The 72,089-nt window shown below is 38.9% G+C and overlaps 2 protein-coding genes and 3 pseudogenes across 2 annotated transcripts; 3 read left to right on the plus strand and 2 right to left on the minus strand.

Annotated features, from left to right (window-relative positions):
• Nucleotides 1-12,520: 12,520 nt before the first annotated feature.
• LOC147003779 (SMR2 protein-like) lies at nt 12,521-14,704 on the minus strand (annotated as a pseudogene).
• A 9,701-nt stretch (nt 14,705-24,405) lies between these two features.
• Nucleotides 24,406-44,313, plus strand: LOC147003780 (uncharacterized). Its single transcript, XM_085840851.1, has 5 exons — nt 24,406-24,448; nt 27,252-27,390; nt 28,647-28,817; nt 41,756-41,860; nt 44,269-44,313. Exons 2-5 carry the CDS (start codon nt 27,265-27,267, stop codon nt 44,311-44,313), a joined length of 447 nt encoding a protein of 148 aa, XP_085696977.1. The 5' UTR covers nt 24,406-24,448; nt 27,252-27,264.
• A 6,188-nt stretch (nt 44,314-50,501) lies between these two features.
• LOC110289105 (leucine-rich repeat-containing protein 58 pseudogene) lies at nt 50,502-51,579 on the plus strand (annotated as a pseudogene).
• Nucleotides 51,580-52,437: 858 nt separating this feature from the next.
• On the plus strand, nt 52,438-53,969 carry LOC110289106 (actin, cytoplasmic 1 pseudogene; annotated as a pseudogene).
• A 9,565-nt stretch (nt 53,970-63,534) lies between these two features.
• On the minus strand, nt 63,535-65,632 carry LOC110289104 (uncharacterized). The gene is made up of 3 exons (XM_021155295.1): nt 65,569-65,632; nt 64,725-64,760; nt 63,535-63,926 (listed from the first exon to the last, which is right to left on the minus strand). Exons 1-3 carry the CDS (start codon nt 65,630-65,632, stop codon nt 63,535-63,537), a joined length of 492 nt encoding a protein of 163 aa, XP_021010954.1.
• Nucleotides 65,633-72,089: the final 6,457 nt, after the last annotated feature.

A 72,089-nucleotide genomic window follows, 5' to 3' on the forward strand; every position in this document is an offset into this window, starting at 1 on the left:
AGATGTTGAGACTTGATCAGAGATCAAAGCTTCCATTCCAGATCATTTTATGTCACATTCGTTCCATAGTGTTTGTTTTGTTTTGTTTTGTTTTGTTTTGTTTTGTTTTGTTTTGTTTTGTTTTGTTTTGTTTTGTTTTGTTTGAGACAGGGTTTCTCTGTGTAGCTCTGGCTGTCTTGGAACTCACTTTGTAGACCAGGCTGGCCTCAAACTCAGAAATCCACCTGCCTCTGCCTCCCAAGTGCTGGGATTAAAGCGTGCTCCACCACACCCGGCTCCCATACTGGTTTTGATGTGGTGAATTTTGTTGGAATTTATATCTCTTCATTCTCACAAAGAGACCAGACCAAAGTGAATGTCTCACTTCTCATCCTCGTGACAAAGTAGAGTGAACAATCTCAGCATTGTGGAGAAGACAAAGACTGCTATGCTTACTGCTGTGAGATGTATTTCTTTCCTTGAGACCATTATATCTCAGCTTCAAAAATAGAATTAAAATAATTAAAAATCACTGAAAAGTGGTTTCAACGACTTCAGAAAATCTATCAAGGGAGTTCATAAAAGCTTCTTGAATTTCTTACTTTTTTTCAAATTTCATAAATAATGACTACAGATATCCAAAGGTGTAAGATGATCAGGCCTATTTTCAAGTTTTACTTGCTAAAATGCTCACAGAAAACATTTCTGAATATCCTCATTATCTTATTGTAATATCTATAAGGATATTTCTGCTTGTAACAAGAATTTTGTCAGAGTAAGATAAAATTATGGAAACAATGAAAATTTCCTGTATTAATAAAATAGTATATTATTTCATATTATAAGACAGCTATTGGATTACATTAAAATGTAATGGATATTGTGCAGAGAGATGAAGATATGAAGCATACATGACTCAATGGAATGTGTTCATTAAACCATCTACCTAGTGTTCAGTGACCTATACAGAAGAGGGAGTAGAATGTCTTTAAAAGGGAGAGGTGATGAATGACTCTAACAGTGTCAATAGGAATGATGGACTTATAAACCATTAGATGGTGTGCTAACATGCACAGGTTCTGCACAATATCAAGTATGAAAGTGTCCAGCATTGACATTTGTTAATATATACTGGATCTAATTTGTAACCAAGAGGTTATCAGCAACTGACCCCCTTTTGCAAAGAAATACTTAGTTTTCTCCAATATCTTCATCAGCCTCATTTTAGAGTAGGTCCCATGCCCAGTAGTAGATGGTTAACACAAATCAAATTCACTAATAATTGTAGAATTCTTTTTCTTATATAGATTTGGCTTTTCACCACGGTAGACAGCCTCAAGTTGTGACATGGCCCTCATTGTTGAAGGAGTAAATGATCCTAGCAAGTTTTCCTCCAACTTCTACTTAGTCACTGCAGTAAGAACAGAACAAAATGATCACACAGACATATAGAAACCAAAACATACGGGGGGGGGGAGAAAGAGAGAGAGAGGGAGAGAGACAGAGAGACAGGGAGAGAAAAACAGAGAGAAAGATAGACATAGAGACAGAGGGACAAACAGAGAAATGTAGAAGGCCAAAAAGATATTGTATATACAGATGTACCCTAGAATAGACAAGAAATTTAAACACACTGTTTAGCTTTTCAATGGAATGATATACATAGTGGTTCATCCTGGAATTCTAGGAATGATGCAGTTTTCCAACCTTTCAGTCTGATGGCCTATATCTTTCCAAATGTATACTTATTCATCTCAGGCCATTTTCCTAAATCAAAAGCACTGCTTTTAAACTAGAAAACCTACTCTTATGAGTGATATCACTCACTTGTATTTCCCAACAGTCTAAGTTACAACTATGACAATCATGATAACCACAAGAACTATGATTCTTTCAGTTAAAATCCCTTGACTCTAAATCTTGGGCACTATCTCAGAGTCAAAAGGACCCGTTTGTATGAAAGAATCCAGATATACTTTGTAGAGAATCTCAGGGTAAGAATGTCTTAAAATCATTGTGCACTTGGGAATGAGTTTATTATCTGGGTAAATTTTTTCAAAGTTCTGTTAGGATCAATTATGGCTTAAAATGATTAGGGCCAAACTCTAGGAGTCTTGGTCCATCAGTGAGTACCTTAAAATCAGACTAAACAGAGTTTCATTCCTACCTAATCAAACTAGAAAGAAGAGTTACATCAAGAAAACAGAATAAGTAACTAATTCCATACCATAATACCCAAGAGAAGAACTCTGCCCCCCCACACAAATTAACTCCAAAAACTTTGAAATAAGAATCTCTGGCCATCAGGGAGCCTGCTCCACTCTGCAAATGGCCTTTTTTAGAGCACTCCCTATACCCCGCACTGTGATGCCTTCTGAGCAGGCTCATGCTCCTCCTGCAGTGTTCATTGCCACAGTGACTCCTTGACGTGTCTCGCGAGGACCTGGAAATTTCCATAAGCAGTGACTTGAGCCAATGTGTGATATGTGCAGCCTGCAGTCCCCGGGAAGTGGCAGCTGTTGGTGGCTGAAGAGGCAAGGAGAAGAGACACCATCCTTTTGCACAAGAGCCTGCTCTCAGCCTCTGTTTAGTACCAGGCTGTCCAGCCCTCTGAATGCAATCCTCTAGCCAATGGTGGATGCCTGGGGGTCTCCCATACTTCATAACCTGGGATGTGTCACAACTAAGAGCCAGCTCCAGGACAGGATCTAGTGCTGGGGCCTCTGCCTCCCCTGCCTGTCAGGAGGGCTTTAGTTGATGGCACACCTGTGTAGACACAGGAGGTCTGGGGACAGCTGCATTCTGTTTATTTTTCATTTTGTTTTAAGTTTTTTTTTTTTTGCGACTTTGTTTTTTCTAATCTTGAGGACCAGGTACAGTAGCTGAAGCCCATTGAGACCCACCGTAGGATTCTCTGAGTACATACCTCTGTCCTAGAAGCCAAGAAAGGAGTGAGAAGAAGCGGGGAGGCCGCCTAGTGGTAGACTCGGGTCAGACAGTCTGCGGCTGCAGCCTGTATAGGTTGCACCCCTATATGAAGGTGGTTAGGCTCAGCCCTGAGCTGGAGGCAAGGACCTTCATCACTTCTCTATACAGTCACATGGAAATACCTTTTCTAGAGAATTCTTACAGAAAGCCAGGTCTCTCCTTTCATTAGATCAAAAGGGACTCGTGTACATATCACAACCAAAGTGTTTGCTCACGAAACCAGTTACAAACAAAGTGAATTTTTTCTGGACCATAGGAATATTGTTTAAAAGAAATAGTGCAACTCAACCCTTAAGTCAGTACTTGAAGCTGAGCCTCTATGTGGGACTTAAAAAAAACAAAACAAAACAACAACAAAAAAAAAAAACACAAAAAACAAAACAACAACAAAAAAACCTTTTTAAAGCATTCACAGCTGATTGAAGTACTCTTGACTCCCTGTCCCAGACCTTAGGGTTGACTTTGAAACCCTGTTTCTAGCCCTTATGTCGTATGTTTCTGTCTGTGGGTGGTGGGTGTAGACTGGCTTCCCAGAGCCTCCTGACAGGCCCGGCACTGAGCCCGGCTCCCATGGGAGAGTCATGCAAACTAAGTTCTTCCAAGAGACTTTCATGTCCTGGTTATTAACAAAAAAATAAAAGGAAAAAAATGTAATAATTGATATGGTTTTGTAAAAGTATTTTTCTTGAGATAATCTAACGTTTAAAACATTATATTAACATGTGGTGGGGATGTGAAAGCAGAGAAATAACTTGTACATGGGTAACTGTTCTCTGTCTCACCAACTGGGGAGGGTGGGGTGGGTTGCTTTCCAAAGTATAGCTTAAAAAATCTGATATATCAGACCGTTTGTATCTAACGTGTACAGTGTAAAATTGACTTAAAATATCGCAGTGCTATTTTTTCTTATCAGATAGGAAATCCTCAAGGCCTTTTGAAGAACGTAAGATAACGGAGATGTAAACTTGTATAAAGTCACCTCGGGGAGGACGGGCTGTAAACTAGATATTTGTAATCTTTACCACTTGGGATTGCTTCCTCTCAGAGTTCACCAGAACTTTGAATTTCTCTCTCTCTCTCTCTCTCTCTCTCTCTCTCTCTCTCTCTCTCTCTCTCTCTCTCTCTCAATGGGCTGTTTTTACTGCAGGGGCTTTTCTTCCCTAGAAACCCAACTCTACGCAGAAAAATAGAAAAGGAAAAAAAAAACAGAAAAAAAAAAAGCTATAAAAAGTTTTAAAAGAAGGCAGCAAAGGGTAGTTTCCATCTGGTGTCTTTTATTTAAGTTTTTTAAGTTAAGAAAAGCTGGTGACATATTTATACATTTTTGTGCAAAAATAAATGAATGGCAATAGATTTAAAGAAATCTTAAAAAAAATAATAATCTCTGGCCATTAGTCTCTCTCAACCTCAATGAACTGAATTTCCCAATAAAAAGTTCTAGGCTAACCAAATGGATGTGAAAACAAAATCCATCATAGAAAAAACATACATTAGCAAAAAAAGATTTGTATTACCTCGGAGTAAAGGGCTGGCAAAAACTTTTCTTAGAAAACATACCCAAAGAAGCAAAGTGTAGCTGCCATTCTAATATTTAATAAAAAAGACTTACATCCAAAATTAATCAAAAGAGACAGGGAAGGACACTTTATACTTGTTAAAACAAAACCTATCAAAATACTTTCTCAATTCTGATCTTTGCCCCCATAAGGATGGTACCTACATTTGTAAAAGAACATTGATGAATGTTAAGTCATACAGAAAACCCACAAATTAATAGTGGAAGTCCTCAACACCCTATTCTTAGGAATTCATAGGTCATCTAAACAAAAACTAAACAGAGAAGTAATGAAACTATCAGACATTATGAATGAAGTCGACCTCACAAATATCTGCACAGTGCTCCATCCAAACACAAAAGAATATACTTTCAGCACCTCATGGTTCTTCTCCAAAAATGACCTGATAGTCGGTCACAAAGCAGCCTCAACATACACAAGAAAATTGAAATAACACATTGCATCTTATCAGACCACCATGAATTAAAGCTGGACTTCAACAGCAGCAGAAACACCAGAATGTCTATACCCTCATGGTAATTGAACAAGTCTCTACTCAAAGATATCTGAGTCAGTGAAGAAGGAAAGAAAGAAATTAAAGACTTTCTAGAATTCAAGAAAAATGAAGGGACAACATACTCTAATTTAAGGGACACAATGAAAGCAGTGGTAAGAGGATAGTACATAGCACTAAATTCTCAGAACGTTTCTCCATGATAGGCAAATATGTCATGAAAACTTATTTTTTGCAAAATGGGGTATAGAACTTAACCAAGAATTCACAACTGAGGAATCTCAAATCTTTGAGAAGCACATAAAGAAAATTTCAAGGTCCCTAGTGATCAGAGAAATGCAAATCAAAATGACCCTGTGATTCTACCTTAGACCAACAATAATGGCTAAGATCAAAACATCAGGTGACAACATATGTGCAGATGATATGGAGAAAGAGGAACACGACTCCATTGCTGGAGGAATTGTAAACTTGTACAACTATGGAAATCAATTTGAACATGCCTCAGAAAATTGGAATTAGATCTACTTGAAGGCCCAGCTATACCACTCTTGGGAATATACCCAAAAGATGCCCCACCATGCCACAGGGGCACATGTTCCACTATGTTCATAATGGCCTTATTTGTGATAACCAGAAGCTGGAAACAAACCCTATGTCCCAGGACAGAAAAATGGATACAAGCTGAAGTGCCCAATTAAGGACTCCTCAGTCCCATTTAGAGGGTGAAGAAAGCAATTACAAGTGGGGAGGGAAGGAGTGACATGGGAGGGAAATTGGAGGGTGGGAAGGGGAACCTGATCTCATTTTAGATGAGGGAAAAAGAATGAAATCCTGAGGGACAGCAGAAAGAATAGAAACAGGTTACCTCTGGAGGTAGGAAGTTGAGGGGACTCTCCAAAATGCACCAGAGACCTGGGAGATTAGAGACTCTCAGGATTCAAAGGGAGTCACCTTCCAAGAAATGCTGGACAGTAGGAAGAGCAAACTTATAGAGCCCATCTCCAGCAGGAAGGCAGGACATCAAGTGAGGGATATGGTTGTCATCTCAGAGTCATACCTTTAACCCATAATTGTTTCTGTATGAAAGAATTACAGGGATGGAAATGGAGAGGAGTCTGAGGAAAAGAAGGTCCAGGAAAAGGCCCCAAATGGGATCCAACTCAAGGGGAGGTCCCAAGGCTTGACACTATTACTGAGGCTATGGAGGGCTGACAAAAAGTTACCTATCATTACTGCACTCTGAAAGACCCAACAAGCAGCTGAAAGAGTCAGATGCAGATATTTATATCCAACCAATGGACTGAAGCAGCTGACTCCTGTTGTTGAATTGGGGAGGGCTGAAAGAAGCTGAGAAGAAGGACAATCTGTTAGGAGGACCAGCAGTCTTAATTAATCTGGACCCCCCAGATCTGCCAAATACTGGACAACCAAACAGACAGCATATTCTAGCTAATATGAGGCCCCTAATACAACTACAGTAGAGAACTGCCTGCTGTGTTAATTTAGTAATGAGGCATCTAAACCTCAAGAGATTGTAGGCCCCAGGGAGTTTAGAGGTCTGGTGGGATGGGGGGTGGGAGTATCCATGTGGAAATAGGGGAATAGGAAAGAGGTGGGGGATGTGGAGCAGTTGGATGGTAGATAGGGGAGGCAGGGAATAAAATATGTAGTGTAAAAATAAATTAATTAAAAATATATTAATAATAAAAATCCCTGGAAACACTAAAAAAGAAAAAGAAATAAAAGTGGAAACACTTATTTTAGATCCAAACACAAACAAACAAACAAACAAACAAACAAAACTGGAATAGAAAATGCAACATGGGACTAGAAAAGTACACACTTAACAGATGAACTAGGAAATGTTATAGTGTTAAAACTTGGGTTTTCAACTCATTCAATACATCTCCCCAGTTTCCTTTAAACTGGAAAAACTCAACAGGAGAGCTGAAAATTGTATATTACATTATGGATTGGTTTTGCAAAATCCAATGGAGGATCATCTGGTTACAGGGCATAACGTGTTATCATTTGATATCTGTGCTGTGGGAAAAGAAAGATGGAAATATTTGCAAGTGTTCATGATGTGTTTTGATAGGTGTTGTTTTCTTGTAGTCATAGCTCTCAAATATTCTCCTCTCCCTTACTAAGAACACAGACAACACTAAGAAAGTACGTGCTTAAATTTTTATTGGAATAGTATAGACAATCAACACTGATTTGTTGACCTATACATTTGAAGGACATATTTTTATCAGGTACTCTCTGAAACAGAAAAGAAAGGAGAAAATTTATTGAAAAATTAATACATGCTGAAGGTTCTGCAGAGCAATTGTGATATATAAAAACAAAACAAAACAAAACAAACTGCATGGTATTGGTACAATGACAGACAGGTAGGTCAATTTTATAGAATTGAAGACTCAGAAATGATCCCACAAACCTACTGTCACTTGATCTTTGACAAAAGAGATAAAGCCATCTAGAGGAAAAAAGCATATTAAAAATTAATAAAAATCAAATTAATAAATTAAATTTAATTAATAAATTAATAAATTAAATTAATTAAAAATTAAAACAGCATATTAAAGAAATGGTGCTGGTTTAATTGGCAGTCAACCTGCAAAAGAATGCAAATTGATCCATTCTTTTCTTGATGTACAAAGCTGAAGTCCAAGCAGATCTTCAAGTAAGTCCAGATACCCGGAATTTAATAGAAGGGGATGTGGGAGAAAGTCTCGAACACATGTACACAGGTGAAATTTTCTTGAAAAGAACACCAATAGCTCATGCTCTAAGGTCTAGAATAAAAAGATGGAACCTCAAAAAATTGCAAAGCTTCTGTAAGGCAAATGCCACTGTAAATAGGACAAAAGGGTAACCAGTAGATTGTGAAAGATCTTTACCAATACTATATCTGATAGAAGGCTAGTATCCAAAATATACAAAGAACTCAAGAAGGTAGACTCCAGAGAACAAAATAACCCTATTCATAAATGGGAAACAGAGCTAAACAGAGAATTCTCAACTGAAGAACCTCGAAGTGCTCAGAACAACCTGAAAAAAAAAAATCAGCATCGTTACTCATCAGAGAAATGAAAATGAAGATTACCCTGAGATTCTACCACATACAAGGCAGAATGACTTAGTTAAAAAACTCACATAACAGCAGATGCTGGTGAGGATGTGGAGAAAGAGGAAATCTCTTCCATTGCTGATGGGTTTGTACAACCACTATGGAAATCAGTCTGGCTATTCCTCAGAAAATTGGACATAGGACCTGAGGACCCTGGTCTTGGGACCCAAAAGTCACTGGCATCTCAGGCCCCATCTTGTCCCTGGGCCATTTTTTACTAACTTATACTCTTTTGCTTCTCCAACTATCTTGCTTCCATTACATAACTGACTGAGGATATTTTACAATGAGGTCATTCTATTTATGGACCTTTTACAATGAGAACATTCCATTTATGGACATTTTACAATGATAGCATTGCTTTCCTGGATTTTACAATGGGGACATTCGATTTACATTGATGTGTAATCATTTGATAATAGTGGTTTGGCCCTTGCACCTGAGCAGATGCCATTTGCAGTTTTCAGCTTTATAAACCCTCCATTTTCCAAGAATAGAATTTTTTGTCTTGTCTCCTTCCTTTGAGTCTCCTGATGCCACAATTGTTGTTGTTGCTCCCTTCCCTTGAGAACCCTGTTGCTTAAGTCATGCAGTTTGGGGCACTCAGCTATACCACTCCTGGGCATATACTCACAATATGCTCCAACATGTAATAAGGATACATGCTCCACTATATTCATAGAAACCATACTTATAATAACCAAAGGCTGAAAGCAACCCAGATGACCTGCAATAGAGGAATGGTTACAGAAATGTGGTACATTTACACAATGGAGTACTATTCAGCCATTAAAAAATTGATTTCATGAATTTCACGGGCAAATGGTTGGAACTGAGAATATAATCCTGAGTGAGGTGACTCAGTCACAAAGGAACAAACATGCTATGTATTCACTGATACGTGGATATTAGCCCAAAAGTTCAGAAAACCCAAGATTCAATTCACAGACAATATGAACTCTAAGAAGAAGGAAGAAAAAAATGGGGATGCTTCAATGATGTTTAGAAGGGTGAACAAAATACTCACAGGAGGAAATATAAAGAAAAAGTGTGGAGCAGTGACAGAAGGAAAGGCCATCCAGAGACTGACACCCCTGGGGATATATCCCATATACAGCCACCAAACTATGATGTTATTGTGGATGCCAGGAAGTGCTTTCTGATGGAAGCCAGATATGACTGTCTCCAGAGAGACACCACCAGAGCCTGACAAATACAGGGGAGGAAGTTTGCAGCCAACCACTGGACTGATCTTGTGGGTCTCTATTGAGGAGATGGAGAAGGGAATGAGGGAGTTGTTAGCCCCATGGAGGAAGTAATAGTATAAACAGGTCCCAATGCTCTTGGGGACTAGATCACCAACCAAAGAACATACATAGAGCAATCCATGGTTCTGGCCACATATGTGGCAGAGGATGATTTTGTTGGACATTAATGGGAGGAGAGGCAGTTGGGTCTGACAGTGTTCAGTGCCCCAGTTAGGAGAATGCCTTGAGAGTAGGATGGAAGTGGGAGTGTTGGGGAGTACTATGAGAGCTGGGGGAAGGGGAATGTGTTAGAGGCTTTCTGAAGGGGAGACCTGGAAAGGAGAAACATTGAAATGTAAATAAAGAAAATATCCAAGAAAAAATAAAATAATTGTTTTTACTAGAAAGAAAAGAAAAAAAAAAGGAAAAAAATGGAAACACTTAATTTAGATCCAAAAAACTAGAATGGATAATGCAACATGGGACTAGAAAAGTACAAATCTGACAGATGAACTAGGGAATGTTACAGTGTTGAAAACTCTGGTTTTCAACTCCCTCAATATTTCTCCACAGTTTCCTTTAAACTGGAAAAAAATTGACAAGAGTGCTGAAAATTATATATTACAGCATGAATTTGTCCTAGAGACTGCAAGGAAGGATCATCTGCTTACAGGGGCATAACGTGTTTTCATTTGCTATCTGTGCTGTGGGAAAAAGATGGATATATTTGCAGTGTGCCACAGACCATTTTGGTCCCTGTCTATGTAGAACTCTGGTTGCTGGTGGACAAAGAGTCGGTGAATGAATGACAGACAGATGAACAGAAGAGATTGTGTAGACTCTGAATGTAATTGTCAAGTGGTGCATCAAAAATTTTTATACAGAAGAATAACAAGAAACCAGGCGAGATACATCCACGGAGTTACAGTGACACAAAACATAAGGAATGTATACATCAAAAGAAGGCGGGGACCAGGCACTGCTGTTTACCTCTAAGAAGGGAGCCAAGTGTAATGCTAGTCTATTGTTAAACTCACCACCAGGGGTTCTAGTGAAGAAACCTGTCTCAGGGGGATTCCCTAACTCTTTCATGGTGAATCCACCTATTCCCTAGGCTATTGTGTATTCCCTTGTCTGGGTATGACTGTCTATTGTCCCAAGTAAACACTCTGCAGACCAGCCCTGAGCTATTCAGGCTCCATTCTTTGTAATGCCTAATTAGTTTCACTTTCTCTATTAGAAGTAAATTTGAATGTTACTGACTAGATAACCTTCTTACTGAATTCCTACTGAATTCTAAGTTTGTTGGCTTCAAGGATTTTCTGGGACATTGGAACATTGGTGAAGGCTTAGCTATATCAGAATTCAATCTCAAAAGGCACTTATAACAAAATAATACTAAAAGAGAGCACGTGAATCCATACACCAGGCTAACACCGAGATAGGGTATGAATATACAGGTTATGAGAATGCCAAGGTTCCAGGAGGTGAATTTCTCTGAAACTCTTTGCCTCGTGCGTGCTTCCAGGCCTCTCAGCCTGTCAAGCAGACTACACTGGAGTGTGCATAGCACAAGTGTTCATGATGTATTTTGCTGGGTGTTGTTTTCTTGTAGCCACAGCCCTAAAATTCTATCTGCTCCCTTACAAAGAAACACAGACAACACTCAGATATTGCATGCTGAAAATTTTATTGGACTAGTATAGACAATCCACACTAATTTTTTGAACTATATATCTGAAGGACTTATTTTTATCAGATACTCCATGAGAGAGAAAAGGAAGTTGAAAAGTTTTTGAAAAATTAAGACATGCTGGATATTTCTTAACTGCTCTTGGTAACCCAGAAGTGAGAGGGGTTTGAGTCCACACCCTCTTTTTCCTCCATCTCCTATACCTTATTACTTCTCCATTTTCTCAGGGTTGCTCTTCTCAGGCATAGAGAAGAAAGTGGAACTAAATGATTTCTTATAAGATGAATGTGAATGAGCACATTGGATTGTTCATATTGATTCTAATATAAAAGGTTCCAGAATATACTTCCCAATATTTTAGTGCTATGTGCACTGACTGATTGAAAAACTGAAAATAATCTAAATAACAAAACAAGCCATGATCACATCATGACAGACCATGCAATTGAATCCTGAGTACACAAACAACAAAATAAAACCAAACAAAGCTTGCAGTGTGGAGATTCACAGACTTTAAGACTTTAAGAAGCAATGAAGAAGATGTGGATTTGGAAATGAATAACCTAAAGTTCTGGATAGAAAATCATTCATGTAAACCTCAATTTTATATAATATTTACACACATACACAAACAAACATTTCTAAGGATATTACCAATGGCATAAAGTTACTGGCTTTCAAGTACAAAAATGAGAACTTACTATAATATATAACTGTGATATTCAGCCATTTGTACTCCTAGGCATGTAGATTCTAACTAACTTGGCCATAAAGAAATTTAGAAGAACATTTAAAAAATCTGAACAACCTTAGAGGTGTCTATAAGGTATCATTTACTGACAATGGATCTAAACATCTCTGAGTGAGTGGGGCAGATTGTCCACACTTAAGTTGAGAGGTCATTGGAGGTGAATTCAGAGCACATAAGACCAAAGAAAGATTGCTTCTGTACTTCTATAAATGAAGTCAACTCAAAGGGTAATCATTGTTACCAATAAATTAGTAAAATAAATAAAAAAATAAATAAAGGAGCAATGGAGCATAAAGGAGCTGTGGAGCTAAATTCCTCAGGGACACAAGTATATTGGAGATCTTTTGCAAGATCAGCTTAGACCATCAAATATGTATCACTTTTTACTGTCTGAATGCTAAGATTTGAAATGCGGCTCAGGCAGATTCCATGACCATATGCAGCCACTTAGCAAATTTTTACACTATGATTTGACAAATACTGAGGCAATGTCTTTATATTTATTAAATTTGACTCATTCAACTTACCTAATTTCCTCAACACCCTCATAAAGCTTTTGAAGGCAACCATATTCCTGGTCTTCCTATTTGACTGTCAAGAGTACTTCTTTCTCCTTCCTACCAGTTCTGTAATGACCAGATCCTTCCTCAATCCTAGCAGAAGATTTCTGTTTGGAATGTATTTGTTGTTGTGACCATTGTGAATTCAGGGGAAGACGGATGTTGATTTTTATCACCTTCTACATTTCCTTCTCTAGGTTGATCTCCCTCTTTTTTTTCCCAGAAGATTCATAATCTCTTGACTCTCTGCCTGTTGTGACTCCTGATGTTCTAGTTGCCATTCATTCCCAGAGTTGGCAGAACGATCCTCATTTGATAATGGTGCTGATTCACCCTCCTGGACCTTCCTTGTACTTGCATCAGTAGCAGAAGGACCTAATTCTGAGTCCTGGGTTTTCTGCACAGGGTCTGGATAAAAAGGGCCAAAAGATGTGATCACAGTGATAGAAAACTTTCCTCCTGTTTTATTTCCCTGACTTGACCACACATCCCTTTCTCTCAGAAACTGTCTGCCAAATGGTGACTTCCTCTCCCAGACATTCTCACCATGGCTTTCTAATTCCGCATACCAAAAATACAGAGATTTTGTATTTTAATCCTAGTCCAAGTATGTGCCCCTATCCTGGCAAACAAGTTTTGGACACTTACTTATCACATTAGGTATTTCCAAAATCAAAAGAGTATTAATGGAAATAAAAATACATTAACATCAGGAGGGTTGCAAATTGTACTTACGGTATGATATAATTTTTCTGAATGTGCAGAGGGTATTAATTGGACTTTACCATCTCTGGAATGAAATGTAAATAAGCTGTTCAATACATATATACTTTAATACTGAAAATGACCAACAATTATGATATCCAACAAATATGCAAAATCCCTGGGGGCAATTTTCTTATCCTATAATCAAATTCTATGAACAGGTAATAGGGAAGCAAAGAGAAAACTGAAAAAGCCAAGTATTTCTCTGTCTTGTTTTTGAAGGTCTTTTAATATATACAGTCACACAAAGGAAAATGAACCGATGAATTCTCTCACAACCAGAACAAATCAGTATTAAGTCACTTTTGTTCTCTCTCATCTCACAGTGGTGATTCGGGTGGGAAGCAACCAAAACCCTTCTGCAGTTATGGAACCTTTGTCTCTGCTTCATTGAGCTGGCTGACCTCAATAATGTCTCCATCATCAGGTTGGGAGATATTTATTAGTATGCATAGAGAAGTTAATATTTACTCATCTATAAGACAAAGATATGATGTGACAAGACACCAAGACACAAAGAGTTAGACAGCATGAAAGGATACTGGATTGGGCTTTACCTGTTATTGGTTGGACATCAGATGTATCAGCATTGTTGACATCTAGAAATAAAGAATAGAATAAAGAGAAACTTCACACCACAATCTTTCAGAGATTACAGAGGTCTTACAAAAAAGGGACTTCCAGAATCAAAATTCTAAACACAACTAAGCTCAACAGTTACTCTCTGAGATGCTTCTGGAGATGTACAGGAATGTAAGAGCATGTGCAAATTCCTTGTGTTCTTATCTTCCTAAACAAAACACAAAGATTTTTAAAATTTTCCCAGAAAAAACTACTATCAAACTACTCCCTATTTGAAACTACAATGCATTTTTTGAAATTATGTTGCATAATTCAGCTTGAAAATATCTTACTTATTTGTTTCTACAAGGTCCCTTAGTATAGTCAGGAGACAATTCCCTGAGTACCCATCTTAAAATGTTACATGACCTCATTCTGGAGGTCGACTGAGTAAAATATGGAGTTCGCTCTGATGATTATATGTCAGCATTTACAGAATTAAATATTTTTTTATTTCTATACTTTGAATAAATCCTGTGGTGTCTGTTTGTATCATGTTCATGGCTACTACTATGCAGCAAAGCTGGATGCTACTAATATTTGCTCTGTGGTAATATACTCTGAAATCTGTCCTTTTTTTCATGTTTCTCTACATTCTGCAGAGCACACAAAATGGACCATCATATTCCTCTCTTCAAGAATTTGATGGATTTCAGGTAAACTATTAAGTGAAAAGATGATGTTACATGCTAAAAACATAACTATCCTAACCTTTCTCACAGAAATTCTATGATAGTGTTTCTTCTAGCCATATCTGTCATCTCTCCCCTGTTTTCTCTCTTCTTTTCCTTGAATGTCTCAAGATCCCACCCTGTATTCTTTGGTACCTTCATCTGCGCTCTGAGCTGAGCTCAGGGCCAGCAAGACTGCTGTGAGCAGGACCACAAGCATCTTGGAGGAGGCTCTGGACTTTCTCCCAACTGTGTGCTGAGACATGCAGGGCCATACTCTTTATAAAAGCAAGACAAACAAAGGTATCTTTGAGCATCAGCTGGGTGCCCTTGCTCCATTGTTTCTCTTTGTATTATAGCCCAATGTGTGGAGTGTGGTAGATTTTCACTGAGCCTTATCTACAGGAGTAACACCTAATGTTGTTGATGTTAAATGGTAATTGTCTCTTTACAGACAAGTATTATTGCATTGTTTGTATGCACCACATTCTCATTCCACTCAGGAGTTATAAGACTTTTAGGTTGTTTTCCTTCCTAGTTATTTTAAATAGAGTGACAGTGAACATGAGCAAGTATCTGAAGAGTAGAGTGTTGAATCTTTTGGCATATGCCAAGGAGTGCTGAATCTGTGTTGTATGGGAAATTTTATTTTAGGTTTTCAAATTCCTGACCGCTATTTCCATACTGTTTGCCTCGTTTCCTTACCCACAAAAAAGAATGGGGGTTCACATTTTATACATCTTCTGCAGGATATGTTGTCTGCTCTTTTTTGATCTTTACCATTCTGACTGATGTAACATCAAATCTCAAAATACTATTAATTCTCTACTTTCTAAGAATTTTTGAACACTTCCTTCAATATTTGCTTGCAATTTTTATTTTATCTTTTTGAATCTTCTCTGTAGATCTTGTGTCGGTTTTCATTTGAGCCATTAGACCTCTGGTTGTTTCTTTGTTATGACTTCCATTTGTATTCTGGATATTAATCACTTTTCAGAAGTACAACTGGTGAGGATTTTCTCCCCTATTTGGGCTATATCTTTGCTTGACTGATTATTTCATTAACTGCACAGATTTTAATTTTATGTAGTCCTGTTTGTCAATTATTATCCTTATGCCCTCTCTAAATGAAGTCATCATCATAAAGTCCTTTCCTACACTTGGATTTCCATTCACACTCCTGGAAGTTTCTTCAAATAATTTCAGGCCTTTAGGTTTCACATGATCTTTCGAACATTTGTATTTGATTTTATGTATAGAGTTATAAATATGGCTATCACTTTTCTGCATGTGGACACTCAGTTTTTCTAGGATGATTTTTAGGGCATCTAGCCTTCCTTGCATTGTGGATTTTTGACGTCTTTATCAAACATCACATGATTGTAGCTATGCATGCTCAAGTGTGGAATTCCTTTTTCATTACATTGATCCAAATATCTGTTTTTTGCTGTTACCATAGTTTTTGAGTATTATACTTCTGTAATCTGGACTGAAATCTGATATTGTAAACCCCTCCCCAAATTACATGTTTCTTAGAATAGCTTTGATGATCCAGAGGGATTTTTGTCCATATATGAAATTCATGATGTTAGACAATTTCTGTGAAGTATCACATGTGTATTTCGGTTGGGATCATATTGAATCTCTAAATGTTGTTAGGAAAAACATGTTACAATGTTCATGATACCAACTTAGGAGCTTGGGAGTTCTTTCATCCTCTGCTGGTTCCTACATCACTTTTCTTCAGAGAAAAAAATTCTACAGATTTCAGTGTAGAAAATTTTAACATCTTTGATTAGTTTTTCTTACAGATAGATTTTTATGCTTTAGTCCATGCAAATGTTTTTATGCTTTCTTTTTCTGTATATTTGTAATTGATATGTAGAAAGGGTACTGGTTTTTTTTTTCTAATTTGATCATGTTTTCTACCACTTTGATGAAAGCATTGATCCATTCTCAGAGATTTAGGAGGTAAATAAATAGACCTAAAAAATGTTATCATGAGTGATGTTGATACAATAAGGCAATTGCTCCATGTTCTACTTTGTCAGTGGTTCTTAGTTGTGATTCTTTAATATTGAATATTTAATATTGAGTAGCCATGAAAGTAAAAATGATCAATCATGTGATGGAGGACAATATGCTGTGGAGACAGCCATGGTAGAATAAAGAATTTGTGATAAAACATGTGGAAAATGAAAAGAAATGAATTGGTGAGGAATACCATACTGAGGTAGAGGAAAAAAAGACAAATAACACTATATATGTTTTAGAAACAATAGGGAGGTAACTGTTTTATTTTTCCTTGAAATAGTTAGAAAACATAAATGTATAGTTATCAAAAAATCACAGGTATTCACCTCATCCCTCCCAGCATCCTCCTTACCTGAGGCCTCAAGTCTCTGCAGGATTACATATCCCCTCTCACTGAGGCCAGACATTGCAGTATTTTTTATATAAGTGTCTGGGGATCATGGACCAACCAATATTACTCCTTTGTTGGTACATTGGACTTTGAGAGTTCTGAAGAGTCCAGGTTAGTTGGTGCTTCTTGTGCGCTCCCTGGCTCACCAGCAAGAACGACACTGCAACAGGATCCTTCTGCACAGGTTTATTGGGAGAGCTTGATTGCAGAGGCGAAGAGACCCCAAGCCCAGAACGGGTGCTGCTTATATAGGCCTAGGAGAGGCGTTTTCACACCCAGATTGGTTGTGCTTGGGTTATGCTTATGACCTCATTTGCATGCCTACATCTGATTGGTTAACTTGTCTCTCATCTGATTGGTTAACTTGTCTCTCATCTGATTGGCTAACTTGTCTCTCATCTGATTGGTTAACTTGTCTCTCATCTGATTGGTTAACTTGTCTCTCATCTGATTGGCTAACTTGTCTCTCATCTGATTGGCTAACTTGTCTCTCATCTGGTTGGTTTACTTGTCTCTCATCTGATTGGTTAATTTTGGTTAATTCTCAAAACCTCATCTTGGCAAAAGAACTTTACTGCCTATGTATGCGTGGTGGCCAGCAGTAGCCAACTGCCACTCTGCAAGGGCACATGTGGCTTCCCACATCTCCCCCCTTTTGTTTTAATAAAATGAGGCTGGTCTAGGCCTGTGCAATTATGTCCATCTGCTGTGGCTCCTGTTTTAGGTCGTTTCTCTAATGTCACAGCCTTACCCGTCATAGGGTAACCCTATTGCCACCAGCCCCGTGTCTTAGGTTGGTCTGTGCATGAGGAAAGTTGCCCATCTCTGGATACCGCAGTGCTGTGTGACAGTAACTGCTAAATGACCTAGGGCGAACTCTACAAAAGTCAAAAAATGAATTAGTGGGGAAATCATGCAATGAGGAAACCTCAGCGATGTGCAAGGGCTGATCAATGATCATTGAGTCTCTCTCATCCCAGTGCAATGGATTCATAAATCCATGGGGTGCAAGAACAGAGAACTCAGATGCCGACTAATTCTTGAACACAGATAACCAAACTTCAGGGGAGGCGCCATTTTCGATAGCTAAAAGTGCCTGAGTTATAATCACCTTGTCACGTTTTTTGTTGGGTTCTGAATTTGCATACCAACCAGAGCATGAACACCAGTCCACAGCATATGGCAGCACCAAACAAAATCACTCCCACCCATTCCTTAAAGTAAGAAAAAGCAGAGGTAAGCCAAGAGGTAAAGTCTCCAAGGGTCACTGGTTCCACTCTGGTTCCATTAAGGTTCAGGATCTGTATCTGCAGCCTTGTCTGCACCCTTTCCAGCTCCTGCGACCCCTTCAGATAATTCGATAGGTCTGTACTTCTAATAAAAGAATTATTAATATATCTATTGGGAGTAATGCACACATGTGGAGTGGATGCCACACAACTCATTTGTATGACATCCATCATCTGTTCCGTGTTATGTTGTAAAATATCCATTCTCTGATTCATTAACATTAACCCTGAGGCAATATGAGAATCCACCCTTTGCAGGGTAAGCAATGCCTCAGACGATTTTTCTGCTATCTAACTTATAGTGTCAGCAGTATTAATTTGATCTGCCCAATTAGAGATAATCTTTTTCTTTAAAAATATACAGGGTGTAAAATGTTTATCCAAATTATGCACAAAGCATAGTGTATAATTTAAATGAAAACTAGTATTCTTATACACCCGTGGCTCTTGAGGAGTTTGTTGTGCATAAGGCACATCCAAAAAACATTCCTTTGCAAAAAACAAAGGCTAAGTACAAGAAATGGAATGTACCAGTAAAGGTACTGGCCATGATCTTACTATGGCCCACAAAGGTATACTTATCCAGGTCTCAATCATCAGGAGTAAGAATAGCAGGATCATCTTGGGATTCATCTTGATCTTTCATGGTCCTTGTCAGTCGTGTCGGAACCCAAAGTGGATTTTCTTCACCCTGCGGAAAAACACAAATAGCTCCCCAGGATCTGATTAATATAGGATCCGGGCCATACCACTTATTATCAAGGATGTTTTTCCATTTGACCATTTCATTGGGCGATTGAGGCCATTGTCCGTGCCTTTCGGCTGGTGATCTTCCAGCATCATCCAATTTTTAAAAATTAAGAGTAAATATTGTAAGGGATAGAGCCATATTTGGCGTCATAGCCTCTATCTCCCCTTTTTGTTTTTGCAAATGTTGTTTCAAAGTATGATGGGCTCTCTCAATGATGTATTGGCCCTGTGGATTATAGGGCAACCCAGTAATATGTTTCACTTGCATTTGTTTGCAAAATTGGCTAAATTTAGAAGAAGTATACGCAGGACCATTATCTGTCTTTATCACTAAGGGCTTGCCCCATGCAGCCCAAGCCTCCAAGCAGTGAGATATGACTGAACTGCTTTTTCCCCTGTCAAGGGAGAGGCATGTAGGACACCAGAACTGGTATCGATGGACACATGTACATATTGTAATTGCCCAAAAGCTGGGATATGCGTGATGTCCATTTGCCAAACATCTAGGGGTTGTAATCTGCGAGGATTAACGCCCATGGAAGGTGCATTAATAAATTCTACACATCTACCACACTGTAGGACAATATCTCGAGCTTCTGTTCATGTGAGCTTAAACTTTTGTCGTAATGTAGAAGCAGGGACATGATAAAGTTGATGAAAATTCTTAGCACTGTCTATAGAGCTTTGTGATAGGAAAACCATATCTCTGGTGGCTGAATCAGCAATTGCATTTCCCTTAACCATAGGTCCAGGTAATGATGTATGTGCTCTAATATGTTGAATAAAAAAGGGGTGCTCATGCATCAAAATACAATCTTGTATTTTCATCAAAATTTCAGATACTGGACTAGACTGCTTAAAATTTCTGGCAGTCTCTAATGCTAGTACAGCATTAACCACATAGACAGAATCAGAGATAATATTTATGGGCATAAGAAATCTTTTAAAGACTTCTAAAACCACCAAAAATTCTACTAATTGAGGGGCTCCTGGTGTAAATTGCAACCTTACAGCCTTTTCATTTATCACATAACTTCCAATTCCTGTTTTGGATCCATTGGTATAAATATCAACGGCTCCCTTTATAGGAGTATTAGCTGTTACCTTTGGAAATATCACTGGATGCAATAGTATAAAATGTAATAAAGGGTGTTTAGGATAATAATTATCAATTAAACCAGAATAACTGCATCTAAGAATGGCCCATTCATCTATAGTCACACACAACATTTGCATTTGTGCGGCAGTATAGGGAACAATTATGGTATCAGGCATTTTTCCAAAGTGAGTAATTGAACTTTTTATACCTTTATGGGCCATATTTGCCACCATGGTGTGATAATGCTCTATAGTCTTATTAGGGGATATATGTGGATGTATCCATACTAAAGGACCATCTTGCCATAACACAGCAGTTGGCAAATTTATGGTTCTTTTTTTTAATATTTTTATTACATATTTTCCTCAATTACATTTCCAATACTATCCCAAAAGTCCCCCATAGCGCCCCCCACTTCCCTACCCACCCATTCCCATTCTTTTGGCCCTGGCATTCCCCTATATTGGGGCATATAAAGTTTGCAAGTCCAATGGGCCTCTCTTTCCATTGATGGCCAACTAGGCCATCTTTCCATACATATGCAGCTAGAGACAAGAGCTCCAGGGTTCTGGTTAGTACATCATGTTGTTCCAACAATAGGGTTGCAGATCCCTTTAGCTCCTTGGGTACTTTCTCTAGTTTCTCCATTGGGAGCCCTGTGATACATCCAATAGCTGACTGTGAACATCCACTCCTGTGTTTGCTAGGCCCCGGCATCGTCTCACAAGAGACAGCTATATTTGGGTCCTTTCAGCAAAATCTTGCTAGTGTATGCAATGGTGTCAGCGTTTAGAAGCTGATTATGGGACGGATCCCTGGATACGGCAGTCTCTAAATGGTCCATCCTTTCATCACAGCTTCGAACTTTGTCTCTGTAACTCCTTCCCTGGGTGTTTTGTTCCCAATTCTAAGAAGGTGCACAGTGTCCACACTTTGGTCCTCATTCTTCTTGAGTTTCATGCGTTTATCAAATTGTATCTTATATCTTGGGTATCCTAAGTTTTGGGCTAATATCCACTTATCAATGAATACATATTGTGTGAGTTCTTTTGTGATTGTGTTACTTCACTCAAGATGATGCCCTCCAGGTCCATCCATTTGGCTAGGAATTAAATTTATGGTTCTTAATATGCATAGGTACAAAGGTTCTTGCTCATTTATACGATTTAACTGTGCTTTTTGGATATCTCTTTCCACCTTCCTAAGAACATCAGAAGACTCAGGTGTTAATTGTCTTAATGAGATAATATGTGATTCTCCTTCTAAAATTTGAAATAAAGGTTTTAATTCCGAAGTAGGGATCCTTAAATAAGGTCTAATCCAATTTATATCTCCTAATAATTTTTGAAATCATTTAATGTCTTTAGATGATCTTTTCTTATACTGATCTTTTGTGGGGTGACACACCGTAGAGAAATAGTGGCTCCTAAAAAATGACTAACATTAGACTGCTGTACTTTTTCTGGTGCAATAATGAAGCCATTATTTTTTAAAGATTCATTAAGCAAGCGATAAGCTTGCTGTATACTTTCTTCTTCAGGTCCACAAATCACAATATTGTCCATATAGTGACAAATTTTTAAGGAGGGGAAATCATCTCTAACTGGTTTCAAAGCTTTTCCTACGTATAACTGATATATGGTAGGGCTATTTGTCATTCCTTGGGGCAATACCCGCCATTAATACCTTTTATCAGGCTCCATATAATTAATAGAAGGCAGGGTAATTGCAAATCTAGGTTGATCTTTCTTATTCAATGGAATGGAAAAGAAACAATCTTTAATATCTACTACTATAATTCTCCAATCCTTAGGTAGAGCTGAGAGTAGGGGGAGTCCTCTTTGTACAGGACCCATAACTTGCATTTGTGCATTAATGGCTCTTAGGTCATGTAACAATCTCCATTTACCTGACTTTTTCTTTACAACAAAAATAGGGGTATTCCAGGGTGATTGTGTGGGTTGAACATGTCCCAGGTCTAATTGTTCTTGTACTAATTCTTTAACTGCTTTTAACTTCTCAGAGGGTAAAGGCCACTGAGGCACCCACCCCATGTCCTCTGTATGCCACAGAATGGGCAAAGGTTCCTCAGAGCCCCCTAGAAAAAACCCAGCCCTTTCTTATTTGCTTTTTCTGTGGCTTTAACTGGTGAAATTCTACCTTGTAAATTTTTTCCAATACCTAGTCCATGTATATATCCCATTCCTTTCATCATTTCCTTGCTTTTCTGAGAATAATTTACTGAATAGAATGCTTTTATCCGCTCCTGTATCCATTATACCTTGAAAGGTTTTTCCTTCTATTTGTAAAGATATGTACTTTCTTTTCAAACCTACTCTTTCTACCCTTTGTACACTGCTTTTGCATATGACCTGTTTTCTTAGGTTCGTTCATGTTGTTTAGAATGACTCCAACCTTGAGTTTCCAATTTTAAGCTAACTTTCTGTTACAAGCAAAAGGCTGCCTGCCCCTTTAAGAGCTCCATTTGCAATCGGCCCTCAGCAGGGCTTTTTCAGCTGTACTTGACTCCCAGCCACCGTGCAGCTAACTCATCAGTTTCTGCTGTGCAGACTGAGCCTGCTTTTTATATTTTTTAACATGAAACACAGAACAACAATCATTCAATCATCCAAACAAAAAACAAATATGAATTGACAGACATATAGACAATTTGGTGCACCAAAAACAGACAATAGACGGGAATAGAACTTGATGTCTCAAAGGGACACAGATATCCTATCCGGAGCTAAAAATCTCTCCATAGGAGCCAGAGAGGAAGCAGGACTTCTCCCGTTTTCCTTCTGTCCCTAAGAGGGCTCTGAAATAGCTTATTTTCATTTTTTCTCCTTCTTCTAGGAATTCTGCACAGTGGCTGCTTCTAATAGTTACTCCTCTTTCCCTGAGGGCTATCTTTAAGCCTTTGATGAAGGCTGCCTCTTTAGTCAAAGTCCTCGAGAGGAGGGTAAATTCACTTAATTTTTTGTTCTTAATTTTTTATATTATCCTTTGTATCTTTATATTTTATTTATCCTCTGTATCTTTATATTTTATATTCCTTTCCTTTTCTCTCTTTATATTTCTTAAGTTACTTATTTTTCTGTGTGTGTCTTTTCATTTCTCTCTGTTTCTGATATGCCTTCTTGGTACTCCTGCATAAGTCGCTGCCCTTCCTTAACACAACTCCAGCAAGGAGAATCTAACCTCTCTCTAAACCTCCGGACAAAAGATCTGCTTATAGGCGACTGCCGAGGAGGCATAGGGAGGGGGCGCAGAAGCTAATTTGCCTTCCTCCTACGCCTCAGCTCTTTTATTTTGTCCTTTCTGTCCACTTGATAACACTGTGTCTCCTTTCTTTTTCTTTTTTCTTTTTAAGCCCTTCTCCTCTTCCGACATACTTTCTTGTTGCTCTGTAAGGATTTTCTGACCTGTCTTGACTGCCTCTACACACAATTTCAAACAGTAACAGAGTCTATACATCAGAACAAACAAGACCAAAACTATCAGACCTACCCACAAAGGGTCAATGGGAGAAAAAAGCATAACTCATGAACCTTAACTTGTCCCAAAGCCGGGAACCTTATCGTCTCAATCCTTTCTTTCCTTCTCTTCTCTCTTTCCCTTCTCTCCTTCCTTCCTTTCCTTTCCTTTCCTTTCCTTTCCTTTCCTTTCCTTTCCTTTCCTTTCCTTTCCTTTCCTTTCCTTTCCTTTCCCTTTTCCTTTCCTTCACTATTTCCTTTTCTTTATCACTGATTCATTTTATTTTTCCTCCCTTTTCTTTTCCTTTTTCTTAAACCCGAGGATCAATTTTGGGAGACTTACGGGTACCACCATTCCTCAGCTGAAGAGTTCTGAATCCAAGCAGTCGGATCCTTCTCAGCAGTCTGTTTTATAGGAACACTTTATTAACCACTCCTTCCCCGCAATGCAGTTCTGAATCCTCCCTGTAGCAGGGGGTCTTCGCTTGTGCCTGATGATCTTTTCCTGGGTTTTTGGCACCACTTCTTGTGTGCGCCCTGGCTCACCAGCAAGAATGACACTGCAACAGGATCCTTCTGCACAGGTTTATTGGGAGAGCTTGATTGCAGAGGCGAAGAGACCCCAAGCCCAGAACTGGTGCTGCTTATATAGGCCTAGGAGAGGCGTGTTCACACCCAGATTGGTTGTGCTTGGGTTATGCTTATGACCTCATTTGCATGCCTACATCTGATTGGTTAACTTGTCTCTCATCTGATTGGTTAACTTGTCTCTCATCTGATTGGTTAACTTGTCTCTCATCTGATTGGTTAATTTTAGTTAATTCTCAAAACCTCATCTTGGCAAAAGAACATTACTGCCTACATATGTGTGGTGGCCAGCAGTAGCCAACTGCCACTCTGCAACGGCACATGTGGCTTCCGACAGGTATTGTTGTTCTTCATATGGGATTGCCATCTCCTTCAGCTTCTTCAATCTTTCTCCTAATCCTTCCAAAGGGGTTCCTCTGATCAGTCCAATAGTTATCTCTAAGTAGCTTCATCTATGTCTGTTATAGCTGGTGGGTTGGCTAAGGTCATTTTCCATGAAGTCCTGAAAGCCTTTTACATCCCAGGTCTCTGGAAATTTTTCAGGGTTCTGCCTGCTCCCCACTCCCCCCAGCTGCATATTTCATTCTGCTCATCTCAGTTTCTGTCCTGTCACTGCACCCCCATACCTGATCCTGACCCCATTCCCTCTCTTTTCTCCTACACACATCTCTCCCTCCCTCTGCCTCCTGTGATTATTTTGTTCCCCCTTCTAAGTGGGAATGACACATCTTCAGTTGGACCTTCCTTCTTAAACTTCATATAGTCTGTGAGTTGTATCAAGGGTATTCTGTATTTTTGGGTTAATATCCACTTATCCCTAAGTACATATTATACAAGCCTCTTTGAGTCTGAGTTACCACGCTCAAAATGATATCTTCTATTGCCATCCATTTGTCTGTAATTTCATGATGTCCTTCTTTATAAACTTGAATAGTGTTCTATTATGTAAATGAAGTACATATTCTGTATTCATTCTTCCATTGAGAGACATCTTCAGTTGGAAGTTGTTTATAGCTTCTGGTTATTATGAATGAGACTGCTATGAACCTAGTGGGACATTTAGCATTGTGGAATGGTGGAGAATATTTTGGGTACATGGCCATGAGTTGTATAGCTGGTTCTTCAGGGAGAACTATTTACAATTTTCTGAGGGAATGCCAGATTGAATTCCAGAGTGGTTATACCAATTTGCAAGCCCACTATTAAAGGAAAAATGTTCCTCTATCCCCAAAGCCTTGCCAGCATGTGCTGTCACTTCTGTTTTTGTTGTTAGCCATTTGGATTGGTATAAGGTGTAATTTAAGTTTAGTTTTATTTTGCTTTTTCATAATGACTAAGGATGTTTAACATTTCATTAAGTGCTTATCATTCACTTAGGATTCCTCAGTTGAAAATTAACCTTTTTGGCTTTGTACTGCAGTTTTTAAACTGGGTAGTTTAGGGGTTTTCTTTGTAGACTTCTTGAGTTCTTTATATATTTTGAACATTAGCTCTCTGTCAGAGGTAGGGTAGTAGAGATCTTTTCCCAGTTGTTGGGAGGCCAACCCACTCACAAAATGTTTCACCACAAATTTTTCCTCTCTAGAAGAAATGCAGGCATGGTGGATGGATCAGAGACTGAAGGAATGGCCAACCAATAGCCAGCTCAACTTGAAACTAATCCCATGGGCAAGCAATGGTTCCTAACACTATTTGAGATAATCTTTTATGTTTTCAGACAGAAGTATGTTGTCCTGTGAGGGACTCCCCCCAACAACTGACTCAGACAAATACAGACACAGTCAGTCAAACAGTGAATGGAGCTTAGAAACTCTTAAGGAAGAAGATGGGGAAGTATTGTGGACACTAAAGGGGATAGGAACTCCGTAGGAAGACTAATAGATTGAACCATCCTGAACTCTTGGGGCTATCAGAGTCTAACACACCAACTAAAGAACATACAGATGCTTGACATAGGCCTTCCTTCAACGTATATAATAGATCTGTAGCTTGGTCTTCAACTAGATAGGGATTTCACAAAAGCTGGTGTCTGTACATGGGATATGTTCTTATATTTGGCTATCTTGTCTGGCCTCAATGGGATAGGAACAACTAAATTTTGCATAGACTTGGAGTAACAGGGTAGAGGACACCCAGGGTGGGCTTTACCCACCAGAGGAAAAAGGGGATGAAGTATATGGAGAGGATTATTGGGGGAGGTGACCAGGAAGGGAACAGTGATGTATATAAAGTGAATAAGTAAAAAATTAAAGTAAATTAAAAAGAAAAGAGATGAATTACAGATCTCTAGCTAGGACTCTTTCTAATTTAAAAGTAAGTGGGAAGATAAAAATGTAAAGCATTTGCAAATCCTAAGTAATTCTCAAATTCCTGTTGTTCACCAGCATGGTTTATGTATGTATACTACCAGTTTGAAATTTCTGTCCAATCCATTGCAGTTAAAATAAGTGTATAATCCTTTCTAAATAAAGACATTGCTTAAAAGTCAATACTCAATTATCCAACTGTTTCATAAATACTAAATATATTATTTTAAGCTTCAATTTATTGGTATGAGTCTAAATCAGTTACAATTAGTTTACATCGCTTAATTGCTGAAGCTTTTTATTACTCTCTCTTTACTTAGAATTAATGCACTGAAAGAAAGCACAATCCTTCACTATTCACAGTGACAAACTTCCTACATTTTGCCTTCTGTTTATGTGGTCTGCTTATGTGGGAGAGTAAACTAGGGTAATGAGTATGGAAATAGCGGTCAGGAGTTCTGAAAAGCTAAAATAAAATTTCTCACATAACTCAGATTCACCACATATTGGTAAGTGCCAAAGGACTCAACATCCCACTCTTCAGATGCTTGTGCAATCGTCCCACATTAGATTGGAAGGGGAAACAAACAAAATGCCTTACATCTACTGAGTAAACTGAGAATGTGGTGCATAAAAACAATGGAATAATACTTGGCTCTAAAGAGACAATTGTTCTTTAACATCACCACAACACTAGATTTTGTTCCTGTAGATAAAGTGCATTGAAATCTCCCCCACTCTATCCTGCGGGGCTATAGTCCCAAAGAGAAAAAATGGATCAAGGTCACCCAGTTGATGCTTATAGACACCATTGTTTGTTTTGTTTTTATAAAGAGTATGGGCATGCATGTCTCAGCACAGAGTTGGAAGAAAGTCCAGAACCTCCTCCAAGATGCTTGTGGTCCTGCTCACAGCAGCCTTGCTGGACCTGAGCTCAGTTCAGACTACAGATGAAGGTACCATGGAATACAAGGTGGGATCTGGAGACATTCAAGGAAAAGAGGGGAGAAAACAGGGGAGAGAAAACTGACATGGGTGAGAAGAAACACAGGCCCATAGGATTTCTGTGATAAAGGTTGAATAGTTATGCCTTTAGCATGTAAATGGTTCCTTTTACTTAATCTTCGACCTGAACTCAAAAAAATTCTTGAAAAGCAGAATAAGACAGCCCATTTTTTGTGTTTAGGAATGTGCTCTGCACGATGTAAAGAAACATGAAAAAAGGACAGATTTGAGAGCATGTTCTCAACATCAGAGCAAATATTGGGAGCAGCCAGCTGTGCTGCAGTGTGTATCATAGAAAGATATAGATGAATACACCAGGATTAATTCAAATTATAGATATATAGAATATATTTAATGCTCTAGACACTTACATACAATTTTCAGAGCCAACTCTATATATTTTCCAGAAGCATCTCTGATACTAACTGTTGACCTTAGTTGTGCTTTGAAGTTTGACTCTGGAAGCCACTGGGGGTGGGGGGTGTGGTAGGAGCTCTGTAAGTTGTGAAGGATTGTAGTCTGAAGTTTATCTTTATTCTATTCTTTACTTCAATGTGTCAACAATACTGTGACATCTGGTGTTCAACAACAACCAGATAAGAACCAGTCTATCATCCTTGCATGCTGGTTAACTGTTGTTATTTCAGTGTGTTGTCACATCCTATATTTGTCTTATAGATGACTAAATATTACCTTCTCTATGCTGAACCTGAGGTAGCCTGAGACATCTCCCACCTCAGTGGTGCTGACTATAGGGGTAGAAGGAGAATATCATTTTTATGAGTCCCCTGGCCAGTCAGGATATTTAGACATACAAGAATGGTTATTGGCCTTTCCCAAAACCTGGTAGAAACCAGGGGCATGGGGGTGGCGAACCAAGTTCCCCCAATGGTGGTGGGACTCAAGACTGATGCCACTCTGATTGGGGTGAGCCAGTATCTGATGAGTCGAGGGGCACGAGAAGAAATCAGACCCCATATTCAAAGACTTTTGCAACTGGGCATCTTGGTCGCATGCCAGTCCCCATGGAACACCCCCCTCCTCCTTGTCAAGAAACCAGGAACGAATGATTTTAGACCAGTACAGGACCTACAAGAAGTTAATAAAATGGTTCAAGGTATTCATTCTACTGTACCCAATCCTTCCAACCTGCTCAGCTCACTTCCACCAGAAAGAAAATGGTATACTGTCTTAGACCTTAAAGATGCTCATTTCTGTTTAAAGTTACATCCCTCCAGCCAGACCATATTTGCCTTTGAGTGGCGAGACCCAGATTCAGGAATTACTGGACAACTAACGTGGACCAGACTGCCACTAGGACTTAAGAACTCCTCTACCATTTTTGATGAAGCATTACATTGTGATCTGGCATCCTTCAGGACTGAAAACCCACAGGTAACTCTGTTACAGTATGTTGATGATTTATTGTTGGTGGGCACCACCAAATAAGAATGTCAACAAGGAACAGAAAACTTTTGGCAGAGCTGGGTGAGTTGGGGTATCAGGCGTCAGCTAAGAAAGCCCAGTTGTGTCAGACAGAAGTCATGTATTTAGGATACACCTTGAGAGGTGGAAAACGATGGTTAAAAGAGGCTAGAAAAAAGACTGTGACTCTGATCCCTACTCTGACCACCCACTGCCAAGTGAGAGAATTTTTAGGAACTGCTGGGTTTTGTAGGCTGTGAATACCAGGGTTTGCCGTTCTGGCGGCTCCACTCTACCCCCCTAACCAAAGAGGGAAGAGAATTTAAGTGGACTGATCAACAACAGGAGGCATTTGACAAAATTAAGCAGGCTCTTCAGAGAGCTTCTGCCCTGGCCTTACCAAATATGACTAAACCTTTCACCTTGTATGTTGACAAGCAGACCAGAGTGGTCAGAGGAGTTCTAACTCAGACTCTAGGCCCCTGGAAATGTCCTGTAGCCTATCTATCAAAGAAACTGGATACAGTGGCCAGTGGATGGCCTTGTTGTCTAAAGCCTATCGACACTGTAACCCTGCTGGTCAAAGATGCTGATAAATTGACTCTTGGGCAACAGGTTACCATCGTTGCTCCTCATGCCCTGGAAAGTATTATTAGACAGCCCCCTGACTGGTGGTTGACCAATGCCATCTCTCACTGAATCAGGTGGGGTCTTCATCCCTGATGCTGTTATGTCTAAACCTTTTTTTGCTCAATTAAAGGTGCTAGATATTGTGAAAAAAGAGGTCTGGGAACTATTGCAAGAAGCATACAAGTCCAGAGACCTGATGATACCCCACCAGGTCCAGGTTGGAGACGTGGTCCTTGTCCTGCGACACCATGGGGCAATCCTTGAGCCAAGGTGGAAAGGGCCCTACCTAGTGCTTTTGACCACTCCAACTGCTGTAAAAGTTGAAGGAATCTCAGCTTGGATCCATGCTTCTTACCTTAAGAAGGTACCTCACCCCAAGATGAGTAGGACCTTGAGACTACTGATGATCCTCTTAAGCTGCCGCAGACAGAGCAAGACTGATGGGCAAGACCAACTGTAATCCCCATGGTCCCCAAAAACTAATGTGGCATGTTCTATCACAAATGGGATAAGCAATCTGGTCCACTTCCGGAGTCCCCGCCCCTTGCACATGGTGACCTACTCTCACTCCTGATTTTTTTTTTTCAATTGGTAGCTGGCCTCGATTCTTGGGATATTCCTAATGCTGGTGCCAAAGATCTCCCTCTCCCTGCAGGTTGGAGATCCTCTCCTGGAGGTGCATTTGGGTGCGGAGACCCTGAATATAGATGCTGATGGGAAAACTAGTCTTCTATGTCTGCCCCCAAGACGATCAGGACTGGACTGATCGATGTGGAGGCCTAGATAGCTTGTTTTGTTCAGCATGGGGTTGTGAGACTACGGGAGAAGTATACTGGAAGCCCAGTTCCTCCTGGGATTGGATCACAGTTCGTAAAAATTACACCTCCCCAAGAGTGTTCCAGAAATTATCCTGAGACCTGTGGCATGACCCCAACTTGTATCCCACTAGATATCACTATCACTATCAGAGGAAAATCTGAGAACCCCTACACATGGTTACATGGGAGAACATGGGGGCTCAGATGGTACTTCCCAAATAGGATGACCAAACAAGACCTTGGGGCCACTTTCAAAGTTCAACTTAAAATCGAGGACCTCCCAGCCCACCCCATGGGACCCAACAAGGTCTTGGATGAACAAAGTCCTCCAGCTCCTCTACCCCCACCAAGATCACCTCTTTCCCCCATTTTTACCATTCCTACTAAGGACAGTTTGACTCCTCTGGAGGCCCCTATTTCCACTGCTTTTACCCAAACGGGGCAGAGGTTGTTAAATTTGGTCCAAGAAGCCTTTAGTGTAATTAACAAGACTAACCAGGACTTGACTGAGTCCTGCTGGCTATTCCTGGCATCAGGACCTCCTTATTATTAAGGAACTGCAGTTTTAGGAAAATTTAATGATACTACTACCCATGAGGCCTGCATGTGGGGGCAACCCCATAAAGTCTCCTTAACCCAGGTTTCTGGCCTTGGAACCTGTATTGGGACCACACCCCAAGATCATCAACACCTCTGAAATGAGACTCTAAAGATCTCTAAGACATCAGACACCAGATACTTATTTCCTGGGTTAGACAAGTGGTGGGCCTACAACACAGGATTAACTCCTTGTGTGTCTACTGCTGTTTTTGATAATTCCAATGATTAATGTGTGCTTGTTCAGTTGGTCCAAAGAGTACTCTATCATTCTACCAACACCCTTGAAGACATTTATGACAAGCATGTTACCTGATTCCGCAGAGAACCAGTGACCCTGACTCTGGCATTCATCTTAGGAATAGGAGTGGCCACCGGAGTAGGCATGGGTAGGACTGCTTTAATCCGGATGCCTCATTATTTTGAGGAACTTAGATCTTCTATGTCTCAAGATTTTCGAGCTCTAGAACAGGCTTTATCAGAGCTAGAAGAGTTGATCGCCTTGATGTCTGAAGTAGTATTACAAAATAGGAGAGATTTAGATCTGTTATTTTTAAAAGAAGGAGGATTGTGTGATGCTTTAAAAGAGGAGTGTTGTTTCTATGTAGATCACTCAGGAACAATCAGAGATTCCACGGCTAAGTTGAGAGAAAGACTAGATAAAAGGAAGAAAGAAAGAGATGCCAGTCAATGATGGTTTGAAAGTTGGTTTAGCAAGAATCCATGGCTGACCACTTTAATCTCTACTCTGAGATGATATCTCAATTATGATCTAAGAATCCCAAAAGCAAGGGCACCCACATTTGTAAAAAAAAAAAAAAAAAAAAAAAAAAAAAAAAAAAAAAAAAAAAAAAAAAAAACATTGCTAAAGCTTAAATAACACATTGAGCCACACAAATTCAAGTGGAAAACTTCAATGCCCCATTCTTATTAATTCACATGCTATCCAGAGCCACACTAAATAGAGCAGTAATTAAATTCTGTAATTAGACAGAGATATTATATAAGTAAAATGGACCTTAGAGATATCTTCAAAGTGCTTCACCCAAACACAAAATCATATATCTTCTTTTCAACACCTCATAGATCCTTCTCCAAAATTGACCAGATCATTGATCACAAAGCAGCCTTTTCATATACAGGGAAATTGAAATAATGCCTTGTATCTTATAAAACCACCATGGATTAAAGTTGAACTTCAATGACAGCAGAAACATCAGAAAGCCTACACATTATTTGAAATTGAACAACTCTCTATGCAATGATATCTGAGTCAGGGAAGAAGGAAAGAGAGAAAGAAAGAGAGAAAGAAAAAAAGAAAGAAAGAAAGAAAGAAAGAAAGAAAGAAAGAAAGAAAGAAAGAAAGAAAGAAAGAGAGAAAGGTAGGAAGAAAGAAAGAAAGAAAGAAAGAAAGAAAGAAAGAAAGAAAGAAAGAAGGGAGGGAGGGAGGGAGGAAGGAAGGAAGGAAAGAAAGAAAGAAAGAAAAAGAGAGAGAGAAAGAAAGGTAGGAAGAAAGAAAGGAAGGAAGAAAGAAAGAAAGGAAAGAAGGAAAGAAAGAAAGAAAGAAAGAAAGAAAGAAAGAAAGAAAGAAAGAAAGAAAGAAAGAAAGAAAGAAAGAAAGTGGAGTAGGGCCACAAGCCTCTTCAAAAGCACCGGGGTAGCTAGGGCGCAGGGTCGGCTGACACTCGCCAGCTACCCACAACACCCGCCACAGGATTTTGAGACTTCAGGTGAGTGGAACACAGAGTCTGCTCCAATCTTTAAACAGTGACAACGATAACAACTAACCCCAGAGATTACCAGATGGCAAAAGGTAAACGTAATAATCTTACTAACAGAAACCAAGACCACTCACCATCATCAGAACCCAGCACTCCCACTTCGCCCAGTCGAGGGCACCCCAACACACCGGAAAAGCTAGACACGGATCTAAAAGCATATCTCATGATGATGGTAGAGGACATCAAGAAGGGCTTTAATAACACACTTAAGAAATACAAAGGAACACTGGTAAACAGGTAGGAGACATTAAAGAGGAAGCACAAAAACCCTTAAAGAATTGCAGGAGAACACTGCTAAAGAGTTACAAATCCTTAAAGAAAAACAGGATAACACAATCAAACAGGTAGAAGTCCTCAAAGAAAAACAGGAAAACACATCCAAACAGATGATGGAAATGAACAAAACCATACTAGACCTAAAAAGGGAAGTAGACACAATAAAGAAAACCCAAAATGAGGCAACACTGGAGATAGAAACCCTAGGAAAGAAATCTGGAACCATAGATACGAGCATCAGCAACAGAATACAAGAGATGGAAGAGAGAATCTCAGGTGCAGAAGATTCCATAGAGAACATCGGCACAACAATCAAGGAAAAATGTAAAACGCAAAAAGATCCTAACTCAAAACATCCAAGAAATACAGGACACAATGAGAAGATCAAACCTACGGATAATAGGAGTGGATGAGAATGAAGATTTTCAACTCAAAGGACCAGCAAACATCTTCAACAAAATTATAGAAGAAAACTTCCCAAATCTAAAGAAAGAGATGCCCATGAACATACAAGAAGCCTGTAGAACTCCAAATAGGCTGGACCAGAAAAGAAATACCTCCCGACACATAATAATCAAAACAACAAATGCTCTAAATAAAGATAGAATACTAAAAGCAGTAAGAGAAAAAGGCCAAGTAACATATAAAGGCAAGCCTATCAGAATTACACCAGATTTTTCACCAGAGATTATGAAAGCCAGAAGATCCTGGACAGATGTTATACAGACACTAAAAGAACACAAATTCCAGCCCAGGCTACTATATCCAGCCAAACTCTCAATTAACATAGATGGAGAAACCAAAGTATTCCACGACAAAACCAAATTCACACATTATCTCTCCACTAATCCAGCCCTTCAAAGGAAAATAACAGGAAAAAACCAATACAAGGACAGGAACCACGCCCTAGAAACAACAAGAAGCTAATCCCTCAACAAACCTAAAAGAAGACAGCCACAAGAACAGAATGCCAACTTTAACAACAAAAATAACAGGAAACAACAATTACTTTTCCTTAATATCTCTTAATATCAATGGACTCAACTCCCCGACAAAAAGACATAGACTAACAAACTGGCTACACAAACAAGACCCAACATTTTGCTGCTTACAGGAAACTCATCTCAGAGAAAAAGATAGACACTACCTCAGAATGAAAGGCTGGAAAACAATTTTCCAAGCAAATGGTATGACGAAACAAGCTGGAGTAGCCATTCTAATATCTGATAAGATTGACTTCCAACCCAAAGTCATCAAAAAAGCACTTCATACTCATCAAAGGTAAAATCCTCCAAGAGGAACTATCAATCCTGAATATCTATGCTCCAAATACAAAGGCAGCCTCATTCATTAAAGAAACTTTAGTAAATCTCAAAGCACACATTGCACCTCATACAATAATAGTGGGAGACTTCAACACACCACTTTCACCAATGGACAGATCCTGGAAACAGAAACTAAACAGGGACACAGTGAAACTAACAGAAGTTATGCATCAAATGGATCTGACAGATATCTACAGAACATTCTATCCTAAAACAAAAGGATATACCTTCTTCTCAGCACCTCAAGGTACCTTCTCCAAAATTGACCACATAATTGGTCACAAAACAGGCCTCAACAGATACAATAATATTGAAATTGTACCATGCATCCTATCAGATCACCATGGACTAAGGCTGATCTTCAATAACAAAATAAATAATAGAAAGCCAACCTTCACGTGGAAACTGAACAACACTCTTCTCAATGATACCTTGGTCAAGGAAGGAATAAAGAAAGAAATTAAGGACTTTTTAGAGTTCAATGAAAATGAAGCCACAACATACCCAAACTTATGGGACGCAATGAAAGCATTTCTAAGGGGAAAACTCATAGCTCTGAGTGCCTCCAAAAAGAAACTAGAGAGAGCACACATTAGCAACTTGACAACACACCTAGAAGCACTAGAACAAAAGGAAGCAGACTCACCCAAGAGGAGTAGACGGCAGGAAATAATCAAACTCAGGGGCGAAATCAACCAAGTGGAAACAAGAAGAACTATTCAAAGTATCAACCAATCAAAGAGCTGGTTCTTTGAGAAAATCAACAAGATAGATAAACCCTTAGCCAGACTCACTAGAGGGCACAGGGAAAGCATCCTAATTAACAAAATCAGAAATGAGAAAGGAGACATAACAACAGATCCTGAAGACATCCAAAACACCATCAGATCCTTCTACCAAAGGCTATACTCAACAAAACTGGAGAACCTGGATGAAATGGAGAAGTTCCTAGACAGATACCAGGTACCAAAGTTGAATCAAGATCAGGTTAATGATCTAAACAGCCCTATATCCCCCAAAGAAATAGAAGCAGTCATTAATAGTCTCCCAACCAAAAAAAGCCCAGGACCAGATGGGTTTAGTGCAGAGTTCTATCAAACCTTCAAAGAAGAACTAATCCCAGTTCTTCACAAACTATTCCACAAAATAGAAACAGAAGGTACTCTACCCAAGTCATTCTATGAAGCCACAATTACTCTGATACCTAAACCACAAAAAGACCCAACAAAGATAGAAAACTTCAGACCAATATTACTTATGAATATTGATGCAAAAATCCTCAATAAAGTTCTTGCTAACCGAATCCAAGAACACATCAAAACAATCATCCATCCTGACCAAGTAGGTTTCATCCCAGGGATGCAGGGATGGTTCAATATACCGAAATCCATCAACGTAATCCAGTATATAAACAAACTCAAACACAAAAACCACATGGTCATCTCGTTAGATGCGGAAAAAGCATTTGACAAGATCCAACACCCATTCATGATAAAAGTCTTGGAAAGATCAGGAATTCAAGGCCCATACCTAAACATGATAAAAGCAATCTACAGCAAACCAGTAGCCAACATCAAAGTAAATGGTGAGAAGCTGGAAGCAATCCCTCTAAAATCAGGGACTAGACAAGGCTGTCCACTTTCTTCATACCTATTCAACATTGTACTTGAAGTCCTAGCCAGAGCAATTCGACCTCAAAAGGAGATCAAAGGGATACAAATTGGAAAAGATGAAGTCAAAATATCACTTTTTGCAAATGACATGATAGTATATATAAGTGACCCTAAAAATTCCACCAGAGAACCCTTAACCTGATAAACAGCTTCGGTGAAGTAGCTGGATATAAAATTAACTCAAACAAATCAATGGCCTTTCTCTACACAAAGAATAAACAGGCCGAGAAAGAAATTAGGGAAACAACACCCTTCTCAATAGTCACAAATAATATAAAATATCTTGGCGTGACTCTAACTAAGCAAGTGAAAGATTTGTATAATAAAAACTTCAAGTCTCTGAAGAAAGAAATTATAGAAGATCTCAGAAGATGGAAAGATCTCCCATGCTCATGGATTGGCAGGATCAACATTGTAAAAATGGCTATCTTGCCAAAAGCAATCTACAGATTCAATGCAATCCCCATCAAAATTCCAACTCAATTCTTCAACGAATTAGAAAGTGCAATCTGCAAATTCATCTGGAATAACAAAAAACCTAGGATAGCAAAAACTCTTCTCAAGGATAAAAGAACCTCTGGTGGAATCACCATGCCAGACCTAAAGCTTTACTACAGAGCAATTGTGATAAAAACTGCATGGTACTGGTATAGTGACAGACAAATAGACCAATGGAATAGAATTGAAGACCCAGAAATGAACCCACACACCTACGGTCAGTTGATCTTCGACAAGGGAGCTAAAAACATCCAGTGGAAGAAAGACAGCATTTTCAACAAATGGTGCTGGCACAACTGGTTGTTAACATGTAGAAGAATGTGAATCGATCCATTCCTATCTCCTTGTACTGAGGTCAAGTCTAAGTGGATCAAGGAACTTCACATAAAACCAGAGACACTGAAACTTATAGAGGAGAAAGTGGGGAAAAGCCTTGAAGATTTGGGCACAGGGGAAAAATTCTTGAATAGAACAGCAATGGCTTGTGCTGTAAGATCGAGAATTGACAAGTGGGACCTCATGAAACTGCAAAGCTTCTGCAAGGCAAAAGACACCATCAATAAGACAAAAAAACCACCAACAGATTGGGAAAGGATCTTTACCTATCCTAAATCAGATAAGGGACTAATATCCAATATACATAAAGAACTCAAGAAGGTGGACTCCAGAAAGTCAAATAACCCCATTAAAAAATGGGGCTCAGAACTGAACAAAGAATTCTCACCTGAGGAATACCGAATGGCAGAGAAGCACCTGAAAAAATGTTCAACATCCTTAATCATCAGGGAAATGCAAATGAAAACAACCCTGAGATTCCACCTCACACCAGTCAGAATGGATAAGATCAAAAACTCAGGTGACAGCAGATGCTGGCGAGGATGTGGAGAAAGAGGAACACTCCTCCATTGTTGGTGGGATTGCAAGCTTGTACAACCACTCTGGAAATCAGTCTGGCGGTTCCTCAGAAAATTGGACATAGTACTACCGGAGGATCCAGCAATACCTCTCCTGGGCATATATCCAGAATATGGCCCAACCGGTAAGAAGGACACATGCTCCACTATGTTCATAGCAGCCCTATTTATAATAGCCAGAAGCTGGAAAGAACCCAGATGTCCCTCAACAGAGGAATGGATACAGAAATTATGGTACATTTACACAATGGAGTACTACTCAGCTATTAAAAAGAATGAATTTATGAAATTCATAGCCAAATGGATGGACCTGGAGGGCATCATCTTGAGTGAGGTAACACAATCACAAAGGAACTCACACAATATGTATTCACTGATAAGTGGATATTAGCCCAAAACTTAGGATACCCAGGATATAAGATACAATTTGCTAAACGCATGAAACTCAAGAAGAATGAAGACCAAAATGTGGACACTGTGCCCCTTCTTAGAATTGGGAACAAAACACCCATGGAAGGAATTACAGAGACAAAGTTCGTAGCTGTGATGAAAGGATGGACCATTTAGAGACTGCCGTATCCAGGGATCCATCCCATAATCAGCTTCTAAACGCGGACACCATTGCATACACTAGCAAGATTTTGCTGAAAGGACCCAAATATAGCTGTCACTTGTGAGACTATGCAAGGGCCTAGGAAACACAGGAGTGGATGCTCACAGTCAGCTATTGGATGTATCACAGGGCTCCCAATGTAGAAGCTAGAGAAAGTACCCAAGGAGCTAAAGGGATCTGCAACCCGATTGTTGGAACAACATGATGTACTAACCAGAACCCCGGAGCTCTTGTCTCTAGCTGCATATGTATCGAAAGATGACCTAGTCGGCCATCACTGGAAAGAGAGGCCCATTGGACTTGCAAACTTTATATGCCCCAATATAGGGGAATGCCAGGGCCAAAAGAATGGGAATGGGTGGGTAGGGAAGTGTGGGGTGCTATGGGGGACTTTTGGGATAGCATTGGAAATGTAATTGAGGAAAATGTGTAATAAAAATATTAAAAATTTAAAAGAAAGAAAGAAAGAAAGAAAGAAAGAAAGAAAGAAAGAAAGAAAGAAAGAAAGAAGGAAAGAAGGAAAGAAGGAAAGAAGTTAAAGACTTTCTAGAATTCAATGAAAATAAAGTCACAACATACCCAGATTCATGGGACACAATGAAAGCAGTGCTACTAAAAGGAAATCACGTAGCACTGTCTCCATCAAGGAATTAGAATGTTCTCATATCAACATTTTAAAAGTACGATTGAAATCTCTAGAAAAAATAGAAGCAGACATACCAAAGAGGAGTAGAAGGCAGGAAATATTCCAAATCAAGGCTTAAGTCTATCAGTTAGGAACAAAGAAAACAATACTAAGAATCAAAAAAGCCTAGAACTGGTGACTTGAGAAAATTGACCAGGTAAACAAATCCTTAGCCAAACTAACCAAAAGAAAACATACAGTACAGATATAAACAATTTCAGAAATGAAAAGGAAGATATATCAACAGACACTTAGGCAATTCAAATTACTTCTTACTTCAAAAGCCTGTGCACCACAAAATCAGAAAATTTTAATGAAATTGACAATTTTCTAAATAGATATCACTTGCCAAAATTAAATCACAATCAGGCAATTGACTTAAACAGCCCTATATCTCCTAAAGGAAAAGACACAGCCATTACAAGGCTCCCAATACTGGCCAACTTCAAAGAAAAAATGTGCAGAGAACGATGGGTTTAGTGCAAAATTCTACCAGACTTTCAAATAAGAACTAATACTAGTATTCCTCAAACTATTCTCCAAAATAGAAAGAGAAGGTGCCAGGGTCCAGCCTTGACAAAAGTAGGGGTTCATCAATGACTAGGAATACCTTCTAGGGAAATGGGACACACAATTGAGATACAATACTGACAGGCTGTTATTTTTTTTGCAGTGAGAGCCTCTGAACTTGGCAATCAGAGTACTCATCTAGACTAGTCTCAGCCCCAGTCTTTTATTGAACAAACAAGAAGGTTGGGTTACAACATTCATAGGTAGTGGGAAGGTAAATGCTTCTGTATTTTCCCGTACAAACATTTTCTTGTGACACAGAGTAGTACAGATTTAGAACAGAAAAAGGGAACTATACATTCTCAATCATAATAAGTTTTACAACATCAAAAAATTTTTATATCTCCCAACCACCAGTGTCCACTGAGGTAGGGGCAGCAGCATCTTTTAGACACATGTGAGACAATATAGATTCATAAATGTGCAAAGATGAGGTCATATTGCTGAACCTGCAGTATTTGAAAGTTTTGGATCCCATTTGTCTGTCTACAAAAGCATCATCACCTAACCTGTATGGAGAATTCTACGGGACTGCCACCATCGTCCCTGAACCAAAGGAATCCAGTGATAACTTTCTGGGAAATATATGTATGTTTTTCCATCCACAGTTTTCTGATAAAAATGTTCTGTTTTTATTATACAGAATTGAGACTAAGACTAGGGGAACAGCTGCAGATTTACTTATCGCTGCCTGTGGCTCTAGGTTATTTTATTTCCATCTCAAGTAAGTGACAGTAACATACATTTCTCTTGAATTCATGAACAGCCATCAATTTAATATTACTGGAAACATCTAGTTTCTGGATATCTAATGGGCTCCTACTAGGTCTTGTCAGGTCACCAAATACTGGAGTAATCAAGGAAGGAAGAAAGAGAAGGAATAGTAAATATATAAGGAAAATGATTAGTAGTAAGTAAAATTGCAGAAATGATATCACAAGTTGCTTGCACCAAAGAAGCAGGCCTGGGGACCTCTCAGTACTCACCCTGGGGCCTAGAAGAGGCCATAACATCATGCTCTGAAACATGATACCTCCAGGAGATTTTTATTCTTTGTCATCAGTGGTCACATGCATCTAGAGCTTAATGTAGGGTGTCTCTAACAAGAAGGAACACTATAAAACTCATTCTATGAAGACACCATCATCCTGATACCTAAACCACACAAATATCCAAAAAAGAAAGAGAACATCAGATTGATTTCTCTCATGAACACTGATACAGAAACACTCAATAAAATATTGGAAAACTGAATCCAGGAACACATAAAAACGTCATCCTCCATTATCAAGTAATCTTCATCAAAGGGATGCAAAGATGTTTCAATATACAAAAATCCATCAGTGTAATATATCATATGAGCAAACTATCATTAGATGCTGAAAAATCCTTTGTAAAACTCCAACAACCATTCATATTAAAAGTATAGAAATATCAGGGATGCCGAGCACATATCAAAATATATAATCATAGTAATATACAGAGAGCAAAAGTCAAATTCGAACTAAATGGTGGGGAACTTAAAGCAATTACACTTAAATCAAGTTACAAGAAATGACACCCCAGTCTCTCTCATCTATTCATATAGACTTGAAGTTCTACCAGAGCAGTAATACAAATAAAGGAGATCAAAAGGATATAAATTGGAAAAGAGGTCACAGTTCTGCAATTTTCAGATGATATGGTAGTATATATGAGCGACCTCAAACATTCTATTTCAAAACTTCAATAGCTGATAAACAGCTTCAGAGATGTTGCTGGAATCAAAAATTGACTCAAAGACATCTTTAGCCATCCGTTATACAAATGATAAATTTTCTGAGAAGGAAATGAGTGAAACATCATCCTGTACAATAGCCAGGGATAATATAAATTATTTGATGTAACTCTAACCAAGCTTGTGAAAGATCCTTATGAAAAGAACTTCAAGTCCCTGAAGAAAGATACTGAAGAAGATATCAGAAGACAGAAAGGACTCACATGATCATGGATAGGTAGGATTAATGTAGTTAAAATGGCCACTTTAACAAAAGCAATCTACAGAGTCAATGCAATCCCAGTCAAAATTCTGACACAATTTTTTATAAAACCTGAAAGAGTAGGGAGGGACCTACGCATGGGTTCCAAACAACTAGAGTGGAGACAATTCCAGACTTATATGAGTTATCTTCTCACTGAACTGCCTTATCTGGCCTCAGTAGGTAGGGAAGCACCTAGTCTCACAGAGACTTGAAGTGCCAGACTGGGGAGATACCCAGGAGGGCACTGCACCTACTCAGAGGAGAAGGAATGGCATCAAGGGGGGAGTATTGTGACAGGGAGGTAATGAGGTGGATATAAGGTAAATATGCAAATATATAAAAATTACTTTTCTCAGCAAAAACCAGTAAAGGAGGAAAAAAAAACTTCTGGTTAGATTTACTATTTGTATCTTAATATTTATATTTCTCTTCACCTAAATTTTCTTTCATTAATTTTTTCTTGTGTATTTTCTATTCATTACTATTTCTTGTTTTACAAATTTACAGAATCTCAGAAAATTGGGACTAGTTCTACCTCATGAGCCAGCTATACCACTCCTGGGTAAAACAAACAGATGCTTGACCATACCACAAGGACACTTGATCAACTGTGTAAATAGAAATTTCATTTATAATATCCAGAAATTAAAATAAACTAGATGTCCCTCAACTTAAAACGAATAAGGAAAATGTGGTGAATTTAAATTTTTTCTCAGGCTGGATCTGAACATTATACAGGCAGTAAAATTAATAAAGCCCTGTCTTCTCTCTTTAAAAATGTGCTAACACAAGGATACAGTAATTCCTTTTCTACTGTGTTAAATAACTTAGGTAAGAGGGATAAGTCAAATTTAATCAATATAAAGATATTGCCTCAGTATTTGTCAAATCATAGTGTAAAAATTTGCTAATTTTCAGCATGTGGACATGACATTAGCTTCATCCTTGTTTCAAATCTTAGCATTCAGAGAGTATAAGGTGATACATCTTTGATGGTCTAAGAAAACATTGTACAAGATTGCCAGTGTACTTGTGCTCCTGAGGTACATTGCTCCACAGATCCTTTAGGTGCAATTGCTCCTTATTTATTTATTTATTTATTTATTTATTTATTTATTCATGTATTTTTCTTTTTCCAATTTTTACTAGGTATTTTCTTCCTTTGAATTTCAAATGCTATCCCAAAAGTCTCCTATACCCTCCCCGCCCCCCTGCTCACCTACATACTCACTCCCACTTCTTGGCCCTGGTGTTCCCCTGTACTGGGGCATATAAAGTATGCAAAACCAAGGGGACTCTCTTACCAATGATGGCCAACTAGGCCATCTTCTGCTACAAATGCAGCTAGAGACACAGCTCTGGGGGGACTGGTTAGTTCATATTGTTGTTCCACCTATAGGTTTACAGACCCCTTCATCTCCTTGGGTACTTTCTCTAGCTCCTCCATTGGGGGCCCTGTGTTCCATCCAATAGATGACTGTGAGCATCCACTTTTGTGTTTGATGGGAATTGGCATAACCTCACAAGAGACAGCTCTATCAGGGTCCTTTCAGCAAAATTTTGCTGGCATATGTAATAGTGTCTGTGTTTGGTGGCTGATTATGGGATGGATTCCCCCAGGTGGGGCAGTCTCTGGATGGTCCATCTCTTCATCTCAGTTCCAAACTTTGTCCTGTAACTCCTTCCATGGGTGTTTTGTTCCCAATTCTAAGAAGGGGTGAAGTTTCCACACTTTGGTCTTCATTCTTCTTGAGTTTCATGTGTTTTGCAAATTGTATCTTGGGTATTCTATGTTTTTGGGCTAATATCCACTTATCAGTGAGTACATATTATGCAAATTTTTGTCATTGGGTTACCTCATCAGGTTTATATCCTCCAGATCCATCCATTTGCCTAGAAATTTCATAAATTCGTTGTTTTTAATAGCTGAGTTGTACTCCATTGTGTAAATGTATCACATTTTCTGTATCCATCCTTTGTTGAGGGACATCTGGGTTCTTTCCAGCTTCTGGCTCAATCGCTCCTTTTTTAAAATTTATTTTATTTATTTATTTTTCAACAATGATTATCCTTTGCATTGACTTCTTTTATAGAAGTATAGAAGCAATCTTTCTTTGGCATTATGTCCTCTGAATTCACCTTCATTGACTTCTCAACTCAATTATGTACAGTCTGCCCCACTCACACAGGGATGTGTAGATCCATTGTCTCTAAGTGATCAATTATAGATACCTATAACCTTGTTCAGGTTTTAAATATGTTCTTCTAAATTGGTGTATGCCAAGGTTGCCCAAAATCTACATCCCTAGGAGTACATTTGGCTGAATATCATAGTCATATATTATAGTAAGTTCCCATTTTTTTTGTCCTTGAAAGTTATTAATTTAATCCTTTGGCAATATCCTTAGAAATATTAGTATGTGTATGTGAGTAAATATTATACACAGTTGAGGTTTACGTGAAAGGTCTATGTAGACCCTTAAGATATTCATTTCAAAAACCACATTTCTTAGAAAACTTTATAGCAAAAAAAAAAAAGAAAAAAAGAAATAGAAACGAAAACTATAGCATCACAAAGTCTGTGGATCTTAGCATTATTTCCTTGGTTTTATTTTCCTGATTGCATACACAGGATTCAATTTCATGGTCTGTCATGATGTGTTTATGGCTTTTTCTCTAAATAAATATTTATTTTAATTTCAGTTGTTCAATCATTCAGGGCACATAGCACTAAAATATTTGGAACTATATCCTAGAACCTTTCATACCAGAACTAATGAGTGAATACTCTAAGATACGTATTCACATTCATCTTTTAAGAATTAGTTTAGTTCCGCTTTCTTCTCTGTACCTGACAAGAGTAAACCTGAGAAAATGGAAAAGGAATGAGGTGTAGGAGACACAGGAAGAAGAGGGTGTGGGCTCCCACCACTGTCAATTCTGGGGTACCAATAGCAGTTAAGGAACATTCAACATGTCTTTATTTTTCAATAACTTTTCTCCTTTCTTTTCTGTTTCAGAGAGTACCTGATAAAAATATGTCCTTCAAACATATAGGTCAATGAATCAGTGCTGATTGTCTATACTATTCCAATAAAATTTTCAGCATGCAATTTCTGAGTGTTGTCTGTGTTTCTTAGTAAAGGAGGGGAGAGAATTTCAGAGCTGTAGGTACAAGAAAACAACATGGAGCAAAACAGACTAGGAATACTTGCAAATATTTCCATCTTTTCCCCCCACAACACAGATAGCAAAGGAAAACACTTTATGCCCCTGTAAACAGATGATTCTTCCTTAGAGTCTGCATTATAAATGTATACTATAATATATAACTTTAAGCTCTCTTGATGAGTTTTCTTCCAGTAAAAAGAAACTGGATGGCTGTATTGAGGGTGCTGAAAACCTGTGTTTTCAACCTTGTTCATCTGTCAGATTTGTACATTTCTAGTCCCATGTTTGATTTTCTGTTCCAATTTTTTGGATCTAAAGTAAGTATTTCCACTTTTCTTAATATTGCTAAAACAACCTACTCAATATTCAATCATCCAACAGCTACATAAATAATAAATGTATTATTTTTAACTTAGTTCTATTGATGTGAATGTGAATAAATTATAATTGAATTCCATATTTTAATTGCTAGGACTTTCTTCATATCTCTTTCTTATATGCAATAAATGCACTTAAAAGAGAGTTAAAGTCCTGACCATTTGTCAATAAGGATTTCCTACAGCAAGTCATTTCCTGATGCCATCCTGTTGTGTTGTATAGGTTGATTTATTTTGTTGATATGATTTTCTAACTTTTCTTTATTTTATATATATGAGTACACTGTAACATGTTATCAGAGCTGGGATAGAACTCAGGACCTCTGGAAGAGCAGTTAATGATTTTAACCACTTAGCCATCCCTCCAACCAGATGAAATTATTTATCATTAGTAGCATTTTTGACTGAGTCCTATGGACATCAGGCTAGACTTAAGTTCATGTTTTAACTGTAGACCACTTCAACTTCTTACTTATATTCCCTTTTCATTTCCTTTAATTTTCTTTCATAAAATACTTCCAAACTCTGTCTTCTTTGCCCAGTTTTCTACACCCCTCCCAATCCCTTTATTCCAGAGTCACTGATTTCCCTATTTTATTCAGAAAAGAACAGAGCTCCCAGTGATAACAAACACAGAAATGCACATAACAGCAAGACTAGAATCAAATACTCATATCAAGGCTGGATGGGGCAAGCCAGTAGGAAGAAATGGTCTCAAAGCCGACAATATAATCAGGGAAATTTTGTATCATTCTATTAGGAGTCCTACGAAACCTACAAACTAAACAAACTCATTATGTATACCGAAGGCTTAGTCCAGTTCAATGTCATGTCTGAGATTTTTGTATCAGTCACTGAGAGCCTCTATGAGCCCTGGTTAATTGATTCTGTGGGGCATTAACTTGCAGTGTCCTTGAGCCCTCTGCCTCATTTCATCTTTTTTTTTTTATCTTCTGAAGAAGTCGAAGATCCCTGAATAATATTTTGTTGTGGGTCTCTGCATCTGCTCCCATCTTTTTGCTGGATGAAGCTTCTTTAATTGCTATTATGCTAGGGTTCTGCCTGTGAATGCAGCAGAATATTATTAGAAATCATTTCATTCTTTCATTTTTTTTTGCCAGTATCACTTTGTTCTATCATGAGTCTTTAGGTTACCTAGCTTCTGCTGGCTGTGTTGGCAGGCATTGTCAGGAATAGGATCTCTGTAGTGGTATGCGTTTTATGTTGGATTAGTCATTGTATGGCCAGTCCAACAATATCAGTGACACTTTTACCCTGGCATGTCTTGCAGGCAGGACACATTTAAGGTTGAAGTTTTTGTTTGTGAGGAACGGGTGCAGCCACTGCCCCAAGATGGCGCCTAGGACGGCTGCCAGTGAAAGACTCTGAGAGGAGCCCCTCGCTCAGGCCTCAGGACAATAGTGGACACCCAAGAACTCACAATAGACCAAGCTTGATGCAAACCACATGAGGCTCTATTCGGGGAAAGCCAGAGCTCTGGGGACGACTCATATCCCACACAGGGGTAGAGGAGTCGACCTCGACGGGAAAGAGGTGCCAGTTTTTATAGGCCCTCAGGGGAGAAAGGAGAAGGGTGGGGAGTAGGAGATTTCCAGATCTAAACAATGTCTATTCTCAAGAAATGCATATGGGAGGGGTACAAGGAAAGAGTCTGGTGCAGGTGGAGCAATTTAGGATTGGCCGGGCTGTGGTTGCTGGGGAGATTTTCTGACTCTTTTTCAGCAACCAATATCACAAACACCTGGCAATGGGCTTCATCAGTGGGCACACACATGGGTTCAAGGAATGGTCAAAACACTGGCAGACACACAGGTTCAAGGAGTGGCCAGAGCATTGTGCACCTCTATTTTTCTAAATCAGTGAAGCTAGTTCTGCTAACAGTGACATCTATCTTGCCAATTTCAGGGCTTCTGTGACCTTTTACATTCTGTCAGGATCTTTTACCAGGTCTTATGACCTGCACCTGATGTCCTCATTACCTCTGACTTAGCCACATCCCAGCTGCCTGCAGTGTGCAGACGCCATGCCTCCTCAGCTAGCCTGAGGTGTCGTCACTTGATGTGAACCAATGGCTACCACTATGTGACTGGGGTGATTGGGAGGAGTCAGTAGGGTATTTAAGGTGCACCCTGGGGTTGTTCGGGAGGTTCCCATTCCTGCATTGCGATGCGAAGTGTTCCTGAATAAACCTGGTTGAAGAAGGACAACGTTGTGTTGCGTCTTTCCTGCTTGTCAGGGTGGATGCAACATTTGTGTCTACTTTCGGTGTCCTATTCTCTCCACTGGAGGGTTTGAGTTATTAGAGAAGATGGCCAGTTCAGGCTTTGTATCCCCTATTACTAGCATTCTTCACTAGGGTCACCCTTGTAGATTCCAGGGAGTTTCCATTGCTCTACATGTCTCCCTCACCTTGAGAAGTCTCTTAGTTCAATTCTTCTCTCCCAGGTCTTTCAACCTTCATCCATTTCCCCTACCTGATCCATCTTGTTCCCATTCCCACCTGCCCCAATGGAGACTAAGTAATCAATTTTATTTTCTCTCCCCAGGATGATCTATGTATTCCCCCTTAACCCTTCCTTATCACTTCACCTCTCTGAGGTCTGTGCCTATCTTATTAAGTTCTGTATTTTTGCATACAATCTTACCAAGTTTAATAGCACATTTGTTTTATGAGTTTACTTTAAGGGGTTGAGTCTGTCTCCTTACTAATTTTCTGTATTATTTAAAGATAGAAAAATGAGGGGCATCTTTTGACCTTTTGAAAACAGTACTTTTGTGAAACATGGTTCGAGCACAAATGGTCATGAGGAGGAGGTCTGCCTTCAACAGGCAGCAGCAGATAAAGCCCTGGTAAGAAGTAATTTGAACAGGAATGGAAAGCAAAAATATAATTAAATTTCCCTGATAAATTTTATTCTGATTAGACAAGTGATAGGTATAGGTAAGGCAGTGTGAACACAATACATTACAATCCTGCATCATAAGCGGTCATTTGTCATGATTTTCCAAGCTCCAAATACTGGATATGGTACAATTAGGAGTCTTCAGAACAAAAAGACCTATTCTCAAAACTACAGAAATGAACACAAAGCCAGTGCACTCAGTTCCTATATCTAGTTTCAGATCTTATCGGGACTAAAGTGAACCTCTCTATGGTATCTTATTTTGCTTTTGTTATTGTTCCTGCTATTGTTGTTGTTGCTGCTGCTGTACTGTTTTTGGTGTTGTTCGAATAAGGATCTCACTACATAGTCATGACTGACCTGGAACTCCTTAGATAGAGAGTAAACTGTGATCTTAGTGAGTATTGAGATCAATGGTATGTTTCTTTAAGTCTAGCATATTCTTCTTCCTTCTTATTCTCTTTCTCTTTCCATTCTTTCTCCCACTCTCCTTCCCTCTCACTTTTTCTCTTTGTAAATTTCTGTAAGAAAAGAAGGCTTGTTCCATACAGAACCACTCTTAGATTTGTATGGTTCTTATATAATATTGGCCCTGTTGCAAGTGATGACATATGTCTATTTTCATTTCCAACTCCTTATTTAGCTGAGTTCACTTCTTGGTGTATGCTGGAGTTAATTCTTTTTTCTATGAAGATTTACATTTTTATGATCTTATGCATCTTTCCCTTTCTCTATAATTTCAGTTTCATGTCATACTTGACATAATACTGAAAATGAACATTCAATTAGATTCTTATGCTCAAACTTCGAATGATGAAAAGCTAAACTTTATTAAGACAAGATTAAATGGTTTAAAGTTTTAATTAGATTGAAGGCTAGTTCATTTTAACCATTTATAATAATACCAAGGAATTTTGATGAAGCATACATGTATATCTTCACAACTCAGCTTCCAGATTCTTTCTTCCCCTCCCCCAATATGAGAAAAGTATTCTTATGTTTTCATGAGAAGCAGAAATTTAAGTTGTATAACATATGCAACTGAAGATAAAAACATGGCTTTCATCTAGTTAAATAGGTTTTAAAAAACTCTAATTCTGTGATAATTGTAAAGTTAATACCACTGAATCATGGAAAGGGAGTGTCCACTGTATCTTAATTTGGGATTAAAAACATGACCTAAATCTGACTAACAAACTACACAGCAAACCCAGAAACCCTTGGCAACACTTTCTGTGAACTTACATGTTTCCTGTTGTATTTTCTGTTTCACTTACTTGAATCTAATTTTTCCACTTTTTTAATGCCTTGATTCTAAAGTATAAAAGTGAACAACTGGGAGTCAGAAATCCAGTGTGTTCCCAGCTGTGCTTACGAAGAACTGGGGCCAACATTAATTACTAATTGGCCTGAGAAACGGTCTTCACAACAGCTAATAGAGAACTGAAGCTCAGAGGACTTTGCTCATTCCATATCCAACTATCAAATGGTGTGATGTGAGGTACTTGCCACATGAACTCTTGAGAAGTAACTCTAGGACTCAGAGTCAAGAGAAACTGCTCCAGGATTTACCAGAACTGATGATTGAAGAGAAACACAGGGGAAGTTGTTCATAGGAAAAGTGAAGGCTAGAGACACAAGCAGGGCAATTTAAGATAATTTGGTTCATACTTTTTCAGTGGTGGCCAAGGTTATCCCTTAATTTATGGTTCTTCTTGAGGACACTAGCAGTGGTGTGCCCAAAATATCTGAGATTGAGAACAGGTGTCCTCTTCTCTTTGTCTTGGGTTCCTGTCACTTCTGCAAACTTTAATAAATATGGGCTACTACCACATTGTCCTGACCAGGAAATATCAACCTTACATACAGCATTTTGTCTAAGAGTTGACTGCAGTTATCATTGGCAGAAAGAGTTCTTCTGTATGCTTCCTTTAAACCTGATTGCAGACCTAATTGCATACACAAAGCTTTGAGTCATTAGAAACATCTCTGACCTCAGTTATGCAGCATAATTGTTGACTCATGTGAGCCATTTTATACAAGTAAAGGTATCCACACTTAAAAACAAACATCACTAAAGCTTAAGACACACAGAAAACACCACAAATTAATAGAGGTAGACTTCAATACCCTACTCTTAGTAATCCACAGGTCATCTAGAATAACTAAACAGTGAAGTAATGAAACTAGCAGACATTATGAAAGAAATGGACCTAACAAGTATCTGTATAGTGTTTCACGCAAACAGAAAAGATTATACCTTCTTTTCAGCACATCATGGATCCTTCTCCAAAATTGACCATATAGTCAGCCATAAAGCAGCCTCAACATATACAAGAAAACTGAAATTATGCTTTGCATCTTATCAGACCACTATGGGTTAAAGCTGGACTTCAACAACAGCAGAAACACCTGAAAACCTATACACTCATGGAAACCGAACAAATCTCTACTCAATGATAACTGAGTCAGGGAAGAATCAAGGGAATAAATTGAAGACTTTCTAGAATTCAAGGAAAATGAAGGGACAGCATATGCAAATGTATAGGATATAATGAAAGCAGGACTAAGAGGAAAGTACTTAGCACCAAGTTCTCCCACCTTCGTTTCTCAAAATTCCTCAGTATTAATTATAAATGGATAAAAGTAACTACCTTCCAATAGAAGTAAAACTTAAAAACACTTTGTCTTAGTAAGGATAAGCTTCTTATCTTTCGAAGTTTGAGTGTAAGAATCTAAATGAGCGAGCCGCCTCGGCTCGCGGGCCAGGGATCCGGCGGGATGGAGGAGGCCGCTCTCGGGGAGGCCGAACTCAACTGGTCCCGCCTCAGCGTGTCCCCCCAGGCGTTGGAGCGGAGCTGGAGGCGCGCTGCCGCGGGCGTTGGGCGGGGGCTTCCCACACCTCCAGCTCCTGGATGTGAGCGGCAACGCGCTCACGGCGTTGGGGCCGGAGCTGCTGAAGCTGAGCAGCCTGCGCACGCTGCTGGCCAGGAACAACCGGCTCGGCGGCCCGGGCTCGCTGCCCAAGGGCCTGGCCCAGTCGCCGCTCTGCCTCTGCCGCAGCCTCCAAGTGCTCAAGCTCAGCGGCAACTGCTTCCAGGAGCTGCCCGCCTCACTGCCGGAGCTGCGCGCCCTTCAGACCCTCAGCCTGGGCGGCAACCAGCTGCAGAGCATCCCCGCCGAGATCGAGAACTTGCGGAGTTTAGAATGTTTATACCTTGGAGGAAACTTCATTAAAGAAATCCCACCAGAATTAGCAAATCTGCCTTCTCTGAATTACTTGGTGTTGTGTGACAACAAGATCCAAAGTGTGCCTCCCCAGCTCTCACAGTTGCATTCGCTTCGATCCCTCAGTCTGCACAATAACTTGCTGACATACCTGCCTCGAGAGAGCCTTAATCTTATTCACCTGGAAGAGTTGAGTTTACGAGGAAACCCGTTGGTTGTTCATTTTGTTAGAGATTTAACGTATGACCCTCCGACTCTTCTGGAATTAGCTGCAAGGACCATTAAGATCCGAAGTATTTCTTACACTCCCTATGACCTTCCTGGGAATCTTCTTAGATACTTGGGTTCAGCCAGCAACTGTCCAAACCCAAAGTGTGGTGGAGTCTATTTTGACTGTTGTGTCAGACAAATTAAGTTTGTGGACTTCTGTGGGAAGTATCATCTCCCCCTCATGCTCTCCAGAGTGCTCCTCCCCCTGCAGCTCTGCCTCACATAGCTCCACCTCCCAGAGTGAATCTGACTCAGAAGATGAAGCCAGTGTTGCTGCACACAGAATGCAGAAAGTCCTTCTTGGTTGAGCAGCAGTGGGTATTGAAAAATATTAAAACACTGAGCAGAAATGACTAAAAAGGAAATGAGTCTTGAAGTTGATTGGAGACCTGAGCGTTTTCATCTTGAGTGTCCATGTAAGACCTGCCATGATGTGAAAGAAAGGTTTTGCATTCTGTCTACACATTCGGCAGGAATGAGTCCAGTTCCCTGTTTAGATTCTTTGAGTGTGAATGGCAGTTCAAAATTCAGCTGATCGGTCTTAATTTTCATGTAAGTCTTTGAAGAAACACTAACAGGATGGCTCATTCTGAAGACAGGCATGCATGTAATCAGCTGGAAGTGGGATCACCTGGGACAGCTGAGTTGCATAAAAAACGTCATCACAGTTCTGTTACCAGGGTTGTCCTGGTTTATGCTGAACACTATACATAAAATGAGCCTTCTCCTTGTGTTCTTCTCCTGGACTATTGAAAGCCTTTCTGACCAACTAACTGGACAGTAAGGACTATAACTTTTAAATGGAATATTAAACCAGCTCTTGTTTTGTGTGTTTGTTACTAACTTTATATAGTCTAGCAGTGATATGTTATAGTGCCTTAATCCTAGCAAGATTATGGAAGCTTATTATAGAAATTAGTTCAGAGCAACCTACAACCTGACACTGTGTAAAACACTTGGAAATATACTTTAACCAATTAGTTGAACAATTGTATAGATAACACCTGGGTTCTGAGGGCCTGGAACTCTGTAGAATGGGCTGCTCTGGAACTCAGAGATCCACCAGGTGGGAGATCTTCCAGGTGGCAATTCCAGGGGTCCTCCACCTCCCTAGTTGCTGAGATTACAGGTGTACACTACCATCTGCTTCCTGCTTCCATGTCCATCTTAACTTCATTTTTGTTTATTACAATGATCTAAGTAAACAGCTTTTACACTTAATGAGAATGAGAGGCTAAAGTCTTGATCTGTCTATTCACCAAAAGACAGAATAATAATTTTGGACCAAAAAAAAAATCTAGATGATGGAGTCCGCATCCACCCGAGAGCACAGCCTCCTTGCAGCTCCTCCGTTGCTGGTCCACACCCCCAGTTCGCCATGGATAATGATATCGCTGCGCTCGTCGTCGACAACTGCTCCAGCAGATGCAAAGCCGGCTTCCCCTCCATCGTGGGCCGCCCTAGGCACCAGGGTGTGATGGTGGGTATGGGTCAGAAGGACTCCTACGTGGGTGATGAGGCCCAGAGCAAGAGAGGCATCCTGACCCTGAAGTACCCCATTGAACATGGCATTGTCACCAACTGGGACGACATGGAGAAGATCTGGCACCACACCTACAATGAGCTGCGTGTGGCCCCTGAGGAGCACCCTGTGCTGCTCACCGAGGCCCCCCTAAGGCCAACTGTGAAAAGATGACCCAGATCATGTTTAAGACCTTCAACACCCCAGCCATGTACGTAGCCATCCAGGCTGTGCTGTCCCTGTATGCCTCTGGTCGAACCACTGGCATTGTGATGGACTCCGGAGACAGGGTCACCCACACTGTGCCCATGTACGAGGGCTATGCTCTCCCTCACGCCATCCTGCGTCTGGACCTGGCTGGCTGGGACCTGACAGACTACCTCATGAAGATCCTGACTGAGTGTGGCTATGGCTTCACCACCACATCTGAGAGGGAAATCGTGCATGACATCAAAGAGAAGCTGTGCTATTTTGCCCTAGACTTCGAGCAGGAGATGGCCACTGCCGCATCCTCTTCTTCCCTGGAGAAGAGCTATGAGCTACCTGACGGCCAGGTCATCCCTATTGGCAATGAGTGGTTCCTATGCCCTGAGGCTCTTTTTCAGCCTTCCTTCTTGGGTATGGAATCCTGTGGTATCCATGAAACTACATTCAATTCCATCATGAAGTGTGACGTTGACATCCGTAAAGATCTCTATGCCAACACAGTGCTGTCTGGTGGTACCACCATGTACCCAGGCATTGCTGACAGGATGCAGAAGGAGATTACTGCTCTGGCTCCTAGCACCATGAAGATCAAGATCATTGCTCCTCCTGAGCCCAAATACTCTGTGTTGATCGGTGGCTCCATCCTGGCCTCACTGTCCACCTTCCAGCAGATGTGGATCAGCAAGCAGGAGTAGGATGTGTCCAGTCCCTCCATCGTGCACCGCAAATGCTTCCAGGCACACTGTTACTGAGCTGCATTTTACACCCTTTCTTTGACAAAACCTAACTTGCACAGAAAAAAAAAAAATAAGAGACAACATTGGCATGGCTTTGTTTTTGTTTTCGTTTTAATTTTTTTTAAAGGTTTTTTGTTTTGTTTTGGCGCTTTTGACTCAGGATTTAAAAGCTGGAACAGTGAAGGCGACAGCAGTGGGTTGGAGCAAACATCCCCCAAAGTTCTACAATGTGGCTGAGACTTTGATTGTACATTGTTTTTTTGTTTTGTTTTGTTTTAATAGTCATTCCAAGTATCCATGAAATAAGTGGTTACAGGAAGTCCCTCACCCTCCCAAAAGCCACCCCCACTCCTAAGAGGAGAATGGCCGAGTCCATGCCCTGAGTCCACCCTGGAAAAGATGATAGCATTGCTCCTGTGTAAATTATGTACTGCAAAATTTTTTTAAATCTTCCGCCTTAATACTTCATTTTTGTTTTTAATTTCTGAATGGTCAGCCACCATGCCCCCCCCTTTTTGTCCCCCCAACTTGATGTATGAAGGCTTTGGTCTCTCTGGGAGTGGGTTGAGGTGTTGAGGCAACCAAAGCTGGCCTGTACACTGACTTGAGACCATTTTAATAAAAGTGCACACCTTACCCCCCCCCAAAAAAAAATCTAGATGACAAGTAGTCTAAGAATATCTCCTTTACAATATTGGAATAAATGAGTGAAAGTTGGACATAGTTGTGCACACCTCCAGACCAGCACTTGGGAGGTGGAGGCAGAAGATCAGGACTTCAAAGTTACTAGGCTTCATAGTAAATTTGAGGCCAACCTGGGCTACAAACATGAAAACTTGTCTCGATATGGATGGGGGTGGATTTTAACCATCAAGTGTGTCTCCTTGGTTCCTCTTTGTTACGAAACCATGACTTCCAACTACATAAACATGAGTGTGAAGCAGAGCCCATTATGTTCATCCACAGTAGAGTAGTTCACAGAGCTAGCATAATTGAACACTGAAAAAAGTATTACGAAAACATTAAATATATTGTATCCTTAAGGTGTGAAGAAAAATAGTAACAAAAATTATTGTCATTGGAAATTAATAAATTTTACTAACTAGTTGATTGGGCAATTAAAAATACTAAAAGTATAAGCTAACATTAAAAAATATGTAACTCTCACTGCTGATCATTAACCAACCTGTAATAACAGGAAGCCTAGTTGGTAAGTGCCAAAAGTAGTTTCCCATTGTATTAGGGCATCAGGTGGTCTCTTAAAGTGTGTTTTATTAGAAGCCAACTGTATGCTCACAGTATTCGTGTGTTAGGTTTCCTGTATCTATTATTTTAGTAGAATATATTAGTAGGTTCTAGGGTAATTCAGGGTTTGTATGTGTGTGTATTACGTCATGAAACACAAGAGTTTCGTGGCTGCAGTTGTGAAACGCTGCTATAGTGAGTCCCCTTACCTTTCCCTTGGAATAGTGTAGTAAGATTATTTTTTTTCTTTTTGATTTAGAAATTTTCTTCCTGTGTTTATAGAAGTGATGTTTCTACTGCTGATGTAATTGTATGATAGAACATATAAAGTCTTTGTTTATTTCTCCAAGTAAGCATCTGTAAGCTGCAGATTGCAAGGTTGGGAAAAGCAAAGATGACTTGTAAATGCTTTGTAATTAGATCATTTAGTTAAGCAACACTGAACATTTTCTCAGAAAATGCTCAAATTGATGGGACCACATTCTTCTGGATTAAATACTTGTACTTTCTTGATTGATAGTCATCTTGACTTAAGTAGTTTGAGTAGCCTTTTAGGAATTACTTGTAAATAGCCTTGTAAATAGAGCGTTTAACCATGTGTACCCTTTCTAGCCTCGTGTATCGTTTCTTCTCCTATAGTTGTAAATACTCCAGCCAGAGGTGGTTTCTAGCCTGTGCCATATAGATGTGTCCTATGGTGTTCTCGCAACGAAGTGTGTATTGTGGTTCTTTATGTGTATAGGTAAAGTCTGAGCAGTGTGCTGGGTCAGTGTGCAGCTGTCTTTGGCTGGGCTGGGGATAGGTACAGAGCCTGGTGCATGTTAGGCAAGCTACATACAGTTCATGCTTGGCACAGGTCGCTTGTAATGAAATCTGCAGTTAGCTTTTATATTTTTAAAAAACTCATCTTTGACCCCATCTTTTATAGAAGTTGCTAGTGGTTTCTTAATTTTTTTTCTTTCTTTTTCATATTTTTTAAACTAATGATTAGATATCAGCGTAGTGTGATAGGAAATGGCCATCTAGAAGCTGATCATCTTCTGAAGTCAGTAGACTGTTAAATGCTAGTCAGCCTCATTAGTTGAGTTGCATGTGTATCTAGCTAATGAATGCTTAGAGTTTCAGAATCAGCAATTTTTATTATACAGTGATTTTCTTTTCCTTTTTTTTTTTTTTTGATTTTTCAAAACAGGGTTTCTCTATGTAGCCCTGGCTGTCCTGGAACTCACTCTGTAGACCAGGCTGGCCTCAAGCTCAGAAATCCACCTGCCTCTGCCTCCAAAGTGCTGGGATTAAAGGCATGGGCCACCACTGCCCAGCCGTTATTTTATTTTCTGAGACAGGGCCCGGCTGTGTAGCCCAGGCTAGCCTTGAACTTGCTATGGTAACTCTTGCCTCAGCTTCCCAGCTGCTGGGAATATCACATACCCTGCTCAATATTTTACTTTAAAACGTGCCAAAGGTGCCTCTTCGTCTAAAAATCTTGATATTAAAATGTTATTGCCAATATTAAAAATTAACATTCATTATAAATTGTACTTGAAATATATGACATTTTGGGGTGATGTAAATAAAATTAGAACTCAACCCTTAGTAGGGCAGCATGTCCCTGAGACCAGTTCTAACAGACGCTGAAATACTGGGTTTAAATGAAGAATCAAGAAGAGGCTGTTGGCTGGAATGTTAGATGAAACAAATCTTTTAAAATCAACATGGGGTAGGGAAAGAGAAATCATAGGTACCCAGGCAAATCCCTGAGCCAGTAAGGCCCTGTAGGGTAATAATGAATTGTTACCTTAAAATCTTATCACTAACTTTATTATTATTATTAATTATTACGTTAGTTCCTACTGCTGGGAAGCTGTTCACATCGCTCCTTACACAGGAGCCAGCCAGCTGTAGGCTTTCTTCAGCCTTGCTCTTCCCAGAGTTGGAGAGTAGTCCCTCCCTGACCTGGTGGGTATAACATAGCAGGCGGCCTCGGTTAATGCTTACCTTTTCATTGTGGTTTTTAAGACTACAAATCAAGTATTTAGTAGTAGCTATTTACAAACGTGTTTGCACAAACGGGAGTGCTTGTAGATACAGCTTTACCTGTAAACATATGTGTAACATTATTTAGCTGCATTGAGTTTGTAAGTGCCTTTACCTAAATGATTTGCCTTTCATCTAAAAGTAGACATTTTATTATAAGTATTGCTCTTTGTTTAGTGCAAAAATATTGAGTTTTTAAGTTAGACTAGGCATATAACACAGTGAAGGTGCTGTGTAGGCCTTTAGGCAGCATGACCTTTAGCACATAGTTCTATACCAGTGCTTAAAAAGAAGTGTTTATCCTTCACTTGTTATACATTAGGCATATAATGTTATGTGATATTAACTCAGTAGTGTGTGGTTTTATATTTCTGACAAAGTGTGATCTTTTTAATAGTACAGTAGGCATCGTGTCCTTTGTGGTCTGAAAGTGCCTACATCTTCCATTTAGCCCTTAGTGTGGGAAAGAAAGTATATGATAAATTGTTGGCAATAACTATATGATGTGTATTTGACTTGAGGGAGAAAGACTGCTCCTGAGAGGTTCCTCTGCCCACAACAGGGCCACAACAGATGTAGGAAATCTTCATCATGCTGTGCCAGAAGATCAGAGCCCTCCAGAATCAAGGATGGAGCCCTACCACTACTACCCACCCCCCAGTCAGTGTATCTTTTACATAGAATTTTATTTAAAATGTATATGCTACCACAAAGGATAAGAGGTTCCAACATCTTATGAAAATATTGTTACTGAGGTCTAGTGTGTTTCAGCAACAGTTTTCGTATAGGTTGAAAAGGGGGTAGTTTAATAGGAATAAAAACCTCCATTCTTTTTATATTTTTTTTGTGATCTGTATTTACAAAGGATTGAAGTAAGCATTCCACTAACTCACAGAGTTGAACATTTAGAAGGCAGTTTTATGGGTGCTGTCAGGCTTTTACTTTAGTCAGTCTCAATGAGTGTCATAATATGCAGTATCGTGTATGTATTGAATTTAGTGGCTTAATGAAGGCTATTTACATACAGAAAGCTATCTGCATTCATCATAATATACTTGGTTCTTTTGGCCATAAATAAATTGAATATAACTGTATTATTTAAAACTCTAGCTGGAGGAGTCTTAGATGAGTTGGCATTGCTGTTTGCTGGCATTGGAGCCATAACTAGGGATGGTTAAGAGAGTCACTGCACAGTTTACATGGTCAGCACTGCTGTTGTGAGAAACAGTATTAACTCACTAGTCACTTTCTGTCATGTCTAGACTTGTGTTGAGGTGTGTCACATTCTCAGCCCACTTTGTGTGATAAGCAAAAACATAATGGGAAAAGCTTTTTAAATAACAGGTCTTAGCTTTTTAAAATTGGGGGTTTCAAAAACAAGAGATGCTGAAAAGATGTCACCTTTTACTTTGGTCAAATCATTACGTATGCTTGGACATCTTAATTTTCTATACTTAAAAGTCTGTGTATTACAAATATCTGTATAAGTATATACATAATTAAAATGTAGCTCAGAAATATGATTCAACCGTGGAGTTTTTTTCTGGAAAAATATAGTCCTATTGTATCAAATTTATTTACTTTATTATGGCTAATATTCTAAAAAGAATGTTTAAGCTATTTTAAATTCTTGTGCCTCTTCCCCCAAAGGATATTTAAAAATATGATCTTATATTAACTTTATATTCTTTCTTCATAAATTTTGCCTTAAACATTGTGCCTTGTTTTATTAGAATCCAATTCTGGCTTTTGTAACAACATTTTATTTTAAACAGACATTTACTTTAAAAAAAATCTTTATAATGCTTGTATTTGCTATATCACTGCTTATCTGTTTATTGAATTTATTGAATACACAACTCCAAACATTTATCATTTATTGTATGTACTAGATAAAAGAGAAAATAAAGATACAGTGTGTTCTCCTGAAAAAAAAAAAGAATCTAAATGAATGTTTAGTTACAATATTTAGTCAGGTATGACACGGAACTGAAAATAAAGAGGAAGGGAAAGATGCATAAGATCATAAAAATGTAAATCATCATAAAAGAAAGAATTAACTCCAAAATATATCAAGATGTGAACTCAGGTAAATAAGAAATTAAATGATGAAAATAGACATATGATATATTTTAATAGGTGAAAACCATATAAGTCTAAGAGTGGTTCTATATGAAATGAGTCTTCTTTTCTTCGAGAAAGTTAGAAAGAGAAAAAGTGAGAGGCATGGAGGGACAGGTTGAGGAGGGAAAGAGAAGGAGAATGAGCAGGAAGAAGAACATGCTAAGCTTAGTGGAGCATACCATTGATCCCAATACTCACTAAGATCAAAGTTTACACTCTATCTAAGGAGTCAATCATGACCATGAATGAGATCCTTCTTCAAACAACAACAGAAACAGCAACAGCAACAGCATCAGCAACAACAACAACAACAATAGCAGTAGCAATAACAAATAAAAGCAAAATAAGATACCATAGGGAGGTATATTTTGGTCCTGATAAGATCTGAAACGAGATATAGAAACTGATTGCACTGGCCTTTGTGTTCATTTGTGTAGTTGTGGGAATAGGTCTTTTTGTTCAGAAAACTCCTAATTATACCATATCCAGTTTTGGAGCTTGGAAAATGATGAAAATGACCGCTTATGATGCAGGATTGTAATGTATTGTGTTCACACTGTGTTATCTATATATATCACGTCTCTAATCAGAATAAAATTTCTCAGGGATATTTAATTGTATTGTTGCTTTCCATTCCTGTTCAAATTAATTCTCACAGGGGCTTAATCTGCTTTTGCTGCTGAAGGCAGACCCCCCTGCTCGTGTACGGTTATGCTGGGGCCATATGTCACGACAGTAATGTTTTCAAATGGTCAAAGATGCCCCTCATGTTTTTCATCTTTAAATAGTACAGACAAAATGTAAGAAGACAGAGTTAACCCCTAAAAATAAACTTATAAAACAACTATGCTATTAAACTTGGTAGAATTGTATGCAAAGAAAGCTAAGAGAGCTAGATTGATAAGGAAGGGTCAAGGGGCCCTTTGCAGGATCATCCTCTCGAAGGATGATCCAAGGGAGAATACTTGGATCATCCTGCGAGAGAAAATAAAATTGATTACATAGTCTTCCTCGGGAGAGGTGGGAATGGGAACAGGAGGGATCAGGTTGGACAAAATGGATGAAGAGAGAAAGTCCTGGGAGAGAAGACTTAACCTGAGAGTCTTCTCAGGCATCAGGTAAAAATGTAGAGCAATGGAAACTCCCTGGAATCTACAAGGGTGACCCTAGAGAAGAATGACAATAACAGGGGATGCAAAGCCTGAACTTGCCATGTTCTCTAATAACTCAAATCATCTAGTGGAGAGAACTTGACACCGAAAGTAGACACAAAAACTTCAACCTTAAAAGTGTCCTGCCTGCAAGATATGCCAGGGTAAAACTGGCACAGATGTGGTTGGACTGGCCATACAATGACTAATCCAACATAAAACCCATACCACTAGAGAGAACCTATTCCTGACAATGTCTGCCAACAAAGCTACCAGGAGCTAGGTAACCTAAAGAACCATGATAGAACAAAGTGATTAGAGGCAAAAAATGTAATAATGGAATAATTTCTAATAATATTCTGCTGTACTCATAGAAAGGACCCTAGCATACTAGCCATTATAGAAGCTCCATCCAGCAAAAATATGGGAGCAGATGCAAACATCCACAACAAACATTATTTAGGGATAACTGAATCCTTCAGAAGATGGAAGGGAAAAAAAAAGGATTATTTTAGGCAGAGGGCTCAAGGACACTATAAGAAAATGCCCCACAGAATCAAATAACTAGGACTCATAGAGGCTCATACACACTGACAAAAAAAATCTCAGACATGACATTGGCCTGGACTAAGCCTTCTATATACATAATGAGGTTGTTTAGTTTGTAGGTTTTGTGGTACTGCTAATAAATAGTGTAATAGAAAATTTCCCTGACTATATTGCCTATTTGAGACCATTTCTTCCTAATGACTTGCCCCATTCAGCCTTGATCTGAGTGTTTGATTCTAGTCTTACTATAAAGTACCTTTCTGTGTTTTGTTGGTATCACTGGGAGCTCTGCACTTTTCTGAATAAAAATAGGGAAAGCAGTGAGTCTGGAATAAAGGGAGTTGGAGGGATGTAGAAAACAGGGGGGGGGGGGGGGAAGACAGACTGGAGCCTGTAATTTGGATGTATTTTATGAGAGAAAAGTAAAGGAAAAGAAAAGGGAATAAAAATAATAAGTTGATGGTTGTCTTCAGTTATAACATGAGCTTAAAACCACCCTGGACTCCATAAAACCATATCAAAAATGCAACTAATGAAAAATAAATTCTTCTGAAGGGAGAGATGGCTAAGTATTTAAAAGCATTAACTGCTATTTAGTAGGTCCTGCATTCAATCCCAGCAACCACATGCTGGCTTACAAACCATCTGTAGTGGGATCTGACACCATCTTTTGGTGTATCCATAGATATAAAACCAATAAGTCTGAGAAAAGCATATCATCAACGAAATCAATCAACCTATACCACAGGATGGGATCAGGAAATGTTAGGTGTAGGAAATCCTTTTTGAAATAAGGTCAGGAATTTATGTCTCTTTTAAATGCATTTATTGCAGGAAACATAGAGACATGAAGAAATTCCTAGCAATTAAAAGATGGAATTCAATTATAATTTAGTCACATTCACATCAATAGAACTAAGTTTAAACTAACACATTTATCATTTATGTAACAGTTGGTTAACGGAATGCTGAATAGAGTTTTTTAGCAATATTAAAAAAAAGTGGAACCACTTACTTTAAATCCAAAAAATTGGAACAGAAACTGCAACAAGGGATTACAAAAGTACAAACCTGACAGATGAACTAGGGAATGTTACAGTGTTAAAAACTCAGGTTTTCAACTCCTTCAATACATCTACCCAGTTTCCTTTAACTGAAAAAAAAAACTCAACAAGAGACCTTAAATTATATATTATAGTATGGATTTATAATGCAGACTCCAAGGAAGAATCATCTAGTTACAGGGGCATAAAGTGTTTTCCTTTGCTATCTGTGTTGTGGGGGAAAAAATGGAAATATTTGCAAGTATTCCTGGTGTGTTTTGCTAGGTGTTGTATTCTTGGAGCTACAGCTCTGAAATTCTCTTCCTTACCTTATAAAGAAACAAAGACAACACTCAGAAATTGCATGCTGAAATTTTATTGGAAGAGTATAGACAATCAACACTGATTTGTTGACATTTAGGTTTGAAGGACATATTTTTATCAAGTACTCTCTGAAAAAGAAAAGAAAGGAGAAAATTATTAAAAAATTAAGACATGTTGAATGTTCCTTAACTGCTATTGTTATCCCATAGTGGTAGGAGCCCACACTCTCTTCTTCCTCCATCTCCTACACCCCATTCCTTCGCCATTTTCTCAGGTTTACTCTTCTTAGACACAGAGAAGAAAATGGAACTGAACTAATTCTTAAAAGATTAATGTGAATAAGTATCCTAGATTGTTCACCCATTGGTTCTGATATAAAAGATTCCATGATATACTTCCAAATATTTTAGTGCTATATGCCCTGATTGATTGAACAATGGAAAATAACTTAAATATTTATTAACAGAAAAAAGCTATAAACACATCATGACAGACCATGCATTGAATCCTGTGTTTGCAACCAGCAAAATAAAAGCAAGCAAATTATGCTACCTGGAGATCCACAGACTTTATGAACTTATGAATTTTCTAAGAAATGTGGATTGGGAAATAAATGTTCTAAGGGTCTGCATAGACTTTTCATGTAAAGCTCAATTGTCTGTAATATTTACTCACATACACATACTAATATTTATAAGGTTATTGCCAAAGGTTAAAATTAAAGACTTTAAAGGAAAAAAATTGGAACTTAATATAATATGTAACTTTGATATTCAGCCAAATGTATTCCTAGGAATATAGATTCTGACCAACTTGGGCATTAACATATTTAGAAGAAAATATTTAAAAAATGAACAAGGTTAGAGGTATCTATAAGGGATCATTTAGAGACAATGGATCTAAACATTCATGTGTGAGTTAGGCATATGGTATATACTTAAGTTGAGAAGGCAGTGAAGATGAATTCAGAGGACATAACGACAAAGAATGATTGCTTCTATACTTCTATAAATGTAGTCAGTGCAAAGAGTAAACATTGTTACAAAGTAAGGTAATAAAAATAAATTTTAAAAAAAAGGAGCAATGGAGCACAAAGTTGCTGTGGAGTTATGTGTCTCAGGGGCACAAGTACATTGGAGATCTTGTGCAATATCAGCTTAGACAATTAAAGACATATGACCTTGCACTGTCTGAATGCTAAGATTTGAAATGTGGCTGAGGCTATTGCCATGTGCATATGCTAACAAGTAGGAAATTTTCACACTATGATTTGACAAATACCAAGGCAAGATCTTTACATTTATTAAATTTGACTCAATGATCTTACCTAATTTATGTAAGGGCAGATTAAAAAACTGGTGGAGACAATTTCTTTCCTTTTTATATATTTTTCAAAATAACAGAAATGATTATATTCATTCTAATTGCTTCATAATGTTCAGATCCAACCTGAAAATTAGGATGATTCTTCTTTGGAAGTATATGTTGTGGTAGATCTTCTGACTTTTCAGGAGAGAAGGGGAGTTCCTTTTTAACCTCTTCTACCTTTTCTTCTCCAGATTGACTTTCCTGTTCTTTCACAGAAGAGTCAGAAGGCCCCTGACCCTTTGCTTGTTGGGATTCCTGAGCTTGCTGTTGCTGTTCCTGTCCACTCCCAGAGTTGGCAGAAGACTCATTTCCTGCTGGAGCTGATTCAGCCTCTTGGACATTCACTGTATTTGCATCAGTAGAAGAAGGATCTGAACTTGAGTCCTGGGTTTGATCCACAGGAGCTGCATAGAAATGCCCAGAAGATGTGAGCACATTGATAGAAGACTTTCCTCTTGTTTTTTTCCCTGACCTGATCACACAATCCTTTCTCTCAGAACCTGTCTGCCAGCTGCTAACTCCCTCTCCCAGGCACCCTGATTTTAGCTTTCTAATTCCACATTCCAAAACTAGTTAGGTTAACATCAAGGTAGCTGAAGTTGTACTTCAGGTCACAATAATAAAATCTCTGCTGTGCAAAGTGTTTTAGTCAAAGTTTGCAATCTCAAGAATGAAATATAAGTTAACTATTAAATACCCATACACTTCAATACAGAATAAAGCTAACAATAATGGTGTACAATAAATATACTGCATGCCCAGGGACAATTTGCTTCTGTTTTTCCTTTAATTAAAGACAATTACCTAGTAACAGGAAGGCAAAGAGAAAACAGGGAAAGCTAACAACTCCATCTTGTTCATGAAACCTGCTTTTTATACAGGAACTCCAAGGAAAAATAGAACCATGAATTTTCTCACAATCAGAGAAGTCAGTATAAAGCTCTTTTTTTCTGCCTCATCTCACAGTGGTGATTTGGACTGGAAAGCAGACAAGTCTCTTCTACAGCTATGGAAGCTTTGTCTCTCCTTCGTTCAGTTGGCTGACCTTAATCATATCTCCATCGTCAGGTTGGGGAATATTTATTTATATACTTAGAGAAATGAATATGTACTCATCTATAAGACGTACATGATGAGACAACACTCTATGATGAGAAACACAGACAGTTGAACTGCATGCAAGGATGATGGATTGTGTTTACCTGGTTCTGATTGGACATCAGATATACTCTGGACATCTAGAAATAAAGAATAGAAACAAGAGAAACTTCAGACTACAATCTTTCAGAGATTACTGGGGTCCTACAAAAAATGTCTTCTGTAAAAGTGCAAGGATGCAAGAGCATGTGTGATTTCCCTGTGTTCTTACCTTCCACAAAAACACAAATATCTTTTTAATTCTCCCAGAAACACTACTATCAAATAGTTCCCTATTTGAATTACACTGGATGCTTCAAAATTATCCTGAATAATTCAGCTTGAGAATATGTCCCACTCATTTTTTTAAATTAATATCCCTTAACACAGTCAGGAGACAAATCCCTGAGTTCCCATCTTAAAATGTTACATGCTCTGCTTCACATTCTGGAGGTGGGCTAAGAAAAATGTATAAGGTTGGCTCTGATAATTGTATGTTCGTGTCTATAGCATTCAATATAGTCTATATTTCTGTGCTTTGAATTAATCCTGGCATGTTTCTCTGTATTATGTTTCTGGCACCCAATATGCAGCAAAGCTGTCTGCTCCCACTCTCTGCTCTGACTATGACAATATGCTCTCAAATCTACACTTTGTTTTCATGTTTCTTTACATGTGCAGAATACTTTCCTGAACAAAATGGGCTGTCTTATTCAAGAATTTTATGAATTTCAGGTAGAATATTATGTAGAAACACCATGTTACATGATAAAGACATAACTATTCCCATCTTTCTCACAGATATCCTATGGGCCTGTCTTTCTTCTCATCCATGTCGGTCATTTCTCCCCTGTTTTCTTCACTCTTTTCCTTAAATGTCTCCAGGTCCCATCCTGTAATCCTTGGTACCTTCATCTGCACTCTGAGCTGAGCTCAGTGCAAGCAGGGCTGCTGTGAGCAGGACCACAAGCATCTTGGAGGAGGCTCTGGACTTCTCTCAACTGTGTGCTGAGACATGCAGGGCCATACTCTTTATAAAAGCAAAACAAAGGTATCTTTGAACATCAACTGGATGGCATTGCTCCATCATTTCTCTTTGGGATTGTAGCCCAGCAGGGTGGAGCATGGGAGATTTCCAATGAGCTTTGACTACAGGAGCAACATCTAATGTGGTGATGGTGTTAAAGGACAATTGTCTCTTTACAGACAAGTATTATTCCATTGTTTGTATGCACCACATTCTCAATCTACTCAGGAGATGTAAGGCATATAGTTTGTTTGCCCTTCCTAGCTACTGTGAGAGTATTGCACAAGTATCTGAAGAGTGGGATGTTGAGTCCTTTGGAGTAACCCAAGCAGCAGTAAATCAGTGTCATCTGGTACATTTCCTTTTAGGATTTCAGAATTCCTGACCCTTAATTCCATACTGTTTGCTCTAGTTTCCTCTCCCACAGAAACTGAAAGTGAACAGAAGGGTAAACACAATCTGCTGATATGTTGCCACCTATTATCTTTATCTTCACTATTCTGACGGACAAAATCTTAATGTACTATTAATTCAAAATTTTCTAACTGCTAAGTGTCAGAGACCATCCCGTGAGAAAGTGATCCCTTCTCAAATCTCTTTAACAAATCAAATGGCCTTGTGCTAAGAGCTGGTTGCCACCCCCCTTCCTCCTTATTCCCTTCCTAACACCTAAGGCTGTAAAGTTGAATAAAAGTCCCCTCTTCCTTATCTCTTCCTGAGTTCCCATGACATCCAAGGACATGAGCTATGCCTGAGCCCAGCCTGACACCCAAGGCTGTCAAGGAGGATCTATGTTCCAGAGATAAGATGCAGAGTGCCCGCAAGTTTGGCACCTGACCTCAGCCCCCATGTCAGCAGATGCCCACTTCTTTGTTCTTTGTATAATTCTCCCTCGACCCCTCCCATATTCTCCGCGATGTATGCTTTAAAAAGAAGGCACCTCAGCCTAATAAATGAGACCTTGATAGGTACAATTCTACTTGGTCTCCACCTCTCTTTCTTTTCCTCCCATTTCCTTCCAGGTTCGCGGTACCCCTCGCACCCACGAATAACTGAATCCCGCGGGACGGGATAAGTGGCGCCCGACGTGAGGGCGAGGTCCGGATGGTAATTCCTAATCGGTGGAGGTTCCAGAGAAGTTCGTCGCGACCCCAACAATTCAGAAGCAGTGAAGGACCCTTTCCGCTGCTCACGGAAGAGCGAGAAGTCCTTGGTGAGTGAGTCATCTCCACTTCAGGTAATGGGAAACAAGCTATCTAAAGAGGCAGCCTTCATCAAAGGCTTAAAGGTAGCTCTCAGAGAAAGAGGAGTACGAGTAAAAAAGAAAAATTAGATTAGACTTTTTATTTTCATAGACCAGGTATGTCCATGGTTTATTATAGATGAAGCAGAGATACATTGTAAAAAATGGTGAAAGTTAGGTAGAGACTTAAATGATAAACTAGCTAATGAGGGTCCCGATGCGGTCCCTACAACTGTCTTTTCTTATTGAAGAGTAACTATCAAAGCAACCACTGTGCCTCCTCTCCCTTCTCTGGATGTATTCCCAGAAGAAGGAGATAAGGAAGTAGACTCTAAACATGAGAGAGAGAAAATAAGTTTTAGAAAAGCAGTTATCCCCTGTTTGAGACCTTTTAGCAAAAAAGAAAAAAAAATGAAAATAAGCTATTTCAGAGCTCTCCTGGAAATAGAGGGAAAACGGGAGACGTCCTGCTTCCTTTCTATCTCCTATGGAGATATTCTTAGCTCTGGTTAAGATATCTGTGTCCCTTTGAGACACCAAGTTCTATTCCCTGTCTGTCTATTGTCTGTTTTTGGTGCACCAAATTGTCCATGTATTTGTCAATTCATGTTTGTTTTTGTTTTGTTGTTTGAATGATTGTTGTTCTGTGTTTCATGTTAAAAAATATAAATGGTTAAAACTTCATCTGCTGGCTGTACATCCTTTAATTTAGTTTAACTTGTTTAAAAAGCAGTCTCAATTTGCATAGCACAAACTGATAAGTTAGCTGCACTGTGGCTAAGAGCCAAGTACAGCTAAAAAAACCCTGCTAAGGGCCAATTACAAGCTCTTAAAGGGGCAGGCAGCCTTTTGCTTGTAACAGAAAGTTAGCTTAAAATTGAGAACTCAGGGTTGAAGTCATTCTAAACAGTACTAACCCAGAAAAACAGGTCTTTAAAGATACTTCAAAATAGAGATAATCTTTGGGCCAAGACTCTGACAGAGTGTTCAGATTGAGAAAATGTTTGCATTTAGGTTGATGCTGAGCTCAAAGGAGAGCAGACTCAGCGCGGCTTGTGTGGCACTTCTTAGAGCCTTGTTACAGACCTAGCCAGATGTTGTTCTAAATAAAGTTTAAATTCAACGTTTATAAAAGGTCAATCAAGCTGTAGAATTTATCAATACATTTCGATCTGACTTGCCTACTTTATATAAAGTTATAGTGTACAGAGTTTGCTTATATATATGTGTCTTTTCCTTGTTCCAAACAGCCATTAATTTAGTTATTGCAGAATATTGATGTTTGATCTATTACATACCATCATATTAAGTAAAATTAATAGTCATTATCTTAAAATAAGTTAAACAATGTTTTTATGCATGCTCCTATATCTTCTATAAATTCATGCATGCATGCATCCCATTTACTGTGTTTAAAAAATAGCCTTTATATGAGAGAAAAGTATATGTGAATTAAATCACATACATATCCTATTTCAGCACAGATAATTAAATTGTGTGCTAAAGATGGTGTTTAAAAATGTTGAACAATCAAACTTTAAGTTGTATATTAATAGTCATATTATATCCCAGAGCTTGCAATTGCTTATGCGACTTATAAGAAAAAAAAAACTGTTCCTTTAAGAAGACTGTTTTTAGACAGTTAAGAAATTGTCTTGGGTTGCCTAGAAAAGCCCCCCAAGATTTGCTTTTATGTTGTAAAGGTTTACATAAAGCTTTAACTGTTAAAGATTACAGATAGCTCCTAAAAAAATACAAACTCAAGATCCTTATAATTATTTGGGTTTTAGACTTACTGATCAAGCTGCTTTTCTCTAGAAGATAGTTATTCTCAAAGCAAACTTAAGGACTTTCTCTCATTTCTGATTATTAAATAAATAAATTATACACATGTGACTATAATAACTTTTCAAAAATTCTAGTTACAATCTCTCTTCAAGAGAAACAATTGAAAGTTTAATTAGTCACTGTCCATGTTATATTAAAACCAACTATAACAGTCCAATATTTAAGTGGTTTTGTCAACAATTTTACAATTCTCAAAGACAAGGTATTATATAACTTTAAAAACTCTATCTTCTTTAAACAAAAAGGGGAGAAATTATACCCCCATACACATTATTTATACCCCCATACACATTATTTAAATCATACTTTTATTTTTAAGAATTTTAAAATTCAGATGTCTAAGAACTTAATAAATGCCTCATAGTATCTTAAAACTAGACATAATCATGTCTAGGTGAGATGATAAGGATACACTCATTGACACATGGCATAAGCCTGAACAGAAGGTTATTATGGGGAAAAGAGGGCGGTGTTTCTGTTTTATCCACAGAATACTGCAGAAGCATGCTAGCTTCCAGAATGATTCCTGTGACAGACTGACCTGTGAGTTCATGAGTGCCCTGGCAGTGATGACAATAAAGCTGTGTTAAGTGCACAGAAAAAGAGGAATCAGAGAGAGCAGCCACTTACAAACAAGATGAAGAAACTTCCTATCTTTGCCATGGGCTACAGCAAGGAGAGCCAACCTGGTGTCAATTTGAGGACAACTATAAATGAGGACTTGTGAGGCAAAGAGACTGCTACAGTGTATTTAACAAGATTTCATCAGAGACACTGTTTTTGGCCATTCAGGCCAACTCCCCTATAGCTGTGAAAGCTTTTGTACCTTACATATATGCTATATTGTTAGATAATTTTAAGAGTTAAGATCACCAATCTTGACAAGTCTTTTCATATTCATTGTAATTGTTGTCAATTAACTAATTATGTAGATCCTAATTTAGATAAGAAATTTGCTGTTATGATTTTGTTAAAGAGACTTACATATGTTTTGCTGCCTGTTAGAATTAGGAAATGATCCTTAGTTTAAAAATCTGGAAATGCAAACTTAAAAAACGTCAAATGAGCATTTTTAAGATTTACTGCTTTAATTGCAATTTTAACTTCAATATCTACCACAGCTTTAGATCAACAGCTGCATACTGATCATTTTGTTAATGATATGCATAAGAATATTAGCAACTTATTGTAGATAAAACATTAGAGGCAAAGGTTAATGTCTTAAAAGTAGTGGTCTCAACTATAAGACAAGATATAACAAATATTAAGGTTACAAAGACAAAAATTTCAGATATTAGAAGAGTGTTGTTTTTACTCTGACAAGACTGGCTTAGTTCAAGATAGCATAGATAAAGTTAGAGCTAGTTTAAAAGAGAGAAAACGTAACAGAGAGAAACAAGAATATTGGTATAAAAATTGGTTTTCTACTTCTCCCTGGGTCACTACCTTGCTTCCCACACTTTTGGGACCTTTCTAGGGTATTCTGCTGCTTTTGTCTTTTGGCCCCTGGGCTTTTAAAAATTAACCAGTTTTGTTAAGTCACAGATTGAAGCTGCTCTAAGTAAGCCGGTTGGTTGCAGTCCACTACCATCATCTGGATATCCAGGACTCAGACGAAGAAGATCCTCCTCCCACCGAGACAGAAACTGCGACTCAAGTCTCCAATTTTCCACCCTTGCTGCTAATGCAGAGTCCCCTTGGTTCCTTAGGTTTTGGAGACAATAGGGACAAAGAAGGGTGACCTCCAGCTCCTATTATAGCTTAAGAGCCACAAATTGTGGCGTTACAATTGACATAATTTTTGTAGAGGCCTTACTGAGTCTGAGGTTGATAATTCTCCTATGAGAACTGCACAAAATTCAGAATTGTGCATGCTGGTTCGTTAAAAATTCGAATCTGGTATGGGCCCAGCATGGGTACAAACTAAGTATTGCAGGGGAAGGTCCATATAGACCATTTCTGAGTTCCCTGAGAGACAAACCCGGTTTGGAAAGAGGTTGGTATCTGATTTCAGTTACAATTAATAAATTTTCTAAGGCTCTGCCTCGCCTCCCCAAAAGATACCAAGAGCCACAAGTGTGGGTCTGTGACAGCACCCACGGGAGGAATCAGGTCAATGTCCCCCCAGCCATGGTAATGCCCGCTCATCTAAAGATGAAGAGATTATTTGATCACCTCAGTTAAGTGTGGCCTTATTAAATTTAATTCAGAAGGGGGAGATGTCAGAGACCATCCCGTGAGAAAGTGATCCCTTCTCAAATCTCTTTAACAAATCAAATGGCCTTGTGCTAAGAGCTGGTTGCCACCCCCCTTCCTCCTTATTCCCTTCCTAATACCTAAGGCTGTAAAGTTGAATAAAAGTCCCCTCTTCCTTATCTCTTCCTGAGTTCCCATGACATCCAAGGACATGAGCTATGCCTGAGCCCAGCCTGACACCCAAGGCTGTCAAGGAGGATCTATGTTCCAGAGATAAGATGCAGAGTGCCCGCAAGTTTGGCGCCTGACCTCAGCCCCCATGTCAGCAGATGCCCACTTCTTTGTTCTTTGTATAATTCTCCCTCGACCCCTCCCATATTCTCCGCGATGTATGCTTTAAAAAGAAGGCACCTCAGCCTAATAAATGAGACCTTGATAGGTACAATTTTACTTGGTCTCCACCTCTCTTTCTTTTCCTCCCATTTCCTTCCAGGTTCGCGGTCCCCCTCGCACCCACGAATAACTGAATCCCGCGGGACGGGATAGCTAAGAATTTTGAACACAACCCTCAATGTTTTTAATACAACCCTCAATGTTTGTTTGCCAGTATAATTTCCTGTGTTTGAATCCTCTTTCTAGATCCTTTGTCAGTTTTCATTTGAGACATTAGCTCTCTGGATTTTTTCTTTGTTTTGACTTCACTGTGTATTCTAGATATTAATCTCTTATCAGAAGTACAGCTGGAAAGGATTCTCTCCCACCTGTTGGGCTGTATCTTTGCTTGACTGATTATTTCATTAGCCACACAGATCAGATTTTTAGTTATATGTGGTCATCTTCGTCCATTATTAGCCTTAAGTTCTGAATGAAGTCTTTATTCATTACAACACTTGGACTAGCACTGCCTTTGTTTTTTTCTAATAGTTTCAGGACTTTAAGTTTCACATTAAGGTCTCTCACCCATTTGTAATTGATTTTCTGTGTAGAGTGGAAAATGTAGATATCATTTTCTGCATGTAGACATTCAGTTTTACCAGGATCATATCTTGAAGATGCTGTCTTACCTTCATTGTGAATTTCTGGCACCTTTATCAAATATCACATGATTTTAGCTAT

The sequence above is a fragment of the Mus caroli genome, unplaced genomic scaffold (genome assembly GCF_978045245.1).
Source record: "Mus caroli unplaced genomic scaffold, Mus_caroli_1 scaffold_7, whole genome shotgun sequence".
Lineage (NCBI taxonomy): Eukaryota > Metazoa > Chordata > Mammalia > Rodentia > Muridae > Mus > Mus caroli.

Bases quoted from the DNA above. Each gene is read 5' to 3' on its own strand.
- LOC147003780 (XM_085840851.1), top strand. From the start codon at position 27,265: ATGTCTCAGCACAGAGTTGGAAGAAAGTCCAGAACCTCCTCCAAGATG. The intron at 27,391-28,646 runs GTGGGATCTGGA...TTCTGTTTAAAG, and splicing joins AAGGTACCATGGAATACAAG to TTACATCCCTCCAGCCAGAC. The intron at 28,818-41,755 runs GTAACTCTGTTA...ACAAATTTACAG, and splicing joins TCAGGACTGAAAACCCACAG to AATCTCAGAAAATTGGGACT.
- LOC110289104 (XM_021155295.1), bottom strand. From the start codon at position 65,632: ATGCTTGTGGTCCTGCTCACAGCAGCCCTGCTTGCACTGAGCTCAGCT. The intron at 64,761-65,568 runs GTACCAAGGATT...CTTTATTTCTAG, and splicing joins AGCTCAGAGTGCAGATGAAG to ATGTCCAGAGTATATCTGAT. The intron at 63,927-64,724 runs GTAAACACAATC...ATTTCTATGCAG, and splicing joins TGATGTCCAATCAGAACCAG to CTCCTGTGGATCAAACCCAG.